The sequence below is a fragment of the Pituophis catenifer genome, unplaced genomic scaffold (genome assembly GCF_029215685.1).
Source record: "Pituophis catenifer annectens isolate HBS135680 unplaced genomic scaffold, rPitCat1.0.hap2 SCAF_3, whole genome shotgun sequence".
NCBI lineage: Eukaryota > Metazoa > Chordata > Lepidosauria > Squamata > Colubridae > Pituophis > Pituophis catenifer.
The window spans coordinates 2745368-2816553 of NW_027256883.1; the positions used below are offsets into that span (position 1 = coordinate 2745368).

General features: G+C 43.8%; 2 protein-coding genes across 3 annotated transcripts; both read left to right on the forward strand.

The window, feature by feature from the left end:
- Window positions 1-3108: 3108 nt before the first annotated feature.
- On the forward strand, window positions 3109-33827 carry TOP1MT (DNA topoisomerase I mitochondrial). 2 transcript variants are annotated; one of them, XM_070941949.1, is made up of 16 exons: window positions 3109-3152; window positions 6552-6627; window positions 7928-8577; window positions 14985-15100; window positions 15352-15473; window positions 16416-16538; window positions 19198-19385; window positions 20849-20993; window positions 22630-22773; window positions 24101-24286; window positions 25914-25982; window positions 27163-27277; window positions 28122-28249; window positions 30551-30645; window positions 32109-32258; window positions 33614-33827. In XM_070941949.1, exons 1-16 carry the CDS (start codon window positions 3109-3111, stop codon window positions 33714-33716), a joined length of 2454 nt encoding a protein of 817 aa, XP_070798050.1. In that variant the 3' UTR covers window positions 33717-33827. The 2 variants fall into 2 exon arrangements, with proteins under 2 accessions (XP_070798050.1, XP_070798051.1); XM_070941950.1 differs by lacking the exons at window positions 3109-3152; window positions 6552-6627; window positions 7928-8577 and adding an exon at window positions 11947-12062.
- A 9582-nt stretch (window positions 33828-43409) lies between these two features.
- On the forward strand, window positions 43410-50750 carry LOC139315562 (lymphocyte antigen 6E-like). The gene is made up of 3 exons (XM_070941951.1): window positions 43410-43489; window positions 45504-45623; window positions 50542-50750. Exons 1-3 carry the CDS (start codon window positions 43438-43440, stop codon window positions 50748-50750), a joined length of 381 nt encoding a protein of 126 aa, XP_070798052.1. The 5' UTR covers window positions 43410-43437.
- The last annotated feature ends 20436 nt before the right edge of the window (window positions 50751-71186 follow it).

Consider the following 71186-nt stretch of genomic DNA (forward strand, 5'->3'; position numbering starts at 1 on the left):
CCTTTTGAAAGCATTTTTTTTGCAACCTCTTTGCTGAAGAGGTTGTAGAAAAAATGGTTTTAAAAGTAAAAAAAAAAGGCCACGCCCACCCAGTCACATTACCCCCCACCAAGCCACGCCCACAGAACCAGTAGTAACAAATTTTAGATTTCACCACTGTCCCAAACCTCCAAAATGCAATGCGCGCACGGCCCCAACGCGTGCACCCCACCCCCGCATGCGTGTGTGCCCCCCTGCACATGCCCCACCCCTCACGCACGCGCGGCAGAGACCCGAAGACCAGCTGGCTGGCGGGAGGTGCGTGCACATGCACAGCAAGGCTGAACTGGGGCAATGGCTCGTGGGCCATCAGAGAGGGTGCTGCATGCCACCTCTTGAGCAGAGGCGGTGGTGAAATCCACATTTTTTTACTACCAGTTCTGTGGGCGTGGCTTGGTGTGGCTTTATGGGCGTGGCTTGGTGGGCGTGGCAGGGGAAGGATACTTCAAAATCTCAATCCCCCCCCCACTCCCAGGGGAAGGATACTGCAAAATCCCCACTCCTGGGGGAAGGATATTGCAAAATCTCCATTATCATCCCACTCTGGGGCCAGCCAGAGGTGGCATTTGCCGGTTCTCTGAACTACTCAAAATTTCCACTACCGGTTGTCCAGAACCTGTCAAAACCTGCTGGATTTCAACCCTGAGCAGTGGGCTGGACTAGAAGACCTCTAAGGTCCCTTCCAACTCTTCTCTTCTCTTCTCTTCTCTTTTCTTTTCTCTTCTCTTCTCTTCTCTTCTCTTCTCTTCTCTTCTCTTCTCTTCTCTTCTCTTCTCCTTCTCCTTCTCCTTCTCCTTCTCCTTCTCCTTCTCCTTTTCTTCTCCTCTCCTCTCCTCTCCTCTCAAAATGAATGCTTAAGTAGGGTGGATGTCTTCTTTTTCTCAGTCTAGCGTCACAGAGTGGCAGGCAGCTGTGTCACCCGTCTGACAACTGTGCTTCTGAGGGACACCAAAAATGGGTTGGACCTTGGTTTATCTCCCACTACGTTTGGGTGAGAGGACTAGGAAGCCAGGATTGGATTGGGATGGGTGTAGGTTGTCATTTGAGGGGTGCAGAGCCCAAGAAAGACTCTTAACTCTTGTTTGTAAACATATTAGTGTTATACTTGTGTCTTCCTCTTACAGTCTTGTCTTCTGAAGGATCCAGACCAGAGTTTTCTGTCAAAGGAGAGGCCATTGCAAGAGAACTTGGCTTCCCAAGGTGAATTTCTCCTTGGTTTTAGAAGAAGGGAGCCCAGAGTTCTCCTGCATGGGATTGCACTCAAGTCTTGCCTTTCTTTAACACGGGGTGTCCAACCTTGGCAACTTTAAAACTTCTGGACTTCAGCACCCACAATTACCCAGTCAGCATGATCGAAATCCATTGGTCTTAAAGTTGCTATGGCTGCTTTGACACTTAAGTTAAATTAAGACAATTTTTTAAAAAAATGTTTTTAATATGTTTTGTTATTGTTTTTTAACTTTGGGGCCAAATTTATATATATCTTTTTAAATTGCTTTTAATGTTTGTATCTGTGTTTTTTACTTTGGCTGTACACCGCCCTGAGTCCTTCGGGAGAAGGGCGGTCTATAAATTTGATAGTAAATAAATAAATAAATAAATAAATAAATAAATAAATAAATGTACTTAAATACTTCTTTAATACTGTTTCTTAAGAATTCATTAAGCAAATCTAGAATCTGGATCTCATGCAGGCCCTTGCTTATGAAGGGAGTTGGGGTTTCTAGGGACCACATGATCCGTTCACTCATTTCACTGAGCCATAATGTAGATTTATGGGTTTTCGTTGAGCGTGATATCTCAGCTAAGTCACCTGAAGCTTATTCAACCAATCACTGTTGAGCAAATCAAAGTTTAATGTGATTTGTGACCTCATAGACACTTGAAGCTGGTCTTGTAGACCATCACGTAGCTGATGCAGCTAAGTCTCTGCTCACCTTGACTTGAGGATCTTCAGCAAAAGAGAGATCTTCCATGACTCATGATTCATCCAAGTCCATCTCTCTTGACATTGAACCTCAATCAACCTTCCTTATTTATATATTTATTTTTAATCCGGATTTCTGGGCAGCAGGAAACGAGTCCTTCCTTCATCCCCTCCGTCTACATTTCTCTAGGTAAAAGTTATACTACATTCCTCTTCATGGCTTGTGTTCTGAACTCATGACCGTTGTCTTCTCAAACATGGAGCCCTGAATGTACCATAGATGAAGTCAAATGGGGGCATTAAAAAAAACCCTTTTTTATAGGTTATGGATACGATATAGCCATGATTTTGGCTTTATTGTGGTTCATGAACTCAGATTTGGTTCAAATCAGAGTGAAGCAAATTATAGCTCAGTGGAATGTTGAAATTCAACTCCTAGCTTATTAGGGCAAGGAAGCATGGAATGCTGGTTTGATGTTGAACAGACTATGAATGGAAGCTTGTTTAGCCATTCCCAGTGGCAGACAGGCTCGGTGGACTGCCTGTACAAGCAGGAAATTAATCTATTATTTTTTCATCCGTCCAAAAACTCTGTTTACAAGGTGGAATTGAAGTCTAACAATAATCCAGAGCTTTCAACAGAATTGGTTTATAGAATCGAATCTGTCTCAAAAACTTTCTATTTGGGTTATATTTCGTCCCTTGGGTTTTATATGCTATTTTTTAAAATATAATTTTCTTGAAGTGTTTAGCAAAAACAATGCAAATATTAGAAAAGAAGTGAAGAAAAAATAAATCAGAAATGAAATAGAAAAAAAAAAGAAAGAAAAATAGTTTCTGATCTTAAAAGTGATTATAAAATGCATTTATATTTTACCCTCTCTCTAGAGTTACCTCATAACTTTTCCATAAGGTCACCTTTGTAATCTTCAAACTCATAAATTACAAAAATTATTTTTTCCCCATAAAAAGTTCATAAGATTTTTACCTGCTATTTTTTTTAAAATATAATTTTATTAAACTTATGGAAGTTCAAAATACAAATACAAATGAAAATGTTGGGAAAACGGAGAAAGGAAAAAAGGAGGTTTTTGATGTGTTCGTCTTAAATTCTTTTTTTCTTCCAGAACTCTTGAGATGTCATGGATTCCACCCTCTGTAACGGACATGCTGTTCCTTATCTGAGGTAAATTAAATAGGAGCCAGCCATGTGCAGCAGCTGCCAAAAAAGCCAACACAGTTCTTGGCTGCATCTACAGAGGGATAGAATCAAGATCACGTGAAGTGTTAATATCACTTTATAAGGCCTTGGTAAGGCCACACTTGGGAATTGCGTCCAGTTTTGGATGCCACGATATAAAAAAAATGTTGGGACTCTGGAAAGAGTGCAAAGAAGAGCAACAAAGATGATTAAGGGACTGGAGGCTACGAAGAACGGTTGCAGGAATTGGATATGTCTAGTTTAATGAAAAGAAGGACAAGGGATGACATGTTAGCAGTGTTTCAGTATTTGAGGGGCTGCCCCCCAAAAGAGGGGGTCTACCTATTTTCCAAAGCAACTCAAGGCAGGACAAGAAGCAATGGATGGAAACTAACCAAGGAGAGAAGCAACCTAGAACTAAAGAGGGATTTCTTAACAGTGGGAACAATTAACCAGTGGAACAACATGACACCAGAAGTCGTGGTGCTCCAACACTAAAGGTTTTTAAGGAGAGAATGGACAACCATTTATCTGAAGTGGTATAGGGTTTCCTACTTGAGCATGTGGATGGACTAGAAGATCTCCAAGGTCCCTTCCAACTCTGTTATTCTGTTCTATTCCTAATATTGGAAAGCGAAGCTTTGTGCAAATGCACTTGTGATGATGTGAACTTCTTGAGAACATGGTGGCTCCAAAGTTCTCATAGATACTGTTTTTTTAGAAATGGCCAAGTTTTTGAAAAGTCCTGTGCGTGGATAAGTAGAGTGAGAAAAAGACAAGTCCACATTATGGTTGATGGCTCTGTACTTGAAAATGCAATCAGACAGAATAGAGCCAGAAGGGACTTTGAAGGTCTTCTAGTCCCTGCTCAAGCAGGAAACCCTATACTTGTGATGGCGAACCTATGGCACGCGTGCCAGAGGTGGCACGCAGCACCCTCTCTGTGGACACGTGAGCCGTTGCCCCAGCTCAGCTCTGCTGTGCATGCGCGCATACCTCCCACCAGTCGGCTGATCTTCGGGTCTGGACAGACAAACAGTTTCGAGAGATGTTTGCAGGAAAGTTAATCCCCTCCACCACCACCAGGATTGCACATATTTAAAATGAGTCAGTGAGGATAGTCCTTGACTTACGACTATGATGGGAAGCAGAGTTTCCATTGCAAACTATTTCCCATGCTGGCTCAGGAATTCTGGGAGTTGAAGTCCACAGATTGGGAGTTTGTCATAGGTGCCCATCCCTGGCATGGAGGATAGGCTGTGTGGTCCTCAATTCGAGTCAGAACCTGGTGCTGTGGCCAATGAAGGGTACCAGACATGAGGTGCAGGTTTTTTCCCCCCTTTTATTGAAGCGCTCCAAGAAAAAGTGTCCTGGCCAAAATGCCAAGGAACCGCGAACAATAGAATTAAGAAAGCTTTATACATTTTCACTAAAGCAGAAAGCAGAATAAAGCGGGATTTATAAAAAATATCATCTAATAAACATTTCAGTAATGATCTAACAATTATTTTATTGGTCTCTAACTGTCCCTATTCCTAAGCCTTGGCTAATAAATGCTTCAGGAGTTGTCTAACACACATTCTATTTGCTCCACGCCATCTCAATTCCTGATTTCTAGCTGAGGTCTGCAAGATGCCTACCATATTTTTTGGACTATAAGACGCACTCCACCTCCCCCCACCCTAAAAGAGGCTGAAAATTTAGGTGCGTCTTATACTCCGAATGTAGTTTTTCAAAGTTTTTTTCCAGCCCTAACGAGGTGCTAGTGAGTGAAGTGATCTGATCTTCCGAGCTTTGCCTGCTATTCTCAATGCTTCTCTCTCTGAAGATCAGCTGTGCTTTAGAAGCTTTTTTCCAGCCCTAATGAAGCGCTAGGAAGTGAAGCAATCTTCTGCGCTTCACTTGCTTTTCTCAGTGCTTCTCTCTCCGAAGATCAGCTGTGCTTTATAAGCTTTTTTCCAGCCCTAACGAGGTGCTAGGGAGTGAAGTGATCTTCCATACTTCGCCTGCTTTTCTCAGTGCTTCTCTCTCCGAAGATCAGCTGTGCTTTACAAGCTGATTTGTATCCCTAACCACGCAAGTGCGAGCATGCGCGCGCTCAAAACCAGCAAAAATAATGTGCTGAAATTTATCAGACTAAGGATGCTAGCCAGATGAATACCTGGTAGGCAGATTCCCCCCCCCCCATTTTCCTCCCCAAAAACTAAGGTGCGTTTTATACTCCGGTGCATCTTATACTCCAAAAAATTCGGTAACTCTTGGTTACTTTTAACAACCCAGAATTGTTACAAGCTTTACTTTGGGACTGATTGGGCTAGTTTGTAGGGGTGATACTGAAATATAATTTTATTTTATTTTATTTTATTTGTCCATATATTCAGTTATTGTATTTTATTCCAACTTCACTTTAAATTGTTTTTATAGGCTTTTACTAGTAATCTGTGTTTGGAACTCTGCACTTTGATATGGCCTATGGCAGTGATGGCTAACCTTTTTGCTATTGTGTGCCACAAGCGGGGGGTTGCGCAGGGGGGTCGTGCGTGCACGTGCCCACACCCATAATTCAATGTGCCTCGCTCCCTGTGCATGCACATGCAACCCCCCCCGCACTCCCCCCGCTTTTGGCATGCCATGGCCCGGTAGGCCTGTTTTTTGCCCTCTCCAGGCTCTAGAGGCTTTCTAAGAGCCTGGGGAAGGCGAAAACAGCCTCCCCCCCCCCCCGAGGCCCTCTGGAGGCTGGAAATGGCCCATTTCCCGACTTCTGGTGGGACTGGAAGGCCCGTTTTTTGCTCTCCCCAGGCTCCAGAGGTTTTCTAGGAGCCTGGGGAGGGCAAAAACGGCCTTCCCCACTCCCCTGGAGACAGTCCGGAGGCCAGAAACGGCCCATTTCCCGACTTCCGGTGGGCTGAAAGGCCCGAAAATCAGCTGGCCGGCACACACATGCGCACTGGAGCTGAGCTAGGGCAATGCTCGCGTGCCCATAGATATGGCTCCGTGTGCCACCAGTGGCACGCGTGCCATAGGTTCGCCATCATGGGCCTATGGGCTAATCAATAAACTAAACCCTACAAGCTTTACAGATGCATATTCCTTGTGAGTAAGCATTTGTTGTTCTTGCGAGACAGTCTCCACAATTATAGACTCCTTTCAAGTGTATGCCGTAACCTTGCTTGATATTAACAGATAGTCCATCATTTGGATGTGATGGGAATTGTGCTGTGGGAGGCAGTGTGTGTGTGTGTGGGGGGTGGGGGGGGTGGTCCTGGGACCCTAAACAGTTTTTGGGTTTCTTGAAAGTTGAAATCCCGGAGTATTGTTTGGGGAAGGTGCAGCTGAGTTTTACGCACCCGTCTGAAGACCCCTTCTGCTGTGTTTGCATTTCAGAGAAGAGCCGGTGTTAAAGAAGACCAGGCTTCAGTCGGAAGATGGGGCACGTGTGGCCACACGTGGGCATAAGGCAGTAAGCACGGTGGAATTTTGTGTAGCAATTGCATTTACCGTATTTTTCGGAGTATAAGACGCGCCTTCCCCCCCCAAAAAAGAGGGTGAAAATCTGGGTGCGTTTTATACTCTGAATGTAGCCCCGCCCAGCCTCTCAAATGGAGGTTTCAGAGGCTGAAAAAAGCCTCGGAAATGAAGCTTCAGAAAAAAAGCCTCCAAACAGAGCTTCAGAAAAAAGCCTCAGAAACGAAACTTCAGAAAAAAAGCCTCCAAACAAAGCTTCAGAAAAAAAGCCTCTGAAACAGAGCTTCAGAAAAAAAAGTTCTGAAGCTCTGTTTCAGAGGCTTTCAGAGGCAAAAAAAAAGTTTTTTCTGAAACAGAGTTTCAGAAGTTTCAGAGGCTGAAAAAAAAGCAAGGCGCAGAGCTCACAACCAACGAACCTGTTGCTGGGAACAACTGATTGGGGGTATTCCCGGAGGCCGATCCACCCGCCAATCAGTTTTTAAGGTCGCAAGTCGAGAATTACCTGTATAGTTACATTCCTGCATTTCCACTTCTTCAGAACTGAAGCAGCTTCTGAGATGAGAAGCGAAACGTTTTCAGAGGTGAAAAAAACAACCTAAGAAAGTCAAATCACCTTTCTGAAAAACACCTTTGGGGGACCCCCCAATCTAGTGTATGGTTGAGGTAATCCTCGACTTATAACCACTGTTGCTAGGTGACACATTTGCTAAGTGAGCTTGGTTTTCCATTTTACGACCTTTCCTGCCACCGTTGTTAAGTGAATCCCTGCAAGTTGTTAACTTAGTCACACGGTTGTTAAATGAATCTGGCTTTCCCCGTTGCTCATCAGAAGATCGCAAAAAGGAATCACGTTACTCCGGGACATGGCAATCGCCTAAATCTTCTCCCTTTTAAGTGTAAATTCTAAATTTTTAATGTATTTTAAAATATGGGTATCTTAAATTATGGGTATTAATTCAGCCAAATTTATTTAATTCATTTTATTCGATTTTAAATTTTGTATATCTATGTGTTTTATTTCATGGCTGTGCACCACCCTGAGTCCTTCGGGAGTAGGGCGGTATAGAAATTCAATAATAAATAAATAAATAAAAAATAAAATCATCATAAATATGAGTTAGTTGCCAAGTGGCTGAATTTTAATCACGTGACTAATCACGAGATGCAGGAACGGTTGTAAGTGGGAAAAATACTTCTAAGTTACTTTTTTTCTGTGCCGTAACTTCAAACGGTCACTAAATGAACTGTTGTAAGTCAAGGATTGCCTGTAAACCCATTCACATTTTCTTTAACAGGTGACTGAAGCTGCAGACTCTTTCCAAAGTGATGGACCGGAGGAGAAGGAGAGGGGAAGAAAGAAAGGGAGAATTTGTTCTGGAAACCTAGAGGGAGAAGGTCATTCCACGCAGGAGGAGAAAAGAGGTAGCAGAACCACACAAGGTCTGGACCAGGAGGATTTCAGAGGAACAGAAGAAGAGAGGAATAATGACAAGCAGTTGGAGCAGAACATTGGACCAGGAGACGGAGAAGATGGGGTGGACAGGAGAAGATCTGAGCAGAACATTGAGGTCAAGACGGAGAAGGAGTGGGAAGGCGAGAGAGAGGTGGATAGAGAATGGACAGGTGAGGAAATCCCTCAGTTGGGAAAAGAGATGGAAGAAAGGACAGAAGATGAGTCTGGATTTAGGTCACCATTTGAGATCAAGCTGGAAGGTGACTCTGAAGAAGAAGAAGGGACAGGAGACCAAGGAACCCTACAAGATGGAGTTGAGAAAAAGACCAAGAGAAGCAGAAGCAAAAGAGGCGTTCGAAATGTAGAATTTCTCAGGGGATCCCGGAAAAGGAAAAATGAGGAAGTGGACAAGACTTTGAAGAAGAAGAAAAAGAAGAAGGATGAAGGAAACTGTGGGAGAAGATCAAAAGCCGAGGAGGACAAGTGGAGATGGTACGTTTCTCGTTTAAGTGATTTGTGATTTTGATGGCAAACGTTTTCGATGTTAAATCTCTGCTGTTGAAGTCCCCCCACCTGATTTTATACAGATAGAATAGAATAGCTGGAAGGGGCCTTGGAGGTCTTCTAGTCTAGCCCCCTGTTCAAGCAGGAGAATGTCCTATACTATTTCAGATAAGTGACTGTCTAATCTCTTCTTAAAAACCTCCAGTGATGGAGCACCCACAATTTCTGGAGGCAAGCTGTTAGTTAGAGAAAAACAGGACTTCTGTTACTTTTTCAACATCAAAGTGCCACCGCCCCCCAACATTTTTGGGGAGTTAGTTTGAGTTAGTTAGGTTAAGATTGATGTATTGAATTTGCAAGGGTTTCTACATTTATTTGAAAAAGCATTGAAAAGCAATGAGCTGGGTAATAGGAATAGAATAGAATAGAATAGAATAGAATAGAATAGAATGGAATGGAATGGAATGGAATGGAATGGAATGGAATGGAATGGAATGGAATGGAATAGAATAGAAAATACAGAATAGGATAGGATAGAATAGAATAGAATAGAATAGAAAATACAGGATAGGATAGGATAGGATAGGATAGGATAGGATAGGATAGGATAGGATAAAATAGAATAGAATAGAATAGAATAGAATAGAATAGAATAGAATAGAATAGAATAGAATAGAATAGAATAGAATAGAATAGAATAATAGAATTCTTTATTGGCCAAGTGTGATTGGACACACAAGGAATTTGTCTTTGGTGCATATACTTTCAGTGTACATAAAAGAAAAGATATATTTGTCAAGAATCATAAGGTACAACACTTAATGATAGTCAGAGGGAACAAATAAGCAATCAAATCATATTAGGAAACAGTCAATATAAATTGTAAGGATACCAGCAACAAGTTTACAGACATACAGTCCTAAGTGGGAGGAGATGGGTGATAGGAACAATGAGAAGACCAATAGTAATAGTAATACAGCCTTAGTAAATAGTTTGACAGTGTTGAGGGAATTATTTGTTTAGCAGAGTGAAGGCGTTTGGGAAAAAACTCTTCTTGTATCTAGTTGTTCTGTTGTGCAGTGCTTTATAGCATCGTTTTGAGGGTAGGGGTTGAAACATTTGATGTCCAGGATGTGAGGGGTCTGTAAATATTTTCACAGCCCTCTTTTTGACTCGTGCAGTATACAGTATCCTCAATAGAAGGCAGATTGGTAGCCATTGATTTTTCTGCCGTTCTAATTATCCTCTGAAGTCTGTCTCTGTCTTGTTGGGTTGCAGAACCAAACCAAATGATCAGTAAGTTATAAGTCAAGTATAAAAAAAGTTGTAAGCCTTACAATACAATGAGTTTATCTTACCTAGGTGCTACCAGACTTTTTCTGAATTTGTTTGTTGTTGCTTCTGATTTCTTTCTTTCTTTCTTTTTCTTTTTTTGGTTGTTGTAGACTCTCCTATAATATTTACAAAAAGTTTCATAATTATTATGCTGCTTTATTCCTGCTATTCTTCTATTTATCCACCAGATGTCATCTAAGAGTTGTGTTTTGAGTTTCTGGTAGTTCTTTCAGTCTGGTGCCTTGGACTACAACTCCCAGAATGCATTGGTGTCTGGACTACAACTCCCAGAAGGTGCTGCCACGTTGGATTCTGTGGAATAGCCAATCTAGAGAGCACAGAGTTGGGGCAAACTGTTAGACATATGCATTGCTCCTTAAAATAGTGAGGATCACCTTCCAACAGAATTACTGGCTGCATTAAAATTGCAATTTTGAATTGCAATTAAAGATCAGAGGGAAGCACTTTTTCCAACTGACAAATTTTATTGCAGGATGAAAGCTTTGGGGATTGCTTAGAGTTCAGCTGATCCCGGTTTAAATCCCACCTCAGTCTAGCGCAAAGTTTCTTAAAACTTTAAGATGGGTGGATTTCAACTCCCAGAATTCCCCAGCCATCCTCTCTGTGCATCTGATCAAGGGAACTACAGCTGAGTAAAGCTGTCCCCTTCTTGACGAACATGGTTCTCCTCCTCCTCCTCCGTTTGCAATCAGTTGGAACAGCCATCCTGTAGACTTTTACTCCTGAGTAATCCCATCTAAGGCTATTTGCTGCCTTCTGAGCCAATGTGTCAGAAAATGGGGTATATAACTGCAAAGTTTCTCATTCTTGGTTCCTTTAAAATGAGTGGACTCCCAGAATTCCCCAGCCAGCATTCTGGGATTTGGAGTCCACGCATATTTACACATATTTCCTGGCTGGGTAATTCTAGGAGTTAAAGCCCACCCCCCTTAAATCATGCTGCCTGGGTAATTCTGGGATTTGAAGCCCACCCCCCTTAAAGCATGCTGCCTGGGGAATTCTGGGATTTGAAGCCCACCCCCCTTAAAGCATGCTAGCTGGGGAATTCTGGGATTTGAAGCCCACCCCCCTAAATCATGCTGGCGGGGGAATTCTGGGATTTGAAGCCCACCCCCCTTAAAGCATGCTAGCTGGGGAATTCGGGGATTTGAAGCCCACCCCCCTAAATCATGCTGCCTGGGTAATTCTGGGATTTGAAGCCCACCCCCCTTAAATCATGCTGGCGGGGGAATTCTGGGATTTGAAGCCCACCCCCCTTAAAGCATGCTGGCTGGGGAATTCTGGGAGTTCGAAACCCACCCACCCACTTTAAAGTCCACCCACCTTAAATCATGCTGCCTGGGTAATTCTGGGATTTGAAGCCCACCCCCCTTAAATCATGCTGGCGGGGGAATTCTGGGATTGAAGCCCACCTCCCTTAAAGCATGCTGGCTGGGGAATTCTGGGAGTTCGAAACCCACCCACCCACCTTAAAGTCCACCCCCCTTAAATCATGCTGGCTGGGGAATTCTGGGAGTTCGAAACCCACCCACCCACCTTAAAGTCCACCCCCCTTAAAGCATGCTGGCTGGGGAATTCTGGGATTTGAAGCCCCCCCCCTTATTAAAGCGGGCAAGGTTGAGAAACACTGGATCCCAGGTTAACTTCCTGACTAGGAAAGACGCCTGTCTCTTTAAGCGAGCTCCATTGCTCTGCGATCTATTAGTTACCCCTAAACCAGCAAATCCTTAATAGGACTACATTTCCCAGATGCCTCGGGACATGGCCATTGAGTGGGTGGGTGGGTGGGTGGCGCAATTGCACCGGAGCCTCCCTGCAAAAAGACCCACGGTGGGCTACCTCCTTTTTGCACCATGCCTCTTGCAGGAAAAGGCACCCCGCCAACCCTGTTTCATTTTGCAAAATTAAATATATCTCTATATATTTTGCAAAAATAGGGATTGCTAAAGCATCCCCCAATCCCTCCATGTGGCCAGTTGCACATGACTGGGCTGGCAAGGCATGCTCAAGCATGGGCACAGCCTGGCACAGTGGGCACGCTCCCCTCGCCAGGTTGCGCCTCTGACTCTCACCCGGATTTGTGCAGCCTGCATCAGAGTGCTGGTCCCCAAAACCAGGTACCGCGTATTCCAGGTTGGCCAGCGGAGACACGTGTTTTGCCGGTGTGCATGGGGCGGGCATGAGCTGGGGAGGGTCTCCAGCGTTGCTGGGCATAAAGCATGAAAGAGGAGGCTGCTTTGAAGCTCTGTGTAATCATTTTCTTTGGATTTTGCTGCATTTTTTTTTCCAAGTGGGGTGCTAGAACTGGAAAGAGTATACAGTAGTGGCCAAAATTGTGGGAACCTTTTGGGAAAAGTTGTATTTTTTTTTTAATTTGATTTATATGCCGCCCTTCTCCAGAGACTCAGGGCGGCTTACAAGGCGTTAAGCAATAGCCTTCATAGTTTTGTATATTTTTACAAAGTCAGCTTATTGCCCCCACAAACTGGGTCCTCAATTTACCTACCTTAGAAAGGATGGAAGGCTGAGTCAACCTTGAGCCTGGCGAGATTTGAACTTGCAGCAATTGCAAGCAGCAGATGTTAATAACAGTGCTTTAGTCCACTGTACTACAGGCTCTTTATACTTTATACAAAATATACTTTTGTATATTTATACAAAGTCAGCTTATTGCCCCCACAAACTGGGTCCTCATTTAACCTACCTTAGAAAGGATGGAAGGCTGAGTCAACCTTGAGCCTGGTAAGATTCGAACCTGCAGAAATTGCAGGCAGCTGTATTAATAACAGGGTGCACTAAACCACTGTACTACCAAGGCTCTTTTGGAAGTTTGATGGTTAATAACTACAACTTTTTTTTTTTTGGAATTTCAAGATAATCCTATTCCACTGCTGGAACAGCCTGGGAATAGCCCAGACCTTCTTAACCCAATTGGAAATCGATGGTATTGTAATTGGTATTAATTGAATTAAGATCTAAGGTGGATTAATAGAAGGGTAATTGTTTTGATCAAGTTAATATGAGTTAGCTTTCCATAACTTTACTTTACTTTTATTTGATTTGTATACCGCCCTACTCCCGAAGGACTCAGGGCGGTGAACAGCCAACAATAAAATACATATATACAAAAGTTAAAAAGCAGAGATAAAATCGAATTAAATAGTTTGGCCCAGACGGTAATAGTTGAGATATGTGATAAGTGTCAAGGCAAAAATAGAATATATAAAGTTTTGTTAAAAGATGAACAAAAAGTTGAACAAATTTATCAATGCTCTGTTCCGAAAAGATGTATTGTATGTTTATTTGTGTGTTTTAAAAAATTAAAAAAAAAAAATCTAGGGAGCCGGCTAAAGAAACTTGTTAGTCAGAACTTGCGACCCAGCGATAAAACCCAGTTCGTAGAAGCCATCATTCAATCTTGGTTTCACATTAGAACAGCTGCAGAACTCAAAGACTTGGTTCACTCCATGGGAAGATGTTGTAAGGCCCTAATTCATGCTAAAGTTTACCCAACTAAGGATTAACTGACATGGGGATCATTTTTGTATATCTCATTTTTTCTATGGTGATAATTTTTGTACATCTCGTTTTTTCTATGTGTTTCACTTTCCTTCTTTATACCGTAACTGCTATTCTAGTAGCAAATCCTTCCTAAAAGTTATTGCATTACATTCTTGATTCAATTATCTTTCCATTGATATATAATTTTATGGTAAAAGGTAAAGGTAAAGGTTCCCCTCGCCCATATGTGCTAGTCGTTCCCGACTCTAGGGGGCGGTGCTCATCTCCGTTTCAAAGCCGAAGAGCCAGCGCTGTCCGAAGACGTCTCCGTGGTCATGTGGCCGGCATGACTCAACACCGAGGGCACACGGAACGCTGTTCCCTTCTTATTTTATGGTACTACTTCCCAAAAAAGTGGTGTTATTAGCCATCAAACCTCAAAAATACACTTTTCCCAAAAGGTTTCCACAATTTTGGCCACTACTGTAGGAGGTGAGGTGAGGTTTTTCCCCCATGCCAGGGCTCTGCAACCTTAAACACTCAAAGAGCCATTTGGACTCGTTTCCCACAGAAAAGAAAACACCAGGAGCCACAAAAACTCTTCCCGTGCCTGACTATTTCTTGAGCGGCCACAAAACTAGCATATGTAATTCAATTAAATGTTTCATTTTCTTCTGAAACTTTTCCTGGATTTATCCATGGTTGGCCTACCGGGGGTTGAAAAGCTCAATAAATAGCGTGCCGGCGGGTGTCGCACATTGGTGGTTGTGATGCATATTTTGAGTGATGGGGAGCCGTAGCAGAGGGGTGAAAGAGCCACGTGCGGCTCTAGAGCCGCAGGTTGCTGACCCCTGCCCCATGCCATCACTCTGCTAAACAACCAATTTCCACAATACTGTTACAACTATTTAGTAAGGCTGTATTACTATTCGTCTCATCTTTCCTATTACCTATCTCCTTCTCTACTTATGACTATAACTTTGTTGCTTTGTAGCTGTACGATTTATATTGGTTTATTTAGTTTCCTGGTATGATTTATGACTATCACTATGTGTTGTATCTTATGACTATGATGAATGTATTTTTATGATGACTATATGATCATGATTGATCACTTACAACTATTATGTACCCTGAGAGCTTATGCACCGAAGACAAATTCCTTGTGTGTCCAATCACGCTTGGCCAATAACGAATTCTATTATCTATTCTAGCCAATTATTCTTAGTGGAACTATGGCTTAATTTTGGAAATTGTGGAATCATAAGGGCTGGAAGGGACTTTGGAGGTCTTCTAGTCCAACCCTTGCCCAAGGCACTAGTCCTCAGTACTTTTTTTTTTTTTTTTTTTAAAAATACTGCTTCCCAGGAATGTGGTAAGCTGATTGAAATCCTGCATGCTTTTCTCGATGCAAGTTAAAACTGTTTTGTTTTCTGCAGCTCTCTCTTTGAGAGTCACAGTTAGCTTGTATAAAATCGTTTATCAGGTTCTTGGTCTTCTCGGATGACATTAACACTTTCTAAATTTCTTCTCTCCAGGTGGGAAGAGGATAAACGAGACGATGGGGTCAAATGGCATAAGTTGCACCACAAAGGACCCTACTTTGCTGCACCCTACGAGCCTCTGCCAAACTCCGTCAAGTTCTACTACAATGGTAGGTGGTCTTCTCTGGATTTGCATCCAAGGTGGAGTCCCAGAGGTGTCTTTTTCGAGAAGCACCTTTGGGACAACCATGACCTGGATGACTGAGAATCTCTACAGACATCCGAGGTGGAGGAGAAACTGGGTGTGATGGCATCTCTTGAGCTTCGTAGGCGGGTGGAGAGAAGAGTTGGCCCTTACTGGGATGGGAGGTTAGCCATGACCCCCACCTGATCACTGCATGGTCACCCCCTTCTGTTGTAGGCAGGCCTATGAAACTCAGCCGAGCCACCGAGGAAGTGGCCACGTTTTTCGCCAAGATGCTGGATGATGATTACGCACGCAAGAAGATTTTCCAGGACAACTTTTTCTGTGACTGGATGCAGGTATCCACCAGGGGTGGATTTGGCAGCTATTTGGGAGATTATTATAGGGGAAATTCCCCTCCCCCCCCCAAAAAAAGCAGAATGATGGAAAGGTGGAACTGACAGGTAGGAAGATGAGATTGCTTAGGACAGAGTGTCCAAACTTGGCAACTTTAATGTGGACTTCAAGTCCCAGAATTCATCTTTAAGACTTGTGATCTTCAACTCCCAGAATTCAATTTTAAGATTTGTGGACTTCAACTCCCAGAATTCATCTTTAAGACTTATTTATTTATTTATTTATTTATTTGTTTTTAAATTTGTATACCTGAGGACTCAGGGTGGTGAACAGCCAAATAAAAACATAAACTACAAACATTAAAATACAATTAAAAAGATATATATAAATTTGGCCCCATGATTAAAAACTCCCAGAATTCAACTTTAAGATTTGTGGACTTCAATTCCCAGAATTCCCCAGCCAGGCAGCTGGGGAATTCTGGGATTTGAAGTCCACAAGTCTTAAAGTTGCAAAGTTTGGAGAGCCCTGGCATAGGAAATACCTCTTGGTAATTCTGTTTTTTTATATCTGCTTCTTCAAGTGGTTATACTGGCTAGGGGATTCTGGGAATTGAAGTCCACACTTCTCAAAGTAGTCATGCTAGCTAGGCCAATTCTGGGAATCAAAGTCCATACTTCTTAAAGTAAGGCATGCTGTCTGGGGAATTCTGGGAGTTGAAGTCCACATTGCTTAAAGGCTATGTTGCACAGGGAATTCTGGGAATTGAAGTCCATACTTAAAGTTGCCATGCTGGCTGAGGGATCCTGGGAGTTGAAGTACATACTTCTCACGTTGCCAAGATTGAGAAATCATGGTTTAGAAGGTATCTTATTGAGGATAACTTGTTTTCTAAGTCATGTACAGCTTCAGCACTTAGATGGCCTCCTCCTTTTCCTGTGTAGGTGATGACTCCTCAGGAAAGGAAGAAAATCAAAGACCTGAAGAGGTGCGATTTCAGCGACATCCATAGCTATTTTCTGGAAAAGCAAGAAGCCCAGAAGGCTTTGCCCAAGGAAGAGAAACAGGTACAGACATGATTGGCGGTTGGTACAAGCTGAGGTAACAGTAACAGATTTGGAAGGGACCTTGGAGGTCATCTAGTCCAACCCCCTGCTCACGCAGGAGACCTGTACTAGGGATTCGAACCGCTTTTTCACTCCTCGTTGAAACTCTGAAGGAAGCCTAGTTTTGATTCTGCTCTCTGTTTATGTGCACGAAAGATCCAGAAACACTGAGAGGGCAAGCCACATGTATAGAAACAGAGAGTAAACTCACTCCCTTCTAGCACTGATGATGTTATCTAGTTGGGTCATAAAAAGTCTTCAAGAAAACAACCAAGGTCAGAGAACATCAAGGATCCCTGCAGTCATCCTCCTCCTCCTCTCCCATCTAACACTGATGATGTTACCTAGTTGGGTCATGAAACGTCTGGAAGAAAACAGCCAAGAACCCCACAGTCCTCCTCCTCCTCCTCCTCCTCCTCCTCTTCCCCCCTCCTTCCTCCCTCCCCTCTAGCACTGATGATGTTACCTAGTTGGATCATGAAACGTCTGGAAGAAAACAGCCAAGCTCAGAGAGCATCAAGGCTCCCTCTGTTCAACCGTGAGCTACAGATATTCCCTTCTGTCGGCTGTTAACAAGGCTTTAGCAATCCTCTTTTGTAAATTCATCAAGAAACTGTTATCCTGGTTATTATCTTAGCTAGTCATTTGTATTTCCACTTCAGCTGCCCGTTTCTGTCTTAGTAATGCAGAGAGAGAGAGTAATTTACTAGAAAATAGTATTTTTCTAATAAATCTGTATTAAGCTTGTTTCCCCTCTTCATCCTGTAAGTCTTTGAACCTGTATTCTTCCCTTAACTTTCTTTTCACCTTTTGTAAGTACCGTATTTTTCGGAGTATAAGACGCACCTACCTTTTTTTGGTGAGGAAAACAAGAATAAAGAAATCCGCCTCTGCCTCCCAGCAATTTTGCCTCCTTGCAGCAAACAGCCTGCTTTACTTTCATTTTCGTTTTCAGCATAGCTTGATTAGCACAAGGAAAAAAAAAAAAATCTGCTCCCAGCAATTTACCTCCTTGCAGCAAGCAAGCAGAGGCCCGCGCAGCAATAGGCAATCCCTGCAGCCTGAAACAGCTGAGAGTCGGGAGGCCGATCCAAAGGACAATCAACTTGTGCTAATTAGGCTGTGCTGAAGCTGAAACGGGCTGTTTCTTCTTGCTGCTTGCTGCAAGGAGGTAAATTGCTGGGAGGCAGAGGCCAAAGGGTGGGGGTCAGTGGGTGGACGGGGCTACATTCGGTGTATAAGACGCACCCAAATTTTCACCCCCTTTTAGGGGGGAAAAAGGTGCATCTTATACTCCAAAAAAATACGGTAATACATTAATGTAAGCAAAACATCATTTCTGCCATTGTACCCACAACTCTCTGTCCCCGTTCTTCAAAAACGTCTTGAAATGACTAAAATTTCACAGCATTATCTGTCATTTGTACAATCCAAAGCTTAATTCCCTTTCATCTTCATCTAGATCAGAGGTATGTTTTCCTTTCATCCTGGGAAGTACAGACTTTCCTTTCATCCTGGGAAGTCCTCGATTTAACAACAGTTCATTTAGTGACCTTTCAAAGTTACGACGGCACTGAAAAAAGTGACTTATGACCATTTCTCACACATACGACCTCACACATACAACCTTTGCGGCATCCCCGTGGTCACATGATCAAAATTCAGACACTTGGCAACTGACTCGTATTTATGACCGTCGCAGTGCCCTGGGGTCACGTTTTTTCCTTTTTGTGACCACCTGCCAAGCAAAGTCAAGAAGGAAGCTAGATTCACTTAACAACAGTTTGACTGATTTAATAATTGCAGTGATTCACTTAGCAGGAGTGGTGCGGTGGCTTAGAGGTGGAGCTCTTGCCTCATAACCAGGAGGCTGTGAGTTCGATCCTAGGTAGAGGCAGATATTTCTCTCTCTCTGGGCACAATTTTTATTTATTTATTTATTTTATTCGACTTATATGCCGCCCTATCTCCCAATGGACTCAGAGTGGCTCACAATAATAAAAACACAAGCCACAATACAAAATAAAATCTAAAATCTAAAAAAATTTAAAATTTTACCCTTAAAACCCCCCATCAGACCAGGTCAAGAGATTTAAAAAGCCAAGTTTTTAATTCACGACGGAAGGTGCGAAGGTCAGGCGCTAATCGGAGCTCCAAGGGAAGTTGATTCCAGAGGGTGGGCGCACCCACTGAGAAGGCTCTATCTCTGGGGGCCGCCAGCCGCCACAATCTAGCTAATGGCACCCTGAGCAAGCCCTCTCTATGGGCGCGAACAGGACATGGGATATCGTTGCTGGCTGTAGGTGGTCCGCCAAATATCCTGGACCTAAGCCATGAGAATATATCTGCTGAATATAACTCCGCATTGGCGAACAGGAAAGGCATCCGGCCATTAAAACACTTGGCTCCATTCAGTTGTCCAGATTCCACCCCGCAAGGGATTATGGGGTTGTTAAAAGATGATAATGAATGATTCACTGAACAGTTGTGGCAAGAAAGGTTATAAAATGGAGCAAACTCATTTAACCAATGTTTCACTTAGCAACGGAAGTTTTGGGCTCACTTGGTTGTAAGTCGAGGACTATCTGTAATTACTTATTTTTGTCCATCCTTTTAATAGAGGTTGAAAGAGGAGGCAGAAAGAATCCAAGAGAAATACGGCTACTGCGTAATTGATGGGCATCGGGAGAAGATTGGGAACTTCAAGATCGAGCCTCCGGGTTTATTCCGGGGCCGTGGGAATCACCCCAAAATGGGGATGCTGAAGAAGAGGATAATGCCAGAAGATGTCATCATCAATTGTAGCAAGTGAGTCTGGCATTGTTTTCCATGGCCACGTTTCTGCAGCTTGGCAATTTTTTAGGATGGGTGAACTTCAACTCCCAGAATTCCCCAGTCAGCATGCTTTAAGATTGACAGCGAAGGACTTAATGTTCTCCCTTCCTCTCCCCTCCTTATTTAAAAATTCTGTTCTGGTTCTGTTTTGTTAATTGAAAGAGAGCCAGTTTGCCGTAGTAGTGAAGACACCAGGCTAGGAGACAGTGAGTTCTAGTCTTGCCTTAGGCCTGAAAGCTGGCTGGGTGACTTTTGGCCAATCTCTGGAAGATTGTGAGTTCTAGTCCTGTCTTAAGTTTAAAAGCTGGCTGGGTGACTTTAAGTCAATCACCAGGAGACGGTGAGTTCTAGTCCAAACTTTAGGCATGGAAGCTGGCTGGGTGACTTTGGGCCAATCCCTAGAAGACTGTGAGTTCTAGTCTTGTCTTAGGTATGAAAGCTGGGTGACCTTGGGCCTATCAATAGGAGACAGTATGTTTAGTTCTGCCTTAGGCATGAAGTTGGTCCGATCACCAGGAGATGGTGAGTTCTAGTCCTGCCTTAAGCATGAAAGCCAGCTGGGTGACCTTGGGCCTATCAGTAGGAGGTGGTGAGTTCTAGTCCAACTTTAGGCATGGAAGCTGGCTGGGTGACTTTGGCCAGTCACCAGGAGATGATGAGTTCTAGTCCTGCCTAAGTCATGGAAGCCAACTGGGTGACTTTAGGCCAATCACCAGGAGACAGTGAGTTCTAGTCCTGCCTTAGGCATGGAACTGGGTGACTTTAGGCCAATCACCAGGAGACCGGGAGTTCTAGTTCTGCCTTAAGCATGAAAGCCAGCTGGGTGACCTTGGGCCTATCAATAGGAGATGGTGAGTTCTAGTCCTGCCTAAGTCATGGAAGCCAACTGGGTGACTTTAGGCCAATCACCAGGAGACAGTGAGTTCTAGTCCTGCCTTAGGCATGGAACTGGGTGACTTTAGGCCAATCACCAGGAGACCGGGAGTTCTAGTCCTGCCTTAAGCATGAAAGCCAGCTGGGTGACCTTGGGCCTATCAATAGGAGACGGTGAGTTCTAGTTCTGCCTTAAGCATGAAAGCCAGCTGGGTGACCTTGGGCCTAGCAATAGGAGACGGTGAGTTCTAGTTCTGCCTTAAGCATGAAAGCCAGCTGGGTGACCTTGGGCCTAGCAATAGGAGACGGTGAGTTCTAGTTCTGCCTTAAGCATGAAAGCCAGCTGGGTGACCTTGGGCCTATCAATAGGAGATGGTGAGTTCTAGTTCTGCCTTAAGCATGAAAGCCAGCTGGGTGACCCAATTCCTAACATAGAGTGTGGAGAGACTTTTATGGAAGAGGGTCTCTACCATGCTTGAATTGTCCTCTTCCTCTCCTGCTTACTTTTTAAACTTCTAAACCCTCCCTGTGTTCTTCCTCCCCTTTTTCCTTCTCCCTGCCAGAGATTCAAAGGTCCCCCGGCCTCCGCGTGGTCACAAGTGGAGGGAAGTCAGGTGTGACAACACAGTCACCTGGTTGGCATCTTGGACTGAGAACATCCAGGGGTCCATCAAGTATATCATGTTGAACCCGAGTTCCAAGCTGAAGGTGAGGCCCATCATTACCTACCTTTGGAATTGGTTATTCCAAATGCCAGGTGCCTGTTAGGTACAGGTAGACCTCGACTTACAACAGTTTGCTTAGTGACTCTTCGAAGTTACGACGGCAGTGAAAAAAGTGACTCTTTATGACCGTTTTTCACACTTACGACCGTTGCAGCCATCCCTGTGGTCACGTGATCTAAATTCAGACCCTCGGCACAACTGACTCAGATTTATGACGGGCACAATGTCCCATGGACCTTCCGACAGGAAACCAGATTCACTTAACAACCGAGGTTCTTAACAGCTGCTGTGATTCGCTTAACGGCGGTGGCAGGAAAGGTCGTAAAACGGGGCAAGGCTCACTTCACAACGGTCTCGCTTAACAACAGAAATTTGAGGGGCTTCCCCATTGACTTGGCTTGTCAGACGGTCGGAAAAGGGGATCACGTGACACACACCCCTCCCCCCCTGGGATGCTGCAACCGTCATAAATATTGCCAAGTGTCCCAATTTTGATCACTTGATCATGGAAATGCTGCAACGGTTGTTAAGTATGAAATCGGTCACAATTCACTTTTTTTTTCAGTGCCGTTGTAATGGAATGGTCTCTAAATGAATGGTTGTAAGTTAAGGACTAATTGAGGTCAACACACATGAAAAGGGGGAGGGGCTTTAGTCATGCATGTGAGAGCATCATTTGACTTTTCTCTCTCTCTGTCTCTCTCCCCCTTCTCTCTCTCTCTCTGTCTTTCTCTTTCTGTCTCTCCCTTTCTGTCAGTTTCTCTCCCTCTCTTTCTCTCTCTCCTCTCTGTTTGTTTCTGTCTTTCTTTCTCTTTGTCTCTCTTTCTGTCTTTCTTTCTCTTTCTGTCTCTCTTTCTCTACCTTTCTCTACCTTTCTCTCTTTCCTCTCCGTTTCTCTTTCTGTCTTTCTCTCTCTCTATTTTCTTTCTCTCTTTCTGTCACTGTTTCTCTCCCTCTTTTTCGCTTTCCTCTCTCCTCCTCTTTCCGTCTTCCTCTTTCTCTCTGTCTCTCCCCCCTTTCTCTCTCTTTCTGTCTTTCTCTCTGTCTCTCACTTTCTGTCACTGTTTCTCTTTCTCTCTTTCTCTCCTCTGTTTGTTTCTGTCTTTCTCTGTCTCTGTCTTTCTGTCTTTCTCTTTCTGTCTCTCTGTCTGTCTCTCTCTCCCTTTCTCTATTTCCTCTCTGTTTCTCTTTCTGTCTTTCTCTCTCTTTCTGTCTTTTTCTTTCTCTCTTTCTGTCACTGTTTCTCTCTTTTCCTCTTTCCTCTTTCTTTCTGTCTTCCTCTTTCTCTATCTCTCCCCCCCTTTCTCTCTCTTTCTGTCTTTCTCTTTCTGTCTCTCTTTCTGTCACTGTTTCTCTCCCTCTCTTTCGCCTCTCTTTCTTTCTCTTTCTGTCTCTCTCTATGCCCCTCTCTTTGTCTCTCTCTCTTTTTCTCTCTCCCTCTCTTTCTCTTTTCTCTCTCTGTCTCTTCCCCTTTCTGTCTCTATTTCTTTCCCTCCCTCTCCCTCCCTCCCTTTCTCTGTGTCACACACACACACACACACACACACACACACACACACACACACACAGACGGGCCTTTTCAAAACCACTAGCCTCACAACCTTCCTCTTTTCTTGCAGGGCGAGAAAGACTGGCAAAAATATGAAGTGGCTCGTCGGTTGAAGAAGCTGGTTCACCGGATCCGACGTCAGTACCGGGCAGACTGGAAATCCAAGGAGCTGAAGAAGCGGCAGATATCCGTGGCGCTCTATTTCATCGATAAGGTAAGGCTAAGGGCATTTCAGCACCGAGTTTATCGCTGCCCAAATGGTTGGCATCCTTCCTGGCATCTCTTCCCAAGGATCATGTAGAGGTGGACTTGAAACCCACCGAAGAGAATATTTGTCACTCAGGTTTGAATGATGAAGTCCTTGGTCCTCTCCGAGTTTAGTTGCTTTCTTGCAGACGTTTCATGACCCAGCTAGGGTACATCTCCAGTGCTAGAAGGGAGTTGGGTTTGTGGGGAGGAGGAGGAGGAGGAGGAGGATTGTGGGGGTCATTAGTGCTAGGATGTTGGGTAATGAAATATCTGCAAGAAAACATGGGTGGGTTTTCTGGTCAGCTCTGGACTTCCGGTTAGGATTGGTAGAGGAAAAAGGATGCCGCGCTAGGAGGAGACTCTATGGTGGGGGAACCGGACTTCCAATCGGTTCCAGAATTGAGCGGGGGGCTTCCGGTTAGGACCTTTGTGGCTCTTTGAGGCTCTTTGAGAGCATATGCACCAAGACAAATTCCTTGTGCGTCCAATCACACTTTGCCAATAAAAAATTCTATGCCATGCCATGCTAGGTTTCCGACCCCTGGTATAGTGCAATATTAATGCAATATCAGAGGTTTTTAATTCAATTGCATAGAATGTGAAGGATGTGTGTTTTTGGTTTTATTTTTTTAAGTGTAATGTGTTCTGTCCCCGTCTCCACACACACAAACACAGCCAGCCGAGGGTTAAGAAAGCACTTGGCACGCACACAGGTTGTTATCTAAAACTTGGCAGCTATACGAGCACCGACTGCCAAGGGCTTTACTTCATCAGATAAACAGAAAATACATACAAATTGCAAATAGTCCAGTTCAAAACAAGGAACCTTTGGCAGATTTAGGCGTTGTTCAAAGTGACTAGCCAGAGTTAGTTTTTGTCCGTCACAGAGTCTTAAATGGCCACCACACTCTCTTATATAGTCTCTGGGGTGTGGTCCAGTGACTCAGCCTAATCCCTGGCACGCCTCCTCAACTGCTGCAACCGTTTATCACGCCTTCGTTGGCGTGGATCCAGGAACGACAGATCGCCTCCGTCGCTCTCATCGGAGACACCTGGCTCCTGGCTAATCTCCTCTTCCTCGGCCGGCACCTGAGGCAGTGCCAGAGGGGAGGGACCTGGAGAGGGAGGCCTGGCCGACTCCTCTTCTTCATATTCGGAGCCTTCTTCCTCCGATGAGATAGGCTCGGAGGGCGGGGCCACAACAGTAATGTACACTGAAAACGGCATTTAATTTCGTTGTACGAGGTGCAATGACAATAAAGTAAAGATCCCCCTTCTTTGTCTCTTTCCAGCTGGCTCTGAGGACGGGGAACGAGAAGGAGGAAGGGGAGACGGCCGACACGGTTGGCTGTTGCTCTTTGCGAGTAGAACACATCACTCTGCACTCACGGCGGGGAGGCAAGGAGAACGTGGTGGAGTTTGACTTCCTGGGCAAGGACTGCATCCGTTACTACAACGAGGTGTCCGTGGAGAAGCAGGTGAGCCAGGAGGGGGCCCGATCCAACTGAGCGCTTCCAAAGAGCATAGCTTCCCTAGAGCTTAGGCTGACCTTTGCCAGTCTGGGATCTGGTAATATGGAAATTGTAGTTCCAAAATACCTGGAAGAACCCCATTCTCTGGGAAAATTGCCAGCAGGATCAGCCCATCAGTGGAAGGGCTTGCCTTCAGAAGTTGTGGGTGCTCCATTACTGGAGGTTTTTTAAAAAGGGATAGGCCGCTACTTATCTGGAATTGTTCTGCCCCAGCTCCGGATCCCAAGGAGGGTGACACACACAAAGCTCCAAAAACTCTGTTTAATACAAACAGACTCCTTTCAGAATGCAGGCTTTCAGTGCAAATGTCCTTATCAGCCTGCTCTGAATTACAGAGAATAAACAAAGTCCAACAAGGGTTGGCAACCAGCCCAGAAACCACGATGTAACAAGAAACTCACTCTCAAAATGCTCTCCGTAGTAATTAAACGTCGTTTCCAGCAACGTTTGCTATCTGTGTGCGAGTTAAATAGGCTAAGGGAGTGGCCAAGTATCCTCAAGCCTTACTCTCAAGGAGACCTCCTCCTCCTGAGTAGCCACTCCTGCCTTTTGGCAGCCCTGCGTGCTCGACCATTGAGAAGAGGCTCCTCCACTTCACTCTCTTCACTTGAAGGAGCCTCTGGAGGTTCTGAAGGCCCCGGCTGAGTCTCTGCCTCTGGCACCCCATCCTCTTCAGCCTCCTCGCTGTCTGACTCGAGCGCCGGCTGCACAGGCTGCTGGCATGACACCACACCAGCCTCCTCATCGTCGGGATCAGCCACAATCCGTGCAGGCCGCTGGCGGGCCACAACAGGAATGGTGTAGGGCAGTGATGGCTAACCTTTTTGTTGTTGTGTGCCGAAAGCGTGTGTGTGTGTGTGAACCTGTAATGCAATGCACATGCGACTCCCCGCTCTCCTCCTGTGCATGCGTGCGTGAGTCCCCGTGCTCCCCCCGCCCCCCCCGTGCATGCACGCACTTTCGTAATTAGGATTTTAATTATCTGTTTCCCCCCTCCCCCTCTCCTTGGTTGTTCAGGGTATCTGGAATGGAATTTCTTTATCCGCTTAGCTGCTCTAACCTTATTCGTAGCTACCCATTGTGCCTCCGCAAGAGAGTATCCTTTCCACCTTACTCGATATTGCAGCTTTCCTCTACAACAGTGTTTCTCAACCTTGGCAACTTGAAGATGAGTGGACTTGAACTCTGGGGAATTCTGGGAGTTGAAGTCCACTCATCTTCAAGTTGCCAAGGTTGAGAAACACTGTTCTACAATATCTAGAATCCAAAGTTGAAGATCTCTTCCCCAGAAGATACATGCCTGTTTCTTCTGAGGCCTCCATCTTGTGGTCGCCGCAAGATGGAACTGATCTGCACTTCACCCACTTTCTGAATTCGCTGTTCCAACATCTGCCCTTGGTTTGACTTTCAGCCAGGTGGCCCCCAACAGTCGATGATCTTGGATCTCCTTCCCTCTTACCCCAAGTCTCTCTCCACAGTGACACAGTGTCACTGTGTCCACAATGTCCACAGTGGTGTTTTAGATGCTGTGAATTCTTTGAGGGCCTTACTGTGAGATCTGTCTTTGCTATAGGTGTTCAAGAACTTGCAGTTGTTCATGGAGGAGAAAGAACCTGGAGACAACCTCTTCGATAAGCTTTCTGTAAGTGCACGTTGACTTGTCAGAATTGTTGCAGCACATCCAACCAGCACACTAAGAAACTTCTTTATATACAATATTCAGCATACAAAATCAGGAACACAGGAGCAATATTCATAGAAGCAAGTCGTTACCGAGTAGAGAGATACACAGAGGCTAATATATTGTACAGAGGCAGCCATTACAGAGGCCAAATCAACTCTTATATACAGTTCAGCAAGTCTAAGCCACGCCCAGGCTCCAGACAGTCTCTTATGGCCCCATACAAACAAATACTCTGTTTCAGTTTCCAAACAGTCCCCATTGGCTGACCTGTTACCATGTCTGACCTGTTGCCTATTCCAGTCTATGAATATTCACACTCTGACATGCCTTTCTTGAATTTTGCACTGCTGGCTGGCTTCCTTGTTTTCCTAGTGAGAGTACATTTGTATTCTCCTACTTCATTAGGTTTGAGGGAGAGGGAATCCAAGACATGATGACGTGAAATTATTTGATGGCTCAGTTTGCTTAAGCAAGTGGGGATCTAACTCAGAGTCACAAAGATGTTTTTTTTTTTCTAAGAGGAAACTGGACTTCCTTGTTTTTTTCTTTGAAGACTTTTCGCTGTTGATCCAAGAAGCTTCTTCAGCTCTGACTGGATGGTGGAGACTGGAGATTAATGGGGATGTAGTGAATATAGTTTGGGGTTCTGCAGTGGAAGAAGATAAAGATTCAACATAACTATTTGAATAGGGTGGTTTTTTTTGAATATCTTCCATTTGCATTTCAATTCCAAGTCTCATGATCTCCTAGTCCAGGGGTCTCCAAACTTGGCAACTTTAAGACTTCTGGATTTTAAGTCGTAGAATTCCCCAGCCAGCCATTCCAAGTCTTAATGTTGCCAAGTTTGGAGACCCCCTGTCCTAGTCCATATGGCAGAAGTAGCTTACATTACCACCACAAAACTCTTTAGTAAGCTTTCTCTTGGATTAAAAATGATGGGAAGTGGATTAATGCCAATCCCACAGCTACCTTTTAGGGAGAAAGGATTTATTTTTGAGTTGCATGAAAGATAGGGGTATTCCTGAGTTAAATTCCTACCTGTGCCTTTCTGAAATTGAAGGTCAACTGAGAGCTCTTACCTGGGCCACTATTTTTCCTGCTCCTCTTCTCTAACTTTACTTCCCACTTGCCTTTCCAGACAACAATGCTGAACAAACATCTCCAGGACCTGATGGATGGGTTGACAGCGAAAGTCTTCCGGACTTACAATGCGTCCATCACGCTGCAGGAACAGCTCGAAGCACTGACCAATGGTAAATCAAATTGACATACCACCTTCTAAACCGTTTAGCTTTGGGGCGTCTGTTAACCCTAGCAGAATTTTTCAGCATCTCTGGAGAACATTTGATGGGGCATATTTTGGGGATGGAGCAGACAAATGGATTCACATCCAAGTGGTAACGAGGTGGCTCAGTGGCTTAATGATGCTGGAGATCTTCTCTGCTCCAGCGGTTTGAGGCCTAGCACTGCGTGATGAGGTGAACTCCCGTCACTCAGCTTCAGCTTCTCTCCACCTAGCAGTTCGAGAGCATGTTCTATGCGAATAGATAAATAGGTACCACTTCGGTGGGAAGACCAGTTGGTGCTCTGTGCAGGCAGTCAGATTCACATACCGGCTCTGAACCTTCCCGGTTGCGACACCCATTTTTGAGGTGGTTCCGGTGGAGGGCGGTGGCCTAGGGTAATGTTACGGGAAGAGCCACTTGTCCTTCTGGTGCGAAGCCAGCTTGCCTACCTGTGGCGCAGTAAGGGACGTAGACTTGTAGAAATTTCAGCTACATCCTAATCAGTTCATTGGCACTTGGTCTTCCTCTGATGCTAAGAGGAAGGGGATTGGGAGAGACATGTCATGAAACTTTCTCTTGTGAAGGACACTGTCAGTTTGATGACACTGATTACAATTAATCACAGGTTGCCTCCAGAAGTTGTGGGTGCTCCATTACTGGAGGCTTTTAAGAAGAGATTGGTCATGCATTTGTCCAGGATGGTATAGGTCCTCCTGCTAGAGCTGGGGGTTGGACTAGAAGATCTCCAAGGTCCCTTCAACTCTGTTATTCTGATGATCTTGAGCTAATTTCCCTCATATTGCACCCACAGAGAAGGACAGCCTGGCTGCTAAGCTCCTCTCCTATAACAGAGCCAACCGAGCAGTGGCCGTTTTGTGCAACCATCAGCGGGCAACTCCAAAGACCTACGAGAAGTCCATGAAGAACCTCCAGGCAAAGGTGAGACAGTAATAAAAGAGGAGATGGAGACACGCGTGCATTTTGCTGGAGACTTCCGGGTGATTAATTTTGTGGCCGGTGTTAAGAAAGAAAAGATTTATTTGCTAACTTATAATTGCTGGCAACCTGCAGTGTTGGGATCATGGCCTTCTAGCAGAGGGTTCTAGTTGGAGCTGATCAAGTGTGGGACAGCAGGAATGAGGAGAAGACAAGAACTAGACGGCAGGAAGGAAGGGACCACCTTGATTTCCTGCATAGAATTTTCTTGAATCTGAAGGTGAGAAGGATCCATGGAGATCTTCTAGTCCCGTGATGGTGAATCCATGGCACGTGTGCCCAAAGTGGCACACGAAGCCATGTCGCCCAGCTCACATGGCCTTGCCTGTTTGTCTTCTGGGTTTCTGGCGTGCATGTGCAGGCGACGATGAGCGCACGCGACAGTGCTGAAAACAGGTGTGTGCATGCACGCCGGCCAGCTGATTGTCGGGTGCACATACATGCCAGAATCCGGAAGTTCAGCTTTTCCGGAGCGCGATCCCTTCGTGTGTGTGGCAGTGCCGAAAACCGGCCTGCGCATGCACGCTGGCCAGCTGATTGTCGGGCGTGCATGTGCGCTAATGGAGCGTGCCCCTGACGAGTATGTGCGCGCGCGTTTGATGTTTCCACACTCAGTGCCGAAAAGGTTCACCATCACTGTTCTTGTCCAAACATCTGCCTGGGCAGGAATCTTCAGACCATCCTACACAATCTTTGCTCGAAAAATACAGATGGTCAAATTCTGGCCCCAATTGTGGTCATAAGTCAAGGACTAGGAATGTACCAGGAATGGAGACCTCGCATCTCCACCAGGCAGGCCGAGCCAATGATATATAGCCGTTGAGGTCAGGAAATTCCTTACTTTCAGTTCAAAACTCCCTCTGAGATATTTCTACTCACTGGTTCTTCTCCTGCCCTTGGGCATTAGGAGATGAGTGGGGTCCTTCCTGAGCTTGGTTGATTTTCTTGCAGGTGTTTTGTTACCAAACTAGGTAACATCATCAGTGCTAGGAGGAAGGGGGGTTGCAGGGAGGAGGAGGAGGAGGTCTGTGAGGTCCATAGTGCTCTCTGAACTTGGTTGTTTTCCTGCAGACGTTTCATTACCAAACTAGGTAACATTATCAGTGCTAGAAGGGAAGGAGGTTTGTGGAGAGGAGGAGGAGGATGACAATAAGGACGACAACTTGGGGTCTTTGATACTCTCTGAGTTTGGTTCTTTGCTTGCAGATATTTCATTTACCCAACTGGGGAACATCATCAGTGCTACGGACATCATCATTAACCCTGATGATGTTCCCTAGCTGGGTCATGAAACGTCTGCAAGAAAACCAACAAGTTCAGAGAGCACCAAGGACGCCACCATTCAACCCTGAGCTACAGAAGGTTGAATTGTCTCTTCTGTTGATTATTAGGAGAATAAATCCTCACACTCTTCCCTGGAATAGCCCTTCAAGTATTAGGAAGACAACTGGGTCGTATTATCATATGTGGTGGAAGTGCACAGAAGCCAAAAGATACTGGACAAAAATACATACGTGGTTGGAGAAGATAATACAACAACATATTGATTTGAAACTCAAAATATTTTTGTTGGGGATTTTACCAGAAACTTATAGTAAACAGAATGTATATTTGATTATTCATGGAATAACTGCAGCTAGAATTGTATTTGCAGAAAATTGGAAAAGTGAAGAGATTCCTACGGATGAGAATGTGATTAGGAAAATATTAGAATGTGCAGAAGTGAATAGGTTAACACTTGCAATAAAAGAGAAGGAACAAACTGAATATTATAATGTATGGGAACTATTTTACCGATGGCTAGAGAATAAATATGAAAGTTAAGAAATAAAAGTGGATTAGTGAAATATAGAAAATATATTAATAGAATTAAATAAGTAGAGAATTGTTATAGTATTAGATATGCTATGTGTATCGGTATTTACAGTAGACGAATAATGAATATGGCTGTAAATTTTAATTGTTATTGCACAAGACATTTGTAACCAGACGACACACTGTTTAATGGAAGATGGATTGTTTGTATTAAAATAAAATTAAAAATTAAGAAAAAAAGTTTTAGGAAGGCTGTTTACAAGTTTCTTCTTAGATTTTGCTTTTGGTGTATAAAAAGGCAACTGGTTCCTTGAAGTGTCCTAGCCTCTCACTGTCTGTGTTGCACTTCTCTGCACTATCCGATGACGCCGTAATCCTCGGAGTAGGAGCAGAGGGCTCCGTTTGGACTTACTCATCTTGTGCTTCCAGATAGGCGCCAGAAAGGATCAGCTGGCCGATGCAAAAGTGGGGCTGAGAAAGGCCAGGGCAGAACACAAATGCAAGAAGGAGGCGAAATCAAAAGCGTGAGTGAAAATCTTGGTTCTTTTTTAAACCTGGGGTGTTTAATCTCAGCGATGGCCGTCCCGCTTTATTCTCATTGAAAGGCATGTAGCTATACGTCCCGTGTGAGCTGGTTCAGTCTAGTGGTGAAAGCACTAGGCTAGAAACCAGGAGATGTGAGTTCTAGTCCTGCCTTAGGCACGAAAGATGGCTGGATGACTTTGGGCCAATCACCAGGAGACAGTGAGTTCTAGTTTCACCTTAGCCATGAAAGGCAGGTGGGTGACTCTGGACTAATCACCAGGAGAGAGGGGGTTCTAGTCCTGCCTTAGGCATGGAAACCGGCTGGATGACACAGTCACCAGGAGATGGTGAGTTCTAGTCCTGCCTTAGGCATGAAAGCTGACTGGGTGACTTTGGACCAATCACCGGGAGGCAGTGAGTTCTAGTCCCACCTTAGGCATGAAAGCTGACTGGGTGACTTTGGACCAATCACCAGGAGGCAGTGAGTTCTAGTCCCGCCTTAGGCATGAAAGCTGACTGGGTGACTTTGGACCAATCACCGGGAGGCAGTGAGTTCTAGTCCCACCTTAGGCATGAAAGCTGACTGGGTGACTTTGGACCAATCACCGGGAGGCAGTGAGTTCTAGTCCCACCTTAGGCATGAAAGCTGACTGGGTGACTTTGGACCAATCACCGGGAGGCAGTGAGTTCTAGTCCCACCTTAGGCATGAAAGCTGACTGGGTGACTTTGGGCCGATAGAGTCCAACTCGAGCAATAAGCCAGTCAGTCAATTCTTGTCACAATCATAAGTGGATCAATACTCCTTTGATCCAACAAAAAGCAAACTGCAATCAGGGTGGATAAAAATCAATGATTTTTTAAAAAAAATCAAAAAAATCAGATTTTTTTTTATTTAAATTGGATTTTTTTGATTTAAATCGGATTTTTTTATTTAAATCAGATTTTTTTGATTTTTATTGAATTTATTTTAATAAAAAACTTTTGGGGTAAAAATCTATCGTAAGATAGTTTTCTGTTTAAGATACATAAATAATTTAGTTTATTCAGCATGAAACGGAGCTTAGTTATGTAGCAGGAGGCTGTATATTCTGCAACACTGGGATTGTCCGCGAGTCAACAGTGGGTCAAAGGAATAGCAGAGATGACAGTTGCTCTTTACAAATTATGATTTAAATCGAGTTGATTTAAATCAAGTCTTTTTACTAGTGATTTAAATCATGATTTAAATCGACTCGATTTAAATCAAATCCACCCTGACTGCAATTGTGGGGGGAAAGGATAGGGGGAAAAATAGATGTATATGCATGTATTTGTGGGAATGCTGACTTTGAGCCTCAAAGTATTAAAATATAATTATAAAATAATTCGCCATGTTGGCTGCGGAATGCTGGAGCTTGAAACCCATCCACCTTGAAGCAGCCAAAAAACACTTTTATAGGCGACGTCTCTGTTTTGAAACAGGGCCGTAGAAAAGAAAAAGAAACTGGTGAAGAAGATCGAAGAACAGCTGGCGAAGCTGAAATTCCAGGCTACTGACAAGGAGGAAAACAAGGAGATCGCTTTGGGCACCTCTAAGTTGAATTACCTGGACCCCCGCATCACCGTGGCCTGGTGGGTGAAAGGCAGCTAGACAGGGGTTTTAGAGGGAGGATGAAGGACAGGAACTTGTAGGAGAAGGAATGGCAGAATCTGGGGGCAGAGTCAAGATAGGATTCAGCCTGGAATCCCTACGTAGTCACAAACGAAGTCCAATCTCCCTTGAATTCCATTATACCACGCTAGGTAACCTCATCAAAGCAGTAGATTTAGTTTCAGTCTCCTGCATTGATGACGTTAGTTGGTCTACTAATGAAACATCTCAACAAAAACAATGAAGTTTGAAGAACATCAAAAATAGCAATAGCACTTAGACTTATATACCGCTTCACAGTGCTTTTACAGCCCTCTCTAAGCGGTTTACAGAGTCACCCCAACAATCTGGGTTCTCATTTTACCAACCTTGGAAGGATGGAAGGCTGAGTCAACCTTGAGCCTGGTGGGATTTGAACTGGCAAACTGCAGGCAGCCGGCAGTCAGCAGAAGTAGCCTGCAGTACTGCACTCTAACCACTGCGCCACCAAGAAGTTCAACCCTAAGCTTCATATACTCTCAACTTTTGGAGGCTGCAGATGATGTTATCTAACACGTTTTGATAAGACACAGCTTTCTGCTAGAGAGAATTAGCTACCATAACATTTCTTGCTTACTATATAATCCAGGGATGTCAGACTCAAGGTCCGTCCTGCGGGGTGCTTACATCTGTCCTGCGGGGCTGCCCTGGAAACAGCAAAGGACTGGCCTGCGATACCTCTGTCAGTGAAAATGGAGGCCGTCGCAGCCAAAAACGGAGCATGCCAGGGCCACAAGCAGCTCTCCCAAGCTCTGTTTTTGCTGGCAGAGGGTTGCAGGTGGTCGTCGCAGCCAAAAACAGAGCTTGGGAGCCCGTTTTCACTGGCAGAGTACTCAGGCCACCACAGTCGCCCCAACATGAGTGATGTTGAGTTGGCCACGCCCCCCCTGGCCAGCCCCCCCCCCCCGCCCTCCGAGGTCAAACACAACCCTGATGCAGCCCTCAATGAAATTGAGTTTGACACCCCTGATATAACCTAAGAAATGGTGGGACAATTGCAAAAGATTTGTGGGCTTTGGCCTATCTACATAGGAGAATGAGTGGCAGCATCCAGGGGTGGAGTCAAAAGGGGAATCCGCCTAGAATCCCTATGTAGCCACAAACAAAATCCAACCTCCCTTGAATTCAGTTAAACCTTATCTAAATCCTACCAATCCTGACCGAACTGGAGTCCTGCTTAAAATAGAAGTGCCCGTCTTGCCATTGATCCCGTTAATGGTCCTTTAATTGGCGCCTCCAGTTCTGCTTTGATGCTGATGTGTGTCCTTCCTTCTCTTTCTGCGTTCCTTGACTCTAGGTGCAAACGGTTTGACGTGCCCATTGAGAAGGTTTACAGCAAAACTCAGCGCGAGAAGTTTGCGTGGGCCATTGCGATGGCGGATGAAGATTTTGTATTCTAAAGAGATCTAGGCTACTCCCGGCTTGTTGTGGGTCGCTTGTTGGCATGTTTTGTGTGCCTTGCTAGCACAGAGGGCCGTTTTGCACACACAAAATACACACCTAAAGGAGAATGGATAGCCTATTGTTTCTCTTTTTGTGTAAAAGGGGAGGCCACCCTGTTCTATTTATTTATGAGTAGTATTCTCCATCTTGGTCTGAGGATGCTGGATGACTTAGAAGAAGAACAGTTCTGGAACAGGATTGGGCAGAGTTCTCCTGGTCTTCTCATCTAGGTTTCTCAGGGATGGTTGTAGTATGAGGAGATCCAATTGTCTTGAACTGAACCCTTCAGTTTCTTTCTCCAAGACTTTTAGGAAAAGCTACTTCTGAATGGAAAGTTAGGTTGGATAATGTCGTGTTGCAAAACTCAACTTCTTGAGTTCTTCTTCACTGTTGTTCAGTGAAGGCCAAGTTCTTGATGCCCTTGAGATATGGTGGACCACCAACGCAAAAGACAGGCGCTAAAGATCCTTGGAACAATTTGTTATATCTAGAGGATCTCCAGATCAGGGAAAAAGTGTCACCATCATGTTCCCTTGGCCCATTCAATGTTGTCTTCTAATACTTTGAGGAGATACATGGAACCAAGGAAGAAAAGAGACTTTCATATGCCATTTGGTGCATTTTCTAACTTTTCTCCTTCTTGGGTGCTCCTCACCACCTGAATTCCTCACCCTTTAGGGAGGAATCTCAAACATTAGCTAGAACCAGTCGAGTGCCTTCCTTTGGGAGAGAAGACACAGATGGAGATCCCTTCATCCTTAACTGGACTGTGGTCAAGACGTCGTCATTTCACCTACCTTAGAAAGGATGGAAGGCTGAGTCAACCTTGAGCCTTGGAGAGATTCGAACCAGCAGAAATTGCAGGCAGCTGTGTTAATAACAGGGTGGACTAAACCCCTGTACTATCAAGGCTCTTAATATCCTGTTTCCCCCAAAATAAGACATCCCCTGATAATAAGCCCAATCAGGCTTTTGAGCGCATGGCAATAAGGCCAAGCGCTTATTTCAGAGTTAAAAAAAAATATAAGACAGGGCCTTATTTTCGGGGAAACGCGATATTTGTTTTGTAAGAAATGGGCTGATAATAAAAATGGAAAGAATTCGATACAGAATCAGTTTGTTTACCTGGTAAAGCATAAGGGGAAAAATATCAACCTTTTCTAGTTCAGTGGCTGTCCAAGCCATCATAGGAATGAATGCTGCTATTTGTGGATGATGGGCACTTGTATCCAAGACAGGAGGGGGTGTCACTTTGGGAATAGCATAGTTAAGAGTTTGAAGTGCCAGCTTTGTTTGGGATTTTGGCTGAATGCACCAGACTCCAGTAAAGGAATTGGCTAAGAGGTTTGCTTATTAAAATAAAATTTTGCACAGTTCAATATTTGAATATCTTCTTTCTAACACTCTGTGAAGCAAGCAGTGTGAAATGTTTCAGACCATGGAATTTGCGCTTTTGCCCATAGAACTAATATGTCGGAATATTTTCATATGAAATTGCCACTACAATAATTTCATCATCATGTATATTGATTTCTGTTCTTGATACAACGGGAATAACCAAAAAAAAAGAGAGAAGATTGATTTCTGTTCTAATATACGTCACGCATTCATGTAAGTTGACAGAAACATGTTGCAATAATAACTCTTTGCTGCTGCTGTTTTCCCAGAAACTCTGTTCAGGTGGTTTTACTCGATCCCAATTCTAGGGCCTTTATTTTTATTTTTTTACTTATTTTGGTTTTTAAAGAAATGTACACTGTCCCTGGACAGTTTTTTTAGACTGTGTCTTTCTTTTGGCTTGTTCAACAGAGGATCTATCTAGAAATGTATTTTCTGAGCTCGATCGCAGGAGAAAGAGTTTTTCCTTGGATTGCCCCGTTTTTCTAATTTTTTTGCGACCAATTAAAATGGTGTTTGAAAAGATTCTGGTGGTTTCTTAGTTTCTTCTTGATGTGATGCAGCCTCTCGCCACACGAGGGCGTGCGTCTTTGCGGCGTCTGAGGTTGTTCGGTCACATTCGCGGACAAAGATGCACAGATGTGGAAAAGAAAAATCTGTGATTCTTTTATCAGAGCCTGCGAAGGGACTCTCATGCTCTGCCTGTCAGCCACCTGATTGTGTGAACTTGCCCAATATGGTGGCAAGAATGCAAGAAAACGGAAGGAAGGAAGGAGAAATGGTTTTTCATTTATCATGTTTTCATGTATTCAAATTACGTTTATACTTTTACCTGTTATCTTATGTATGCTTGACAAATAAACTTATGATTATAATTATAAGAGAAGGAAGGATAAATGGTGAGAGAAAAGGAAAGGGAAGGGACAAAAGAAAGAAGTGGGAGGGAAGGAAGGAAAGGAAGGAAGGATAAATGGTGAGGGTGAAAGGAAGAGAAGGGAAGGAACAACAGGAAGAGGGAGGAAGGAAGGAAGCGAAGGAAGGATGAGGGAGGTCGAATTTAAGGGGAGAGAAAAGGAAGGGAGGAAAGGGAAGGAAAAGGAGGGAGGGAGGTCGAGTTTGAGGAACGAAGGAAAATAGGAAGAAGGGTGGAAGGAAGGGAAGAAGGGAGGGAAGGAAGGATAAGTGAGGGAAAGGGAACAACAGGAAGAAAGGGAGAAGAAGGGAGAAAGGAAGAATGGAAGCAAAAGAAAGGGGAGGAAGGGTGAGGTCTGGAATTTAAGAGAAAGGAAGAGAAGAAAGGGAAGGAAGGAGAGGGAAGATGGAAGGAAGTCGAGCTTAAGAGGAAGGGAGGGAGGGGAAGAAAGGAAGAAGGAAGGAAGAAAAGGAACAAAGGAAGGGGAAAGAAGAATGAAAACTACACAAATAAACAAATAGACGGTATATAATGTTATGAAAAGTACCAACTCTTGATTTACAACCATTCATTTCATGACTGAAGTTACAACTTATAAGGGGCCTGGTGGCGCAGCAGACTAATAGCCTGTTATTAACAGTCAGCTGCCTGCAATTATTGCAAGTTCGAATCTCCCCAGGCTCAAGGTTGACTCAGCCTTCCATCCTTTCTAAGGTAGGTGAAATGAGGACCCAGTTTGTGGGGGCAATAAGCTGACTTTGTATAAATATACAAAAGTATGAAGGCTATTGCTTAACACCTTGTAAGCCGCCCTGAGTCTCCGGAGAAGGGCAGCATATTAATCAAATTTAAAAAAAAAAAAAAAGGAAGAAGGAAGGAAAGGAAGGAAGGAGGAAGGAAGAAGGAAGAAGGAAGAAGGAAGGAAGGAAAGAAGGAAGGAAAGGAAGGAGGAAGGAAGGGAAGGAAGGAAGGAAAGAAGGAAGGAAAGGAAGGAAGGAAAGGAAGAAGGAAGGAAAGGAAGGAAGAAGGAAGGAAGGAGGGAGGGAGGGAGATGATGTGGGACAGAGAAAAGAGGGGAGGGAGGAAGGAAGGGAAGGGAAGGGAAGGGGAAGGAAGGAAAAATGGAAGGGAGGGAGAGAAGGAAGGAAGGAAGGAAAAAAGGGGAAGGAAGGAAAAATGGAAGAGACAGAGAGAGGAAGGAGCCTTGGTAGTACAGTGGTTTAAAGCACCCTGTTATTAACACAGCTGCCTGCAATTACTGCAGGTTCGAATCTTGCCAAGGCTCAAGGTCGACTCAGCCTTCCATCCTTTCTAAGGTAGGTAAATTGAGGACCCGGTTTGTGAGGGCAATAAGCTGACTTTGTATAAATATACAAAAGGATGAAGGCTATTGCTTAACGCATTGTAAGTCTCCGGAGTCTCCGGAGAAGAGCGGCATATAAATCAAATTAAAAAGAAAAGAAAAGAAAAGAAAAAACATTCCTCACACTTCAACTGTCCCAGCAATTCCAGTTACACAATCAGCCTTCAGGTGCTTGGCAACCAGCATCTTATTTATGGTAGAGTAATTTTGGTGATGGTAAGGTAATTCCCACAATTTCACATTCTCCTTGCCCAAATGTCAAGGAGTAGAAATTCCACTCCAACGGCAATGCTCTCCAGAATGAGTTCAGCACATGCTGCAATTCTTAATTGTATGGTTGATTTAATCTTCTCAGAAGTCTGTCACGCCATCATTTCTTCCTCCATGTCACTGAATGTGCAATTATAAGGAGGGGATGAATTGCATCCTTCCAGGGTGTGAGCTGCTCCTTATCCGGAGGGAATGTGGTTCTACCAACTCAATACAATTTGAACCTTTTCTGACCCTCTGTAGATTCCCCATCCCGACCCTGATCCCATTGGAGATCTTTCCAATGAGATTCTTCTCAAAATAGCCAACACAGTTATAGGCCCCATCAACAAAGGGATAGAATCAAGATCATGTGAAGTGTTAATGCTACTTGATAATGCCTTGGTAAGGCCACACTTGGAATATTGCATCCAGTTTTGGTTGCCACAGTACAAAAAAGATCTTAGAACGAGTGTAGAGAAGAGCAACAAACACAATTAGGGGACTGGAGGCTAACAAAGAACAGAAGGTGACTCGCCCATAACTAAAATTTAGATAGGGAGACATTGAACGGAAAGCCTCTGAAGCAACACAACACTTTGATCTAGAGGACTTCACCCATTGAGTGTCCTGTTGCTACTGCCATATTTCTTTTCTTTTTTTAAAATAATATATTTTTATTAAACATTTTTTTAAAAACAAACAAAAGGAAAGCTTTAACACTTTTTCTGTTTCAACAGTTTCACATCCGACAACTATTTCATAATTACACATTATTTCCCTCCTTTATTTCTACTATATCATTTATACATATACTTCTAATCTTTATTTACATATATACATAACAATACCATTGTACCCACTTTCATTTCTACGATTTTTGTTTCCTCATATTAACAATTATACTTCAAGAATAAATTGCAAGCATTTGCAGATGATCTGGTGTTTTATTTTGGAAGATCCATTTGAATCAATAAATGAACTGATAGACAAAATAGGAGAATTTGGAAAAGTAGCAGGTTTGAAAATAAAGATAAAATGAAGATTTTGACAAAAAATATATTAAAAAACAAACAAAAAACAAAACAATTATACTTCAACTCCTATTTCTACCGTTATTTAATTTTTCCCTTCCTTTTATCTCTCTCCTCCAACCATTCATTCCATTTCTCCCACACTCACTAAGTAATATTCTGTTTCCTCTTTTTCTTGTATCTCCTTTGTTAATTTATCCATCTCCGCACATTCCAAAACTTTTCTAATCGGATTTTCTTCGGATGGTATATTGTCATTTTTCCAATTCTGAGCATAAATTATTCTTGCTGCTGTGGTAATATGGATGATTAAATATTGTATTTCTTTTTCGTATGACCCTGGGAGTATTCCTAATAAATACGTTTCTGGCCTCATCTCTATCTTTTGTTTGGTTATTTCTTCTAATTGTGATCTGATTCTACTCCAATATTGTTTTGCTTTGTGGCAGGACCACCACATGTGGTAATAGGTTCCCTTTTGCTGTTTGCATTTCCAGCACGTTGGTGAGGTATTTGGAAACGTCTTTCTACCACCATATTTCTGGTTCATTTATTTTAAGAAGCAGAATTAAGGCTAAGGCTGGGTGCAAGAAAGAAGATGTCCAATTGGTACAGGGAAAAGGTATAAAAACTTGGGGAGAGCCCAAAGGTGCTTTTTCAGGAGGCAACTGGACTTTCTTGGTTGTTTTTTTGGAAGACGTTTTGCTTCTCATCCAAGAAGCTTCTTCAGCTCTCACAGGATAGTGGGGAATGGAAGGATTGATACTCCTTGCAGACACAGCTGGTCCTTTGCCTCTTTTTAGAGAGTCGTTGAGGCCACTTGGAGGTTTATCTGTGTCCTCAGGGTCACCTGAGTGGTGCAAATGGATCCTGTAGTCTGCAATTTTTTTCTTCTGGAAATCCATTTCTGCTCCCACACCATTCAAAGGGTGTTCATCCCAAATTAATTAATTAATTAATTTATTTATTTATTTATTTATTTATTTATTTATTTATCAAATTTTTATACCACCCTTCTCCCAAAGGGACTCAGGGTGGTGTACAGCCAAGATAAAAACCCGCAATATAAAAGTTAAAAACAGTTTAAAATTATTAGATAGTTTGGCCAATCATCTAAAACACAATAACCCAATTAAAATAATATTTTAGGCCAGCCCTGCTTGATGGAATAATAGCGTTTTAAGGGCGCGGCGGAAGGTACGGAGGTCGGAAATCCGACGAATCTCCGGGGGCATCTCGTCCCAGAGGGCAGGTGCTCCCACAGAGAAGGCTCTCCCCCTGGGGGTCGCCAGTCGACACTGTCTAACCGACGGCACCCTGAGGAGACCCTCTCTGTGGGAGCGTACTGGTCGGTGGGAGGCTATCGGAGGCAGAAGGCAGTCTCGTAAATATCCAGGTCCTACAGTCAGGTCCAGAAATATTGGGACATCGACACAATTCTAACATCTTTGGCTCTATACACCACCACAATGGAGTTGGAATGAAACAAACACAATGTGCGTTAACTGCAGACTGTCAGCTTTAATTTGAGGGTATGTACATCCAACTCAGGTGAACGGTGTAGGACTTACAGCAGTTTGTATATGTGCCCCCCACTTGTTAAGGGACCAAAAGTAATGGGACAATTGGCTTCTCAGCTGTTCCATGGCCAGGTGTGTGATATTCCCTCATTACCCCAATTACAATGTGCAGATAAAAGGCCCAGAGTTCATTTCAAGTGTGCTATTTGCATTTGGAATCTGTTAGTGTCAACTCTCAAGATGAGATCCAAAGAGCTGTCACTATCAGTGAAGCAAGCCATCATTAGGCTGAAGAAACAAAACAAACCCATCAGAGAGATAGCAAGAACATTAGGCGTGGCCAAAACAACTGTTTGAAACATTCTCAAAAAGAAGGAATGCACCGGTGAGCTCAGCAACACCAAAAGACCTGGAAGACCATGGAAAACAAGTGTGGTGGATGACCGAAGAATTCTTTCCCTGGTGAAGAAAACACCCTTCACAACAGTTGGCCAGATCAAGAACACTCTCCAGGAGGTAGGTGTATGTGTGTCGAAGTCAACAATCAAGAGAAGACTTCACCAGAGTGAATACAGAGGGTTCACCACAAGATGTAAACCATTGGTGAGCCTCAAAAACAGGAAGGCCAGATTAGAGTTTGCCAAACAACATCTAACAAAGCCTTCACAGTTCTGGAACAAGATCCTATGGACAGATGAGACCAAGATCAACTTGTACCAGAGTGATGGGAAGAGAAGAGTATGGAGAAGGAAAGGAATTGCTCATGATCCTAAGCATACCACTTCATCAGTGAAGCATGATGGTGGTAGTGTCATGGCGTGGGCATGTATGGCTGCCAATGGAACTGGTTCTCTTGTATTTATTGATGATGTGACTGCTGACAAAAGCAGCAGGATGAATTCGGAAGTGTTTTGGGCAATATTATCTGCTCACATTCAGCCAAATGCTGCAGAACTCATTGAATGGCGCTTCACAGTGCAGATGGACAATGACCCAAAGCATACTGCAAAAGCAACCAAAGAGTTTTTGAAGGGACAGAAGTGGAATGTTATGCAATGGCCAAGTCAATCACCTGACCTGAATCCCATTGAGCATGCATTTCACTTGCTGAAGACAAAACTGAAGGGAAAATGCCCCAAGAACAAGCAGGAACTGAAGACAGTTGCAGTAGAGGCCTGGCAGAGCATCACCAGGGATGAAACCCAGCGTCTGGTGATGTCTATGCATTCCAGACTTCAGGCTGTGATTGACTGCAAAGGATTTGCAACCAAGTATTAAGAAGGGAAAGTTTGATTTATGATTATTATTCTGTCCCATTACTTTTGGTCCCTTAACAAGTGGGAAGCACATATGCAAACTGCTGTAAGTCCTACACCGTTCACCTGAGTTGGATGTACATACCCTCAAATTAAAGCTGACAGTCTGAAGTTAACGCACATTGTGTTTGTTTCATTCCAACTCCATTGTGGTGGTGTATAGAGCCAAAGATGTTAGAATTGTGTCAATGTCCCAATATTTCTGGACCTGACTGTATGCCTGGATTGTATAGCTAAAAGGGACTTGGGACAACCATGACCTGGATGACTGAGAATCTCTACAATTTTGGGGAGAGATTTTGTCCGGCTGACTCTAGAGCAGAGGTGGGGAACAATGGCTCCTTAAAGACTTGTGGACTTCAACTCCCAGAATTTCAAGAAAGCACCTGAATTTTGATTAGGTGACCATAGAGATGCTGTAGTGGTGAAAAACACACACACACATACCTCTTTTGATTCCAAAAGTCGACAATCATCATGTAGCCACTGAGGCAAATCAGATGTCAAACACTCTTTCTGGAGTTGTACGATTCTTTTTTTAAAAGCAACCGTCCATGCCTCTAAAGCAGGGGTGTCAAACTTGGTTTCATTTATTTATTTATTTATTTATTTATTGGTTCCATTTATATGCCGCTCTTCTCCGGAGACCCAGGGCGACTTACAATGCTTTTAAGCAATAGCCTTCATAATTTTGTATATACCTGCTTAGTAGGGCTTTCGCCCCCCCCCCAAGCGGTGTTCTTTTTTATACAAAGTCATCTTATTGCCCCCACAATCCGGGTCCTCATTTTACCTACCTCGGAAGGATGGAAGGCTGAGTCAACCTTGAGCCTGGTGAGATTTGAACTTGCAGTAATTGCAGGCAGCTGGCAACTAAGTGCTACTTTAACAGCACTTAGTCCACTGCGCCACCAGGCTCCTCAATTGAGGGCCTTCATTGAGGGCCGCATCAGGGTTGTGTTTGACCTGGGGGGGGCAGGGTGGATGTGGGCAGGGGGGGTGGCCAGCTCGACATCTCTCGTGTCGGGGGGCACCTGTGGTAGCCTGAGTGTTCTGCCGGCAAAAATAGGTTCCCGAGCTCCGTCCTTCAACCCTCTGCCGGAAAAAATGGAGGCGACCCTCCCGAGCTCCATTTTTGCTGGCAGAGGCAACATGGACCGATCCTTTGCTGTTTCTAGGGTGGCCCTGCAGGCCAGATCTAAGCACCCCGTGGGCCAGATCCGGCTCCTGGGCCTCGAGTTTGACACCCCTGCTGTAAAGAGTCACCATTCTTGATGGTAAATTCCAAGGAATGGATTGTTACTAAACGAATGGTTACAAGTTGAGGACTACCTGTATTCATGGTTCCCTGGATCCATCCAGGTAATCCTTCTTAGTTACTTCAAAAGATCCTTGATGAACAGGAGATAATGTGGAGGACCAGAGCATCGTTTCTGTGTCCTCAACACTTACACGTAAATCAGATGGATTCCATGCATTTGGACCAGACTTTCTGGATAAACAGTTCAGTAGATCCTACATCATGAGTAGCAGTCATGCTGGCAGGAACGTGAGCACCTCTGATCCAAGTGTCTTGCAAATCCAGTGATCTTCAGGTGATCTTCAGCCAGCCAGTGACTTTCCCTAGGTAGAGAAGTGGCAAGGTAAAGAGGAGGAGCTTTTGATGGTGGATAAAGTATTAGCGAGATGGTTTACCACACCTATTTTCTGGAGCAACCATCGATCTTCTCAGTTGTACCTCCCAAAGGGGAAGGCAAGATATATATAGGCATATATATCATTGTTCACAAATGTTCCAGTTCTTTTGGATGAAGTAAGTCGACTGCTTCATTAGGTCCTCCAAGGTTCACTCGAGGGTGTCAAGGAAGAAGGAGAACCTCCGACTATGAAGACCTGCCTTGTCGTTCTTGGTCTGCTGTTTCTGCTTAAAAATGAAGGTAAGCCCACAATACTAACTAGACCAACACAATTGACTGCCAAAGTTAGCTTCAGGCACTGATAAAGTTACCCAACTCTAGTTTTGAGCTGTCCATTGACCTATTTCTATTTGGAAGTATTATGTGTTGGGAGAGGTAGAACATTTCAAGGGTTCCGGTTCTACCAGTTGTTCAGTTGCTAAGTCATATCCAACTCTTTGCAACTGGATGGAGCTTAGAACGCCAGGACCTCATGTCTTCCACCATTTCTCAGAGTTTGCCCAAAATTCATGTTCCTTGCTTTGATGACACTATCTAACCCTCTGCTGTCTCCCTGCTCCTTTGGCCTTCCATCTTTCCCGACATCAGGGTCTTCTCCGAGGAGTCCTCTCTTCCCATTTGGTGGCCAAAGGATTTGAGCTTCAGTTTCTGTCCTTTCAAGGAAAAGTCAGGGATGGTTTCTTTTAGGATCGATTGATTGGACCTCCTTGCAGTCCAAGTTGAAGACTCTCAAGAATCTTCTCAAACGCTAAAACCCTATAATTGGAGGAAGCCATTCATAGGAAAGCAAAGTTCACCCTCTTTCTTCATGTAAGGATCTAAAATTCTCAAAAACTTTGACAGAGATAAAAAGCTTTATTAAGTATTATGATGAAAAATATGAGAGCTGATGTAAAGTAAAAGAAGGTAAAAATAATACAGAAAAAAACAACAATATTGCAAAGAAAAAAAGTGGTTTTATATAAAACATTAATTTCCCTGTTTATGTCCTTAGAGGCTATATTAGAAATAAAATTAATAAATAATAATTTTATTTATTAATAAATAAATAAATAAATATTACCACCGTGAGCTTAGCCTGAATCTGCTGCTTGGCTCACCAGTTGACTGCAAAAAGCTTGATTCTTACAGTCTACTTTTAAGGAATAGCTGTCTGGAGTACATATGGGCAATCCCGTGATATCTCCTTTCTATGGAGAGGAGAGCGCCCAAGATCCACTCTCTGGCTGCTGATCTCTGCCGTAATGCCATCCTTGCTCCTACAGGGACATGTAGCTCACCATGTCCACACCAGAAGTCACAAACTGTAAAGTAAAAGAGGTGAAGATTTGTCCTGTCCAACTCTAGTGGTGGTGCTTATCTCTGTTTCTTGACCAAAGAAGACAACGTTGTCAAAATCAATTTCTGTGATCATGTGGCCAACAAGACCAGAAGGCTGCTACTTTCCCACCAAACTGGTACCTTATTTATTTAACGTATGGCTGGTCACACACAATATTAAAACACTTCATTTTTACAGGTTAAAACAATTAAAACATTAAAAAAAAGAGCCGTAAAAAAACCTAAGAGGAAAACAGAAATAACATTTCAGAGTTTAATGTCGAGTTTGGAGATCCAGTCAGTAGCTGTCGTTGTTACGCAGAGGAAGTCCCTAAAATCTCCTGGATACCTTCTGTTAGAGCATTCCCTCACTATATGTTGGATAGTCTGTTGGGGGCCCCCGCAATAGCATTGTGCTGAAGGTGTCTTTCCCCATTTATACAAGGAGTCGGCACACACACCATGAGTCGTTCTAATTCTATTGTATGTCACCCATATGTGTCGGGGTAGATTAAATCCTGGAGGTATACTATTAGGATTGGTACCTACTATTAGGACTGGTACCTATTTATCTACTCGCATTTGGATGCTTTTGAACTGCTAGGTGGGCAGGAGTTGAGGCAAGTAACGGGAGCTCAGCCTGTCTCATGGCACTCGGGTCTCAAACACAGCCTCTCAGCTTTCCAGCTGACAAGCTCGGCATCTTTAACTGCTGATCCTCCTTTAAAGTACAATAACAGTATAAACTGTTGATTTTGATCCTAGACCAGCAAGCAAAAGCTGAAAAGGTCCAAGATAAGGCTATTATACTCAGTTGGGGATTGAGAGGTCAAACCACATCTGGAAATGTTGGGAAAGGATATTTTCCAGACGTCGCTTTCCAGAGCTGAAATGTTCTTTCCTTGTTCCCCTCCTTCCTTCTTGCCTTCTGCAGTTTCCCCGCTGACCTGCTTCATGTGTGAGAACCAGCCCACCAATCTGCGGTGTCTCCGTTTCCGAGAGTGCAGTGAGGAAGAAGTCTTCTGCGTGACTGCTGTGGCCTCATATGAATTTGGTACGCTTCAGGCAGCTGGTTGTTGACCAGTTGAGATGAAAATAATCTGGGCATCAGTTGTTTGGCATCAGTAGGGTTGCCCTACCCCAAAGGCAGGGCAGCTGCAGAGAGAGAGAGACACAGAGAGAGAGAAAGAGAGAGGGAGGGGGAGGGGGAGGGAGGGAGAGAAAGAGAGGGAAAGAGAGGGAGAGAGGGAGAGAGAACACACAGAGAGAAACAGAGAGAGAAAAGAGAAACAGAGAGAGAAAAATAGAGAAAGAGAGAAAAGAGAGAGAGAGAAACAGAGAGAAAAAGAGAGAGAGAGAAAGAGAGAAAGAGAGAGAGAAAGAGAGAGACAGAGAGACAGAGGGGGAGGGAGAGGGAGGGAGAGAAAGAGAGAAAGAGAGGGAGGGAGGGAGGGAGAGAGAACACACAGAGAGAAACAAAGAGAGAAAAGAGAGAGAAACAGAGAGAGAAAAATAGAGAGAGAAAGAGAGAAAAGAGAGAGAGAAACAGAGAGAGAAAAATAGAGAGAGAGAGAAAGAGAGAAAAGAGAGAGAGAGAAACAGAGAGAAAAATAGAGAGAGAGAAAGAGAAAGAGATAGAGAGAAAGAGAGACAGAGAGACAGAGAGAGGGGGAGGGAGAGGGAGGGAGAGAAAGAGAGAGAAAGAGAGGGAGGGAGGGAGGGAGGGAGAGAACATACAGAGAGAAATACAAAGAGAAACAGAGAGAAAAGAGAGAGAGAGAAACAGAGAGAGAAAAATAGAGAGAGAAAGAGAGAAAGAGAGAGAGAGAGAAAGAGAGAGAGAGAGAGACAGAGAGAGAGAAAGAGAGAGAGAGAGAGACCCAGATTATAGGGATCCAAGGCAGAAGAAGATACCAGACAGATTGGAAAAACTCTAAGGTCCCTTCCATCCTTATGTTCACCAATAGAATAACAAAATAACCAATAGAATAACAGAATAACAGAGTCGGAAGGGACCTTGGAGGTCTTCTAGTCCAACTCCCTCTCAAGCAAGAGACCCTATACCAGTGATGGCACAGAAACGTCACGCGCGCGCCTTCGTTGGGGCCACACTCCGGAAAAGCTGAACTTCCAGGTTCTAGCACGGATGCACACCGGACGATCAGATGGCTGCGTGCATGCACACACCGGGTTTTGGCACTGTCGCGCGCACGAAGGACGGATGATCATTGTGTGCATGCATGCTAGAAACCCAGAAGGCAAACAGGCAAGACCACACGTGCCGGGTGACATGGCTTCATGTGCCACTTTGGGCACACGTGCCATAGGTTTTCCATCACGGCCCTATACCGTTTAAGTGGCTGTCTAATCTCTTCTTGAAAACCTCCAGAGTGGGAGCGCCCATAACTTCTGGAGGCAACTTCCGTTCCACTGCTTGATTGTTCTCAGTGTCAGGAAATTTCTCCTTAGTTCTAGGTTGCTTCTCTCCTTGATTAGTTTCCACCCATTGCTTCTTGTCCTGCACTCAGGTCCTTCTCTTCATTCAACTAGATATACCCAATTCCTGGAACCGTTCTTCGTATGTTTTGGCCTCCAGTTCCTTAATCATCTCTCTCTTGCCCTTTTCTGCACTGGACCGCACAGTTCAACCCCAAGCTGCAGATATTCTCTTCTGTTGGTAAAAGGGATATTAGTCCTTGCCATCTTACATTTTATTTATTCATTTATTTATTTTTCAATTTATATACCGCCCTTCTCCCTAAGGACTCAGGGCGGTGCACAGCCAGAATTAAGAACATAAACTACAGAACAATTAGAATATATATAAATTTGGCCCAAAAATTTAAAAATCACAAACCAATTAAAACATTTAAAAAATTTAAATTTTCAAGAGGCCAAGGAATAAAACTTGCATGAAAGGGGGGGAGAGCATGAAAGGAGCATGATAGGCTGCTTAATTTAGAGAGGATGTGTACAGGGGCCGGGCTGTTGGGGGTTCGCAGGGGTTCAGGAGAACCTCTAGCTAAGATTCTGTGCAGTTCGGAGAACCCCCAAATCCAGGGGTGAAATGCTCCCAGTTCGGACCGGATCGCCCGATCCGGGTAGCGATGGCGGCGGGTGGTTCGGAGAACCGGTAGCAAAAATTCCTGACCCCCGCCCCCCATCATGCCCAGCTGAGCTGCACGATCATCAGAGGCTTTTTTTTTTTTACTTTTAAAAGCAATTTTTCTACAACCTCTTCCGACGAAAAAATGCTTTTAAAAGTAAAAAAAAAAAAAGCCTCTGATGATTGCACAGCTCAGCTGGGATCATCAGAGGCTTTTCAAAGCATTTTTTCCTGCAACCTCTTGGCCGAAGAGGTGGTTAAAAAAAATGCTTTGAAAAGTCTCTGACGATTCCAGCTGAGTTCCCTGATCGGCAGAGAGGCATTTTTTAAAAAGCCTCTGTGATGATCCCAGCTGAGTTGCCTGATTGGCAGAGGCTTTTCAAAGCAATAGAAAAAAATGCTTTGAAAAATTAAAAAAAAAAAAAGTTGGCCACGTCCACCCAGTCACATTACCCCCCCCCCCACCAAGCCACGCCCACAGAACTGGTAGTAACAAATTTTAAATTTCATCCCTGCCCAAATCCCACTCCTGGCTGGCCCCGCCCCTACCCTGCTCTGCTCCTCCCAGGAGTCCCCACGTGGCCCGTTTTGGATACAGGTAAGTGCAGGGGGTGTGCGGAGGTTTGGGGAGGGTAAAAAACTACTGGAAGTTCGGGAAGGCCGGAAACGGCCCCATTTCTCACCTCTAGAGGGCCTCCGGAGCCTGGGGTGGCCGTTTTTGCCCTCCTGGAGGCTCGAGAAAAGCCTCCGGAGCCTGGGGAGGGCAAAAATGCCCTCCCCCCGCTGTGGTGCAGGAGGCTAACTAGGCCACGCCCACGATGGCCATGCCCAGGCAGAGAACCCCTTGCTAAAATTTTTGAAGCCCACCCCTGGATGTATATCTAAATCATCTGCAAGAATCATGTTTTTCTTAGGCCTCAGCGAGGATTTCAGAAATCATAGACAATTCCTTGTGTAAGTTTAATTAACTGACCCACTGATGGGCAGAGATTCACCGATGGGCAGAGACATTAATGCTCCAGGCTTATGTTCTTATGGCTTTATCTACGTTGGTGCAACCAGTTTGGATAATGCAGCCTTTGGCTCCAAGGGATGCGGCTAAATTGTGACGTTGTGATGCATCTTTTCACAATGTTTACACAGCTGTTGTCCAAAGTTCAACAGAGTTGGAAGGAACCATATTGATCTTATGTCCTACCCAAGATAAGAATGGATGCTCAACCTGTACGAGGTAGTCCTCGACTTATGGCCAAAATTTCTGTGGCTAAGCAACGCAGTTGTTAAAGTGAATTTTGCCCCGTTTTACGGTCTTTCTTGCCGCAGTTGTTAAGTGAAACACTGCAGTTCAGTGAGCAACACGGTCGTTAAGTGAATCTGGCTTCCCCATTGACTTTTTCTTGTCAGCTGAAGAGGTTGTAAAAAAAAAATGCTTTTAAAAGCCTCTGATGATCCCAGCTGAGTTGCCTGATCGTCAGAGGCTTTTTTTTCTTTTAAAAGCCTCTGACGATCCCAGCTGAGTTGCCTGATCGTCAGAGGCTTTTTTAACTTTTAAAAACATTTTTTCTACGTCTTTGGCCGAAGAGGTTGTAGAAAAAAAGCTTTTAAAAACCTCTGACAATCCCAGCTGAGTTGCGTGATCGTCAGAGGCTTTTTTTTAACTTTTAAAAGCCTCTGACGATCCCAGCTGAGCCATACAATCATCGGAGGCTTTTTTTAAACTTTTAAAAGCATTTCTTCGGCTGAAGAAAAAACAGCCTCTGATGATCGTGCAGCTCAGCTGGGCATGTGGGAGGGGCAGGGATTTTTGCTACCGGTTCTCTGAACCACCCTCTGCCATCGCTACCAGATCGGGCGATCTGGTCTGAACTGGAGCATTTCACCCCTGGTCCTTCTCCTACGGCCAGGGACTCTGGAGAATAAATCTACACCCTGTTCCCTGGTGTATTCAAGTATTGGAGGACTTCTGTCTTCTCTTCTTTAAATTAAAACCCCCCAGTTATTTTCACCGTTCTTCATAGAATAGTTGGGTTCTCCAAACCCATCACCAACTGGTCCTCCTCTTTGTGGCAGCCCCTCAAATATGAGAAGACCTAATGAAAAGAAGGACTAGGGGTGACATGATAGCAGTCTTCCCATATTTGAGGGGCTGCCACAAAGAAGAGGGGGGGGGTCAACCTATTCTCCAAAGCACTTGAAGGAAGAACAAGAAGCAACGGATGGAAACTAATCAAGGAGAGGAGCAACTTGGAATTAAGGAGAAACTTCCTAACGGTGAGGACAATTAACCAATGGGACAGAAGTTGCCTCCAGAAGTTGTGGATTCTTCAACAATGGAGGTTTTTAAGAAGAGATTGGACAACTCTTTGTCTGAAATGGTATAGGGTTTCCTGCTTGAGTTTGTTGCAGCAATCAAATCCAGAAAGCACACACAGGTAACTGATTCAGCAGGATTCCTTAACTTCTCTTTATATATAATATAACACATAAGTAGATGTACAATACCAAAATCAGGTTCTTCCAACGTGGTAGAGAGTACAAGCAAACACAGGCAGAGGAGAGAAGAGTTTCAGTTTCAATTCTCAGCACAGCACTTAGAGCTACAGAGCCACGCCCAGGCTCCTTCCTGCCTCAGCTCCTATTGGCTGACCTTGTTACTAAGCTCTATTCATCGGCTGACCTTGTTACCATGTCTCTGCCAGTCATGAATTCTCTGGCACAAGGTCCCTTCTAACTCTGTTATTGTCTTCAAATTGAGTGGAATTGCTGTCAATGAACTCAGTCTTCAATCCTTGTAGTCATGTTGATGCATTTGTACTCAAAATATATCAACTTACCACACTCTCAGTTTCTTCCTTGTGTCCTTCAGGCATGATGACCTTCAAAAAGAGAATCACCAAGAGATGCTCAGCCTTTTGCCCAGATCTTCAGATGGCGTTGGGATTTGCTTCGTTTGGGACCTCTTGTTGCCAACGATCCTGGTGTAATATTTGGGGATCTCTTGGGGAGAGGAATGCCACTCAGGGATGGGAATGGCCAGCCATTGTCCTGACCAGATCTTTTGATGACGGAACTTGAAGAAGAGTAAGAAGTTACCAAAGAAAGAGAGGAGCTTCTTGGCTTTCATATCTTCACAGGGGTTCCAGGAGAGGGATGCAGGGGGAAGAGATGGAGCCAAATTTTATCCACTTATCCAGAACATCTTTAGAACAAGTCGCATCTCCTCAATTTGTGTTTTTATAAATAGGCAAATGTTATAAGATTTACTGAGTAGCAAAATCCTTTGCCTGACAGCTCTACTTTTCTATCTCTGGTACTTTGTGATATGCCCATGTCCAAAATGGTCTACCATAGCTTCCCCACACAAAGAAGCACTGAAATTTAGAGTCTCAAGTCAAAAATCATCTACCATAGCTTCTCCCACTCAAAGAAATTCTGAAATTTAGGACCTCACATCAAAGATGGTCTACCATTGCTTCTCCCACTTGAAGTTATGAAATTTAGGGCATCAAAAATGATCTCTGGCAGCTTCTCCTGCTCACTGAAGCTCTGAAATTTAGGGTCCCAAGTCAAAAAATGATTTACCTCAGCCTCTCCCACTCAAGAAATCTGAAATTTGGGGTCTCACATCCAAAATTATCCACAATTGCTTCTCCCACTCAAAGAAGTTCTGAAATGTAGGGTCTTAAGTCAAAAAGTTCGAATCTTGCCAGGCTCAAGGTTGACTCAGCCTTCCATCCTTTCTAAGGTAGATGAAATGAGGACCCAGTTTGTGGGGGCAATAAGCTGACTTTGTAAAAATATACAAAAGTATGAATGCTATTGCTTAACACCTTGTAAGCCGCCCTGAGTCTCCGGAGAAGGGCGGCATATAAATAAAAAAACAACAACAACGATCTACCATAGCTACTTTCATTCAAAGAATGAAATTTAGGGTCTCATGTCAAAAATGATCTAGGATAACTCTTCCCATTCAAAGAACCTCTGAATTTTTTTAACAGTGAAAAATTGCATTTTGTACAGTTAATATGGTTATATTACTATGTTCTCACTGGAAAGTCTTCAGATGAAATCTAGATATAGCCTTGACTTGCCCATGGTTATCTATAGTTTATCAAGGAGAATGTGTAGGTTTTCGAAATGCATGGATCCAGGAATGAATGGTGTGGGTGGAATTTGCATCACACCATGTTAGACTATAATTATATTTAATAGACTATATTAAAGGCCTGGTGACTAAAACATAGGAAGAACTGTTGCAGATTTGGGTTTGGCTACTCTAGAGAAAAGAAGGACTAGTGGGGACATGATAGCAGTCTTCCAGTATTTGAGGGGCTGCCACAAAGAAGAAGGGAGTCAACTTATTTACCAAAGAACCTCCAGGCAGGACAAGAAACAATGGATGGAAACTCATCAAGGAGAGAAGCAACCTGGAATTAAGGAGAAACTTCCTAACAATGAGGACAATTAAGCAGTGGAACAGCTTGCCACCAGAAGTTGTGGGTGCTTCATCACTGGAGGATTGTTAAAGAAGAGATTGGACAACCATCAGTCTGAAATGGTATAGGATCTATTGCTTGGGCAAGGGGCTGGACTAGAAGACCTCCAAGGTCCCTTCCATCTCTATTCTGATTCAGATTCTAAATAGCTGGCTGGTTTGCCACCTGGGGCAATGTGTGAACAATATCATTGGTCCAAGCTGTGGAGTTAAACAGTGTTTCTCAACCTTGACAACTTTAAGAAGTCTGAATGAGACAACCATGTGCAGTGGCAGCCAAAAAAGCCAAGGCAATCCTAAATTGCATTAACAGAGGGATACAATTGTCAGCACTTCAAGCTGCATTTACTCTAGTGCTGACATAAGAAGGAGAAGCGGAGGTGTCTGGAAAGGGACATTTGACTTTTCACCTACTTATTTTCCCTGGAGATAATATCCCCTAGGAGATGGGATGGGAGGGGGGAAATTCCTTTGAGCTGGAGCAGTAGATTAGGGGTAGAGTGACTTGGAAGATGGCCAATGAGTGCAGAGGAGTGGGGAAAGGAAAGGGGGGGTTTTGGGTCAGGAAGTCAGTGTTGGCTACGATGGAGTCGGAGTTAGAATGTTGTGCTTAATAAATGGGAATTTTTCATCAAAGACTTTGTTTGAAATGCAATTTATTTGAGACGACCTCGAAACTTGACAACAATCAAGATCAAGGGAGGTACTGATACCACTCTAGAAAGCCTTAGTAAGACCACGCTTGGAATACTGAATCGTTTTGGTTGCCACGATGTAAAAAAGATGTTGAGACTCTAGGAAGAGTGCAGAGAAGAGCTACCAAGATGATTAGGGGACTGGAGACTAAAACATACAATGAGTGGTTGCAGGAACTGGGTATGTCTAGTTTAATGAAAAGAAGGACTAGGGGAGACATGATAGCAGTCTTCCAATACTTGAGGGGCTGCCCCAGAGAGAAGGAAGGGGGTCAACCTGTTTTCCAAAGCCCCTGAAGGCCAGACAAGGAATAATGGATGGAAACTGATCAAGGAGAGATTCAACCTGGAAATAAGGAGAATTTTTCTTTCTTTTTTTTTAATCTAATTTATTTATTTATTTTTTTATTGAAAAGTTTTATAAAAAAATTTTCCCCCAGTATTCCCCCCACCCTTTTTCCCTCCCCCCACCCCCCCCACCTCTTCCCCCCATCCCACCCTCCCCCCCAGACTTCCCAGAACAAAATACAGGGTATTTCAATTAACAATCGTAAGCTAAATTAACCTAACTATCCTTGAACTACCAAATCCCCCCCCTGAAACCTTAACTCCACTATAGATAACGTAATACTTTTAAAATTTAACATTCATTCATAAGCTATTTGATATTTTCTTGTCTGATACTTATTTTGAATACAGTCAATCCATCTTCTCCATTCCGATATGTATCTTTCTTGTGTATAGTCCTTCAAATACGCTGAAATTTTCACCATTTCCACTAGGTTCGCTACTTTCAATGTCCACTCTTCAATAGTAGGCAGAGTCCTTCTTCCAGTATTGCGCTATCAACACCTAGCTGCTGATATTAGATTCAAAATCAATTTAGTCTCTAATACTGTACAATCCGTAGTTATACCCAATAAAAACAATTAAGGAGAATTTTTCTGACAGTGAGAACAATCAACCCATGGAACAGAAGTTGCCTTCAGAAGTTGTGGGAACTTCATCACTGGAAGCTTTCAAGAAGAGACTGGACTGCCATCTGTCAGAAATGGTGTAGGGTCTCCTCTTGGGGGGGGTTGGACTAGATGACCTACAAGGTCCCTTCCAACTCTCTTAATCTGTATAAATGGTCCTTTAAGAAGTTTAAATACTTCCTGAAGAGCTTCCCCCTAAGTTGAGGTTTCAAATGGTGACAACTTTCAGGTCACAAGCAGCCACTAGGTGGAGTGTTGGAATAAGGAGCTTTGGTCCGCTTGCACATCTGAGTGCAGATAAGACATGACTGAATGGACCTGTTGAAGATCGTAATTGGTAATTAGTAATTCACCTCTTTCTGAACACCTGATCATTTTTGCCTTCTGAGCATGCTCTGTGCTCCTTCTTAGCTCGAAATATGCAATTTGGAGCTGTTTCCAGACTGTCCTTGACTTACAACAGTTCATTTTAGTGACCGTTCAAAGTTACAAGATCAAAGAAATTAATTCAAGTGCCCATACCTATAAGATTCACTTTTCTTAATGTTAAATTCCAGGGACTGGATAGCCCAGAAGGATTTAACACAGCTTTCACACCCAAGCTGTACAAAGAATAGAAACAGAAATAATAGAAATAGAAATAATAATAATAATAATAATAATAATAATAATAATAATAATAATAATAATAATAATAATAATAATGCTGCAGAGCAGAGCAGAGCAGAACAGAACAGAACAGAACAATAAAATACAGAATGGAATGGAATGGAATGGAATGGAATGGAATGGAATGGAATGGAATAGAATAGAATAGAATAGAATAGAATAGAATAGAATAATAAAATACGGAATGGAATGGAATGGAATGGAGTAGAGTAGAGTAGAGTAGAGAATGGAATGGAATGGAATGGAATGGAATGGAATGGAATGGAATGGAATAGAATAGAATAGAATAGAATAGAATAGAATAGAATAGAATGAAGAGGGAATGGAATGGAATGGAATGGAATGGAATGGAATAGAATAGAATAGAATAGAATAGAACAGAACAGAACAGAACAGAACAGAACAGAACAGAATAGAATAGAATAGAATAGAATAGAATAGAATAATAAAATACGGAATGGAATGGAATGGAATGGAGTAGAGTAGAGTAGAGTAGAGAATGGAATGGAATGGAATGGAATGGAATAGAATAGAATAGAATAGAATAGAATAGAATAGAATAGAATAGAATAGAATGAAGAGGGAATGGAATGGAATGGAATGGAATGGAATAGAATAGAATAGAATAGAACAGAACAGAACAGAACAGAACAGAACAGAACAGAACAGAACAGAATAGAATAGAATAGAATAGAATAGAATAGAATAATAAAATACGGAATGGAATGGAATGGAATGGAGTAGAGTAGAGTAGAGTAGAGTAGAGAATGGAATGGAATGGAATGGAATGGAATAGAATAGAATAGAATAGAATAGAATAGAATAGAATAGAATAGAATAGAATAGAATGAAGAGGGAATGGAATGGAATGGAATGGAATGGAATGGAATGGAATAGAATAGAATAGAACAGAACAGAACAGAACAGAACAGAACAGAACAGAACAGAACAGAATAGAATAGAATAGAATAGAATAGAATAGAATAGAATAGAATAGAGCTGGAAGGGACCTTGGAGGTCATTTAGTCCAACCCCCTGCTCAGGCATGAAACCCCATATACCATCTCAGAGAAATGGTTGTCCAATCTCTTCTTAAAAACTTCCAGTGCGGGAGCATTCACAACTCCTAGAGGCAAGTCGTTCCACTGATTAATTGTTCTAACTCTCAGGAAATTTCTTCTTCGTTCAATTCAGAGCCTCCAGATTAAAATATAATGTCTACTTTCTAATATGACAAAGTCATCCAGCTGGCTTTATGCCAAAGGCAGGACTTGAACTGGGACTTGAACCTTCCCTTTTCTAACCAGGTTAACCAAAGCACCAGACTGGCTCTCTTGCCATTAGACAGTCACCTTTTCACTTAACCTTAGTCTTATTTTTTTCACTGTATTCTGTGACATTACTAGAGCTTGCAGATCACTAACAGTGTCACTAGCCTAGCATAGGTTATTGTATCGTCTTCTAATTTTAAAGCCACAATCATCTTTGAATCCTGTTTTCATCTATCTATCTATCTATCTATCTATCTATCTATCTATCTATCTATCTATCTACCTATCATCATCATCATCTCTCTCTATCTACAGTATCTATCTCTCCCTCTCTCTCTTTATATATATAAGTGTGTGTGTGTGTGTGTAAGAAAAAAGTAAGAAAATATATATATATATATTTGTTTTCTCAGGTTTTCGCGGGTGTTTGTATGTAGGTCTTTGGTTATTCGGGTCTTCTCCCACGTAAAATTGGAAGTGTCTTGGTGATGTTTCGACGAAGTCTCATTCGTCATCTTCAGGCTGGTGTTCTCGGCTTCGTGCTTCCAGGAGCAATGTGAGATCGCAGCTGTCTCTTCCTTTTAACTGCTAGTGGGGGTGTGAGCTGATTGGGTGGGAACTTGGTTGTGTTCTGATTGGGTGGAGGTGTGTTCTGAGGTGTGTTCAATCAATCAATTGGGTGGAGGTGTGTTCAAATGAGAGGCCTGTCTCACATTGCTCCTGGAAGCACGAAGCCGAGAACACCAGCCTGAAGATGACGAATGAGACTTCGTTGAAACGTCGCCAAGACATTTCCAATTTTACGTGGTAGAAGACCCGAATAACCAAAGACCTACATACAAATATCTGCGAAAACCTCAGAAAAAAAATATATATAAGATGATGAGTGAGAACTCGTTGAAACGTCGCCAAGATACTCTCAATCTTACACGGGAAAAGACCCAAATACACCAAAACCTGCATACCTCTACCCGTGAAAATCTACGAAAACAAAGATATATATATATTCAGCATATAGGTTGATTGAATAAGGAAAGAAGACACAGCTTTATTTCACTCTTTTGCCAAGGTGAAGCCAATCTGTGCCATGGTGGTATGGTGGTTAGAATGCTGAATTGCAGGCTAATTCTGCTGACTGCCAGGTGTTCGATCCTCATCAGTTCAATCACCATCACCAATCTCCATCAGATGGATTTGTACCTGGCTGAGAAATCATACCCAATGATAGTCCTTAATGGTACTACGTCTACATGGAGGGAAGTAAGCAGTGGGGTACCACAAGGTTCTGTCTTAGGCCCAGGACTCTTCATAAATGACTTAGATGAGGGAATAGAAGGGGAACTTATCAAGTTTCATAATCATAATCATAAGTTTATTTGTCAAGCCTATATAAGATAACAGGTAAAAGTATGAAGTCGTATTTTCTGCAATCGAGTTTGGAGCGTGAGTTACCGTGAGTTTGTATCTATTATTTGCTCGTGTATTGTTGTGGTTGAAGCTGAAGTAGTCTTTGACAGGAAGGACATTGTGGCAGATAATTTTATGTACTATGCTAAATTTGTGGATGATACTAAGCTGGCAGGAATAGCCAACACTCTAGCTCAAGATCCAGATGAATCTTGACGGACTTGAACACTGGGCCCTATCTAACAAAATGAAATTCAATGTAGAGAAAAGTAAAGTCTTGCACTTGGGCAACAAAAACCAAAAGTACACATATAGACTGGGTGAAACCAGGTTTCTTAATAGCAGTGACTGTGAGAGGGATCTTGGAGTCTTAGTGGACAACCAGTTAAATATGTGCCAGCCGTGTGCAGCGGCAGCCAAAAAAGCCAATGCAATCTTAAATTGCATTAACAGAGGGATCCAATCAAGATCACTGTTAGGTGTTTTGTGCCAGTCATGGCAGTCTCTTCAAAGGCCACCAGATGGGGGCAAAGAGGCACCTTTGATCCCACTGGTGGGTCAAGGGGCTCCAGCCCCTGCAGCCCCATTGGGGAAAGTTAATGGCCCTCCGGCCCCCTCACACACCTTGTAAGGGAGGGGCCAGGGGCCTCTATAAGAACCCCTGCACAGGGGCTGCTCTCTGCCTTTTGCCTTTTGCCTTTTGCTTTTTCCCCTTTTCCCTGCTCTTGTTCTACTCTCCTATGGGACTGAGCTATGGACTCAATCCAGGCATGGATGCCTCCATGCCTGGGACCTTATTTTACTCTGCTTTTACTTCTAAATAAAGACTTAATTTGATTGCATCCTTGCGTGCTGACCTTTTCTTGGAAGCGCCCTCAACGAACCATTGTTCTTCGTGAGATCCCTCACAATCATGTGAGGTACTAATACCACTCTATAAAGCTTTAGTAAGACTACACCTAGAGTACTGCATGCAGTTTTGGTCACCACACTATAAAAAAGACGTTGAGACTAGAAAAAGGGCAGAGAAGAGCAACTAAGATGATTATGGGCCTGGAGGCTAAAACATACGATGAATGGTTGCAGGAACTGGGCATGGCTAGTCTAGTGAAGAGAAGGACCAGGGGAGACATGATAGCATCTTCCAATACTTGGGGGGCTGCCACAGAGAGGAAGGGGTCAAGCTATTTTCCAAAGCACCCAAAGGCCAGACAAGGAATAATGGATGGAAACTGATCAAGGAGAGATTCAACCTGGAAATAAGGAGGAACTTTCCGACAGTGAGGACGATCAACCAATGGAACAGACGTTGCCTTCAGAAGTTGTGGGAGCTTCATCACTGGAGGCTTTCAAGAAGAGAGTGGACATTTGTCAGAAATGGCGTAGGGTCTCCTGCTTGGGTAGAGGGATTGGACTAGATGACCTACAAGGTCCCTTCCAACTCTGTTATTCTGTTATTTAATGTTGACTCAGCCTTCCATCCACACAAGGTCAGTAAATTCAGTCATGTGACTTTGTAAGCAACCTGGTTAAATGTGTTGTGTAAACTAGAAAGTGTGAAGTTAAATAAGGACGCTTTAAGACAGCTGTGATTCATCTCCTCCTCCACCAAAGTGTTCAGGATGATGGGTGTAGATGTAATAATGTCATTAGGATGATGGGTGTAGATGAAATAACCTCATTTGGTTCCCAAACTGCCAATTAGAAGTCAGGAGGTCACCCTTATGATTATATTTCTCCTCTTTTGTGGATTTCACAGAACTGTGATAGAATTCTAGGGTAGGGACCATGGAAGGTCTTCTGGTCCAAATCCTCTGCCAGAAGCAGGAATTCTCAGACCATCATGGCTTTCTGATGGTTGCTTGAGGATCTACAATGTTGAAGCTACCACAATCTCCAGAGGATAAGAACACAGTGATAGAAGCGAATATTTGAAACTCCGGGTTCAAATGGCTTTCTGATCGTTGCTTGAGGATCTACAATGTTGAAGCTACCACAATCTCCAGAGGATAAGAACACAGTGATAGAAGCGAATATTTGAAACTCCGGGTTCAAATGAGAGGCCTGTCAGGTTTCGATGTCATCTCAAATAAAATAAATTGCATTTCCAAACGAATAGTCTTTGACAAAATCTTTCATTTTATTAAGCATGACAATCTGTCCCCGATGGTGGCGTAGCCAACACTGACTTCCTGACCCCAAACCTTCCCTTTCCGTTCCCCAATTCTCTGCATCTCATTGGCCATCTTCCAAACCATTCTCCCCATATCTACTATTTCAGCTCCCGGGAATGTCCCCCCCTCCCATCTCATCTTCTAGGGGATATTATCTTCAGGGAAAATAAGTAGGCAAGAAGTCAAGCGTCCTCTTGCCAGCTGCCCCCTCTTCTCCTTCTTACGTCAGCGCTAGAATAAATGCAGGTTGAAGTGCTGACAAAGCCCTTGGTTGTTTTCTTGCAGAAGTTTCTTTTTATTTATTTTATTTTATTTATTTGTCAAGCATGTATTAGATAACAGATATAAGTATAAGCATGATTATGAATGCATGAAATGGATAAGAGTAAAAAGGAATATTAGGACAGGGACGGTAGGCATATTGGTGCACTTATGCACACCCCTTACAGACCTCTTAGGAATGGGGTGAGGTCAACAGTAGATAGTCTAAGGTTAAAGTTTTGGAGGTTTGGGGAAGAGACCACAGAGTCAGGTAGTGCGTTCCAGGCATTGACCACTCTGTTGCTGAAGTCGTCTTTTCTGCAATCGAGTTTGGAATGGTTTACCTTGCGTTTGTATCTATTATTTGCTCGTGTATTGTTGTGGTTGAAGCTGAAGTAGTCATTGACACGTAGGACATTATAGCAGATAATTTTATGTACTACGCTTAGATCGGACCGAAGGCAGCATAGCTCTAAATTGTCTAAACCCAAAATTACAAGTCTGGTGGCATTAGGTATTCTGTTGCGAGCAGAGGAGTGGAGGACTCTTCTCATGAAGTATCAAGTATATTAAGCATCAAGTATATTACCAAGCTAGATAAAATTGTTGTGCTAGAAAAAAGCCGGGTTTGCGGACAGGAGGAGGAAGAGGAGGAGGAGAAAGAGGAGGAGGAGGTGGAGGAGGAAGAGGAGGAGGAGGTCTGTAGGGTCGTTGGTGTGCTCTCTGAGCTTGGTTGTTTTCTTGCAGATGTTTCATGAGCCAAAATAGATAACATCATCAGTGCTAATAGTGAGAGGCTGTTAGGGAATGGTTACTACTCAGTAGCTAATAAGGAACCCTAACCCACCAACACTGATAGGACAAGCCGCCAGAAAATAAATTGAGAGCAAACCACACTCCTAGCACTAATGATGTTTCCTAGTTGGGTAATGAAACCTCTGCAAGAAAACCACCAAGCTCAGAGAGCACCAAGGACTCTACAGTCCTCCTCCTCCTCCTCCTCCTCCTCCTCCTCCTCCTCCTCCTCCTCCTCCTCCTCCTCCTCCTCCTCCTCCTCCTCCTCCTCCTCCTCCTCCTCCTCCTCTCCATAAACCCTTCTTCCTTCTTACATCCTGCTGATGTTACCTAGTTGGGCAATGAAACCTCTGCAAGAAAACCACTAAGCTCACAGAGCACCAAGGAACCCTCATAGGAACATACGTTAATCCAATTACTTTAGGAACATTTTACCTACAACACAACTGTTAAGTGTTGCTTGCTTGCCAGCTCCTGCCTGGCTAAGTAGATTTGCAACAAACGCTTCTGGAAAAACTTGAATGCTGACTTCCCATACCTGTTCCCAGATGCCCGAGTTCCTCAGATCATTAACATTGTTTTCCTGTACTGCAGGAATGTGAGAATCAACCTGCCAACTTCATGAGATCTTGAATGTTGAAACTTCACAAAAACCAATTGTAAAGGAAAACAGCTAGACTCTGGACTTTCTACTACTTGGCAAAGTAATGCACTTTTTTCCTTATTTGAAATATTGAAGATTCTTTGTGACGTTCTTTGTTCATAGTAATTATCGGCTTAAAATTTCTTCAGCCTGAGTGTCAACCTAAGTGTTCTAAATCAGGTCAAAGGTTCACGTCATGCAGTACAGGTAGTCCTCGACTTACGACCACGACTGAGCTCACACTTGATGTCGCTAAGTGAGAAATTTGTTCAGTGAGGTTTGTCCCATTTCACGACTTTTCTTGCCGAAGTTGTTAAGTAAATCGCTGCGGTTGTTAAATTAAGAATCTGGTGAATCTGGTTTCCCCATTGATTTTGCTGGTCACAAAAGGGGATCACGTGACCACAGGACACTGTCACCGTCATAAATAGGAATGAGCAGGGGGTTGGACTAGAAGACCTCCAAGGTCCCTTCCAACTCTGTTATTCTATTCTATTCTATTCTATTCTATTCTATTCTATTCTATTCTGTTCTGTTCTGTTCTGTTCTGTTCTGTTCTGTTCTGTTCTGTTCTGTTCTGTTCTGTTCCGTTCTGTTCCATTCCTTATTCTATTCTATTCTATTCTATTCTATTCTATTCTATTCTATTCTATTCTATTTTATTCTATTTTATTCCATTCCATTCCATCCCATCCCATCCCATCCCATCCCATCCCATCCCATCCCACTCCACTCCACTCCACTCCACTCCACTCCATTCCATTTATTCTATTCTATTCTATTCTATTCTATTCTATTCTATTCTATTCTATTCTATTCTATTCTATTCTATTCCATTCCATTCCACTCCACTCCACTCCACTCCACTCCACTCCACTCCACTCCATTCCATTCCACTCCATTCCATTCCACTCCACTCCACTCCACTCTACTCTACTCTACTCTACTCTACTCTACTCTACTCCATTCCATTCCATTCCATTCCATTCCATTCCATTCCATTCCACTCCACTCCACTCCACTCCACTCCACTCCACTCCACTCTACTCTACTCTACTCTACTCTACTCTACTCTACTCTACTCTACTTTACTCCATTCCATTCCATTCCATTCCATTCCACTCCACTCCACTCCACTCCACTCCACTCCACTCCACTCCACTCTACTCTACTCTACTCTACTCTACTCTACTCTACTCTACTTTACTCCATTCCATTCCATTCCATTCCATTCCATTCCATTCCACTCCATCTATTCTATTCTATTCTATTCTATTCTATTCTATTCTATTCTATTCTATTCTATTCTATTCTATTCTATTCTATTCTATTCTATTCTATTCTATTCCACTCCACTCCACTCCACTCCACTCCACTCCACTCCACTCCACTCCACTCCATTCCATTCCATTCCATTCCATTCCATTCCACTCCACTCCACTCCACTCCACTCCACTCCACTCCACTCCACTCCATTCTATTCCATTCCATTCCATTCCATTCCATTCCATTCTATTCTATTCTATTCTATTCTATTCTCTGAGGAATTTTGGGAGTTGAAGTCTACAGGTTTTACAGTTCCCAAGTTTGGAGACCCCCCACCTCTAGAGCTGTGTTTCTCAGCCATGCCAACTTTAAGATATGTGACCTTGCTATCTAGGGAATTCTGGGAGTCAAAGTCCATATATCTTAAAGTTGTAAGGTCGAGAAACATTGCTCTAGAATACGGGTGTCAAACTCGCCGCGTCACATTGATGTCATGTGATGTTTCGCAATATTTTCCCCATTCGCGGAGTTGCGGTGGGGTGTGGCCTGTGGGTGGTGCATCCGACTGGCGGGCCACCAGTTCTAGAGATAATATGAGCTTTTAAGATCAAGAACCCTTGATAGATGAGTTCTTGAATGAATCCAGGAACATTGGTCCCGAGTGAAAATGTTTGACTACAATTCTCATCATGCCTAGCTAAGTGAGATCCTGTGGGTGGACAAAGAAATGGTTGAATCATTGGTTCTGTTCAATATTCATCACCATGCTTGGTGATGGAGAGCATCGTGAAGCCTTTCAACCATTTTTATACTTGTCATTTGGTTATTATTATTATTATTAATTTTATTTCTATACCGCCCTTCTCCCGAAGGACTCATTTAAAACACAGCCTAATTAAAAACACAAAGACAGACAAAATTTTAAAAAATAATTAAAATTATTAAATAATAGGCCCAATTTATAAAAGCCCAAATTTAAAATCCCATTTAAAACCAATTAAAATCTTTACATTGATAGCCCAGCCTGGTGGAACAACATGGTTTTGAGGGCACAGCAAAACACACGGAGGTCGGAGATCTTACGTATTTCCGGGGGCAGTTCATTCCAAAGGGCAGGGGCTCCCACAGAGAAGGCCCTCCCGCTGGGTGTTGCCAGCCGACATAACTTGGCCGATGGCACCCTGAGGAGACCCTCTCTGTGGGAGCGAACTGGCCGGTGGGAGGCTACTGGTGGCAGAAGACGGTCTTGAAGGTACCCGGGTCCAATTCCATGGAGCGCTTTAAAGGTGGTAACCAACACCTTGAATCGCACCCGGAAGACCACTGGGAGCCAGTGCAGCTCGCGCAGGAGGGGTGTCACGTGGGCACAACGAGTTACACCCATGACCACCCGCGCGGCCGCATTCTGGACCAGTTGGAGCCTCCGGGTGCTTTTCAAGGGGAGCCCCATGTAGAGAGCATTGCATTTGGTCTTGCGTTTCTTGTTTTTCTTTGATCTCCATTATTTTTCTTCTGGTGTGGCTTTTTCCTATCCAACACATTTCCTATTTGGTGAATTAAAGCCCTTTTAGATCACTGTTCAGACACATCCAGATGGGCCTCTGCGACAGTCAGCTTGACTCGACCCAAAGGTCTGTTTTTTCCTCAAAAGGCAACTGGACTTTTTGGGTGTTTCCTATTCCAACTCAGTTTCTTGCATGAGAAGCAAAATTGTTTTCAAAGAAAACACCAGAACAGTCCAATTGCCTTTGGAATAAAACGCCTTTGGGACAACCATGACCTGAGTGATGGAGAATCTCTCTGGAGACTTCATGAAGTATTAGTACCGCTTTATAAAGCCTTAGTAAGACCACACCTAGAATACTGCATCCAGATTTGGTCACCACATTACAAAAAAAAAAAAAGATGTTGAGACTTTTGAAAAAGTGCAAAGAAGAGCATATGAAAAACATATGAAGAATTGGGTTTGCTTAGTCTACAGAAAACAAGGACTAGGGGGTGACATGATAGCATCTTCCAATATTTGAGGGACTGTCACAGAGAAGAGGGGGTCAACCCAGTGATGAAATCCATTTTTTTTTTACTACCGGTTCTATGGACATGGCTTGGTGGGCATGGTGTGGCTTGGTGGGCGTGGCTTGGTAGGCATGGCAGGGGAAGGATACTGCAAAATCCCCATTCCCACCCCACTCCAGGGGAAGGATACTGCAAAATGCCCATTCCCTCCCCACTCCTGGGGGAAGGATACTGCAAAATCTCCATTCCCACCCCACTCTGGGGCCAGCCAGAGGTAGTATTTGCCGGTTCTCCGAACTACTCAAAATTTCTGCTACCGGTTCTCCAGAACCTGTCAGAACCTGCCGGATTTCACCCCTGGGTCAACCTATTCTCCGAAGCACCTGAAGGCAGGACAAGAAACAATGGATGGAAACTAATCAAGGAGAGAAGCAACCTGGAATTGAGGAGAAACTTCCTAACGGTGATCAAGTGAAATACTAATACCACTCTATTTATTTATTTATTTATTTATTTATTTATTTATTTATTTATTTATTTATTTATTTTATTTTATTTTATTTTATTTTATTTTATTTTATTTTATTTTATTTTATTTTATTTTATTTTATTTTATTTTGTCCCATTTCTATGCCGCCCAACTCCCGAGGGACTCTGGGCGGCTTACAACAGAGAATAAAACAATGCAACAATATCCCATACAAAAGTTAAAAGAAAACATTAAAACGTTAAAACACATACACTCCAATTTATGGCAATCCAATATAAAGCCTTAGTAAAACCACGCCTAGAATACTACATCCAGTTTTGGTTGTCAGCTTTGGAAGCCACAGACCACACTATAAAAAAGATGTTGAGACTCTAGAAAAAGTGCAGAGAAGAGCAACCAGGATGATTAGGGGACTGGAGGCTGAAACATACGATGAACGGTTGCAGGAACTGGGCATGGCTAGTCTAGTGAAGAGAAGGACCAGGGGAGGCAGGATAGCAAGTCTTCCAATATTTGAGGGACTGCCACAGAGAGGAGGAAGGGGGTCAAGCTATTTTCCAAAGCACCCAAAAGCCAAACAAGGAATAATGGATGGAAACTGATCAAGGAGAGATTCAACCTGGAAATAAGGAGGAATTTTCTGACAGTGAGAACGATCAACCCATGGAACAGACGTTGCCTTCAGAAGTTGTGGGAGCTTCATCACTGGAAGCTTTCAAGAAGAGATTGGACATTTGTCAGAAATGGTGCAGGGTCTCCTCTTGGGTGGGGGTTTGGATTAGATGACCTACAAGGTCCCTTCCAACTCTGTTAATCTGCTAACAATTAACCAGTGGAACAGCTTGCCACCAGAAGTTGTGGTGTGCTCCCTCACTGGAGTTTTTTTAAGAAGAGACTGGACAACCATCTGTCTGAAATGGTGTATGATCTACTGCTTGAGCAAAGACTAGAAGACCTCTAAGGTCCCTTCCAGCTGTATTCTGATTAATTGACTTGACTTTTGTTCTATGGCCATGTGACAGATATCATAATGATGGGCCAGGACCAGGTTTTTCTACCGACACACCCTTTTTCGACGTCTCTCTTGGTTGTGTATCTATTTTTAGTTTCATTTTCGCATCCACTTAAATATATTTTCACAACATAGAAACCTTGATAGAGCCAAACAACTAATGCCAAGCATAGCTCCCCAGGGAGTTTCCAGCGTGGAACACAGTTTCAGATTCTTTGTGTGACACAATACTCAGGAAGATATGGGTTCTCCATGTGCCTATCTTGCACAACCTTTTCAGCAGTGAAGGGAGGGCCTGGCCTCTTAATCTACTAGCAAGCTATGAAGGGGCTATTGCAAGTGGATTAATGGAGTAGTGTCAAGCAGAGCTAGTCCATCAGAATTAGACTTTCAATGTACTGTAGTCCACTGTACTACAGAGCCTGTAGTACAGTGGACTAAGCACTGTTATTAACAACTGCTGCTTGCAATTACTGCAAGTTCGAATCTCACCAGGCTCAAGGTTGACTCAGCCTTCCATCCTTTCTAAGGTAGGTGAAATGAGGACCCAGTTTGTGGGGGCAATAAGCTGACTTTGTATAAATATACAAAAAAGGATGAAGGCTATTGCTTAACGCATTGTAAACCGCCCTGAGTCTCCGGAGAAGGGCGGCATATAAATTAAAAAAACAAAGCAAAAAAAGCAAGCAATAACTTTATTGCCACTTTGAATGTACACCAATCGGCATACATTAAAATGAAATTTCATTGCATACAGCAGGGGTCATCAAACTACGGCCCGCGGGCCGGATACGGCTTGCCGAAACAATGTATCTGGCCCACGCAGTGGTGGGATTAAGCCCCGCCCCTCACCTCCCAGCCACTCCTTGAGTGGCTGGCTTTTCCCGCCACCCTCATCACCCCTCATCCAGCCGTCGGCCTTATATATACATTGCCGAATCTAGCTGCATGTATGTGTACTTCTGCTCATCGCTGTCCATGAACGTCTGCCAGGGGCGGGTTTCGAAACCTGTCGCTACCGGTTTGCTCGTGGGCATGCATATGTTGCTTCTGCGCATTTGCAGAAGCATCCAGGCGGGTGGGCAGAGCCGCCGCCACCGCTACAGGTTCGCCCGATCTGGTGAGAACCAGTAGCAACCCCCCCACTGACTTCTGCTCACTGCTGCTTGCAAAGGTAAGGCTGAAGGGTGCAGGCTGGCAGGTGGGTGGGGGAGGGTGAGCTGGCTAAGGGGTGATACTGGCAGTGGGTGGATTGATGTGCGTGGAGCATGCGGGAGACCGCAGCATCGGAGCTTTTCCCAGGTTTTTCCCGAAGCCGGCCTGGCCTGCAAGGGGAGCGTGCGGGAGATTTATTTATTTATTTATTTTATTAAATTTCTATACCGCCCTACTCCCGAAGGACTCGGGCGGTGAACAGCCACAAGATAAAACACAGAAATACAACAATTTAAAATAGAATAAAAACGAATTAAATAATTTGGCTGAACAAATTTAAAATACCCCATAATTTAAAAACAAATTAAAATTTACATTTAAAAAGGGGAGAAGATTTAGGCCAGGCCAGCTTGATGAAATAAAAAAGCGCGCGACGGAAGGTGCGCAGATCCAGGATCTTCCGTATCTCCAGATCGTAGGTGCCCCCACAGAGAAGGTTCTCTCCCCTTCATAAAAAAGAATGCCAGCCCAATTGGAGATCATATCCATCCAAAGTCGATAGTCTTTTGTGTCTCAAACCAATCCATTCTTTCACCCAAGTAAGTACCAAGGCCTGATAATACGACTCCCAATCTGGCAGCCCAAAACCTCCTCTGTTTTTAGAATCTTGCAACATGTTCAAGCTTATCCTTGCTTTTTTCCCTTGCCAAATATATCTTAATATTGTTTTATTTAATTCTTCAAAGTATTTCCCCCCCCCCCCCCACCAGTTTTATCGGTATTGTTTGGAATAAATATAATAGTCTCGGCAAGATATTCATTTTTATACTGACTATTTGTTTTCAGCATCTTAATCATTTTGTCCCGGGATCTGTTTGATAGAACCACTGTGAGACTCAACAATCAGCTAATACCTCCCTTCTTGACGCTTATCACAAGAAGAAGTAGGAGATTGACCACAAATGCTTTAGTTACAGGAAGTGTTAGTCTGGCTGACCGATTGTGGCTTCTTTTGTGACCCAAGTAGTTATTACCAGACACAATCGGTCCTAAACAAACATATTTTATTAGAACAGCTGAGAATTACTTCATTCTCAGCTTAGTCCAAATTAATTCCAAAACAAATCCTTCATAAACAGTCCTTCGGCCTTATCACCAACCTTTGTCTTATTTGGTATTCTGCCAAAGGCTTTTCTTGGCAAACGTTCAGAAGGAAGAGAAGCTGACAAGAAACAAAATGTAGCAACGTTGTTTGCCTACAAAGATCCCAAGAGCCGTTGCTGCTCTTTTAAGCCTTCTGGGAGGGGCCAATCATCTCCTGGCCTTACTCCTGAGTCGTCCTTTTTGCTTCAGCTGCTCTTGCCTTCTGGCAGCTCTTCGCAAGCGTGTACTAGGAACAGGCTCCTCCTGTTCCTCTGCCTCTCTGCTGTCTGACTCTGGAGGCTCCGGAGTCCGCACATCGCTCCCAGATGGCCCTGGCCCCATCTCTGCCTCTGACTCAGAGCCCTCGACTGGGCCTTCCCCAGCCTCCAGGACTGGCCCATTGTCCTTCCCAGCCTCCTCACTGTCTGACTCCACTGCCAGCTCCGCAGGCTGCTGGCGGACCATAACAACTTCCTAACTGTGCTGAAGAATTGGGCCCATTACTGGATGAAGGAAACATCATGTGGCATATTGCTTTAGTTGTTTATCTTTAACTAAATACACCCAGAGACCAGAGAGATTAAGAATCAAATTAATATAGCACAATATAACGAAATCACCCATCACCTCCCACCCCATGTGCTGACGACAGCCGATCACACAAGCCATTTAATGGGCTCTATCCCGCTCTGGGTTCCCCAGGCCCACTGGCAGAACCAGGTCTTCAGCGTCTTCTAGAAGAGTGTCAGACTGGGGGTCATTCTAATCTCCTGAGGGATGATGTTCCAGAGAGAGGGAGCCACCATGGAGGAGGCCCTTCTTCTGGGTCCCACCAGGTGTATCTTCCTTGGAGATGGGACCCGCAACATTCTCTGCCTCCCTGCTCTGATGGGTCAGGTAGATGTGACCGGCAAGAGACGGTCCCTCAGATCACCTGGTCCCAAGCCATGAAGGGCTTTAAAGGTGACAACCAGCACCTTGAATTGCACCTGGAAGAAAATTGGCAACCAATACAGCTCCCGCAGGAGAGGTGATACATGTGCACACCAGGGTCTGCACAAAACCATTAAGTGTACCCTCCATGGTTATTATGGGATGTTAGCCTAAACTGCGCACGTCTTCAATAAATCAGGAACGAGTGACGAAATATCAGGAAATTCTGATGGGTTTATCTGGTTTCACGGTATAAAAAACAGCTTTCTGATTATCAGCAGGGAGATTTAATTTGCATTTGGTTCTCAAGCGTCCATCTTTCCTTCTGCACAGAAAGAAAATACTGAACCCCAATTTCCTCTCTCAGTGTGGTTACGGATAGTCCTCGACTTATGACCACGATTGAGCCCAAAATGTCAGTTGCTAAGTGAGACAGGGTTAAGTGAGTTTTGCCACATTTTATAACCTTTCTGGCCATCGTTGTTAAGCGAATCTCTGCAGTTGTGAAGTTAGTGACATGGTTGTTAAGTGAATCTGGCTTCCCCGTTGACTTTGCTTGGGATCTCACGACCCCAGGACATGCCACCGTCATAAATATGAGCCAGTTGCCAAGCGTCTGAATTATCATTACGTCACTATGGAGATACTGCAACGGACGTAAGGGTGAAAAACGGTCGTAACTACCTTTTTTCAGTGCTGTTGTAATCTTGAAGAGTCACCATATGAATTGTTGCAAGTTGAAGAGTACCGAATCCCAGTTTCCTCTCTCTGGAGGAACAACTCAAAGAAGTGGTGTAAGATTGGAAGATGTTGGACAGACCATCTGGCTCATAGAATTGCCAAGAACAACAGAATTAACCGAATTGAAAGCCATCTTGGAGGTCTTCTAATCCAATCCCCTGCTCAAGCAGGAAACCCTATACCGGGGGGGTCAGCAACCTGTGGCTCTGGAGCCGCATGTGGCTCTTTCATCCCTCTGCTGTGGCTCCTTGTCGCTGGTTGGCTCCATAATTGATAGGGTTTTCGGTTAGGCCAAGTAGAGGAAAAAGGACGCCGTGCTAGGAGGAGACTCTATGGTGGGGGAACAGGACTTCCAGTTGGCTCCAGAATTGAATGGGGGGCTTTTGATTAGGGCCTTTGTGGCTCTTTGAGTATTTAAGGTTGCCGACCCCTGCCCTATACCATTTTAGACAAATGGTTATCCAATCTCTTCTTTAAAACTTCCAGAATCGGAGCAGCCACAACTTCTGGAGGCAAGTGATGGGATTTAAATAATTTAACAAACGGTTTGTCAGGTTTCGATGCTATCTCAAAATAAATGAACTTCCAAACTGCCGATCTTTAAGGAAATTTTCTCTTTATTCGAGCACAGCAATCTGATCCTGACTCTTCGCGGTCAGTACTGACCTTTGCCCCCCCATCCCTCCCTTTCCGATCCCCAATTCTCTGCTTCTCATTGGCTATCTTCCAAGTCACTCTCCTGATTCCTTTTTCGTCAGATCACGGGAATGGCTCCCCCCTCCCCACCTCCGAGGAGACCGAATCTTCAAAGGGATTTAGCAGGCAAAAGTTCAGGCTTCATCCTCCCTTTTCTACGTCAGTGCTGAGATGCTGACACGGTTCTTTGCCCTAATGACTGGCTGGGTGGGTGTGGCCATAATGGGCGTGGCCAGGGGGTGTGACAGGCAGCACTTGGCCTCCTGCACCAGGCTGGGAGCAAAAAGAGGCTGCGGGGGGGGGGGGAAACGCACGGCCCCCTTGCACCCCATTTTGGACCTAGTAGGCCTCCCTGCAGCCTCCTGGAAGCAAAAATGGGGCAAGTGGGGACTCCTGGAAGGGGCAGGGCAGGGAGGGGTGGGGCCAGTCGGCAATTTAACAACTGGTTCACCCAAACTAGCCCGAACCGGCTGAATCCCACCATTGGACATGACCGAATGGATAATATCATCATCCTCATTCCTCCCACTTCTGCTTATCTTTGCCTTTTCCTGAGAACTGAACCTCCTTCTAATCAGAAGAGGAGTTTACCATATTCTCACCTCTTCTAAGAAAAGCATCTGAAACATTTTACTTGGCACCCTAGAGGCATTCGTGGATATAAAACAAGGC

Bases quoted from the DNA above. Each gene is read 5' to 3' on its own strand.
- TOP1MT (XM_070941949.1), top strand. From the start codon at position 3,109: ATGGATTCCACCCTCTGTAACGGACATGCTGTTCCTTATCTGAG. The intron at 28,250-30,550 runs GTGAGACAGTAA...TTGTGCTTCCAG, and splicing joins TGAAGAACCTCCAGGCAAAG to ATAGGCGCCAGAAAGGATCA. The intron at 30,646-32,108 runs GTGAGTGAAAAT...GTTTTGAAACAG, and splicing joins AAGGAGGCGAAATCAAAAGC to GGCCGTAGAAAAGAAAAAGA.
- LOC139315562 (XM_070941951.1), top strand. From the start codon at position 43,438: ATGAAGACCTGCCTTGTCGTTCTTGGTCTGCTGTTTCTGCTTAAAAAT. The intron at 43,490-45,503 runs GTAAGCCCACAA...TGCCTTCTGCAG, and splicing joins GTTTCTGCTTAAAAATGAAG to TTTCCCCGCTGACCTGCTTC. The intron at 45,624-50,541 runs GTACGCTTCAGG...TGTGTCCTTCAG, and splicing joins TGTGGCCTCATATGAATTTG to GCATGATGACCTTCAAAAAG.